The 72089-nt window shown below is 38.5% G+C and overlaps 1 protein-coding gene across 3 annotated transcripts; it reads left to right on the top strand.

Moving 5' to 3' along the window:
• Positions 1–33917: 33917 nt before the first annotated feature.
• On the top strand, positions 33918–60556 carry kiz (kizuna centrosomal protein). 3 transcript variants are annotated; one of them, XM_088433293.1, is made up of 15 exons: positions 33919–34093; positions 34347–34412; positions 34747–34909; positions 35632–35694; positions 37268–37871; positions 38000–38189; positions 41875–41994; positions 42607–42771; positions 43410–43554; positions 46873–47029; positions 47435–47497; positions 48717–48818; positions 49595–49667; positions 58560–58606; positions 60242–60556. In XM_088433293.1, the coding sequence occupies exons 1-15, from the start codon at positions 34020–34022 to the stop codon at positions 60340–60342; spliced, it is 2133 nt and encodes a 710-aa protein (XP_088289419.1). In that variant the 5' UTR covers positions 33919–34019; the 3' UTR covers positions 60343–60556. The 3 variants fall into 3 exon arrangements, 2 of the variants coding, with proteins under 2 accessions (XP_088289419.1, XP_088289420.1); XR_015867786.1 differs by lacking the exons at positions 49595–49667; positions 58560–58606; positions 60242–60556 and adding an exon at positions 47570–47684 and having other exon boundaries at positions 33918–34093; XM_088433294.1 differs by lacking the exons at positions 49595–49667; positions 58560–58606; positions 60242–60556 and having other exon boundaries at positions 47570–48736.
• The last annotated feature ends 11533 nt before the right edge of the window (positions 60557–72089 follow it).

Here is a 72089-nt window from a genome sequence, read left to right as displayed (position 1 = left end):
CACTGGATAAAGTATTTTTTCCACTGGATCAATTTAGCAAATGAAATAGCCTATTCATTTACAGCATGGCATTCTGTTGTGGCCATCAACTATCCCTGCACAGTAGTTACACAGTTGTGTGACATTTCTCTTTTGGTGGGAGTGTTATTACAATGCAGTGGATATGATTACAATATTTTTATCACACATACTCAGCTGTCACAAAGGGACAAATTATCTTGTGCACTAGTTCAAAATTGTACATGGAGATTGCCCTTATAGAAGCATAATTACTTGCTTCTCACTTTAGCAAAGTTAAATCAACCTTTGTGTTACTACTCTACTACTATTTCTACTCAGTTGATGTTCTGAATCTGTAAACTTGTAATTACATCAGTCAAGTTAAGAAAATTTGTTACCTTCACTGCAGGCTAGAACATGGTGCACTGTCCAAAGCATGAACATTTTTTACCTTCTCAGACTGGTGCATTTTACCTTCTTAAGTTGGTGTGGAAAATAATTCGTCAAGGGGGACATACCAAACATTTTTTATTCACAATCACTGTTTTGAACAGTTTTTGCCAGCCTCTGATTTCAAAAGTCACACCGGCCATCTGACAGAAACTATAACTACAATATGGCCCTAGATAAAAATGAGTTTGACACCACTGGTCTAGGGTCTCAAAATCAATCAAAGGGGGCCTATCCATCTCAAGTCAAGCATCTTGGCCGAGTTACAACAAGAGGCCGGGTACTGACCACATCCTTTGAAGGCCGCTTTCTTTTTAAAGGACTTCAGCAGTTGAGAACTAACTAACAGACTTCTTACGATCATCAGGATCTGTTATATCTCTTATTTGACCGGAATGAAAACTTTGTATTTTGATTCTCATGTGATGCAGAAAGTGGAACCTCCGAATCCAAATGCCTGTCAAACTAACTTTATCACTGCCAGCTTAGTTAAAATAAATCTTTGACCTCTATAACTGTCAATAGAGCCCAGTAAAAAATGATATTTGTCTACTGTCGTCAATGGTGACTGAATGGGTTAAATGTGCACACTTACAACTCAAGGGTCTAAACAAATATTTTTGGGGAGAAAAAAGATCTGATGGAGACACTAATTAGGTCAATTTGATCTGTAAAAGCTTATGTAAAAAATAGGTTTGTTCAGATGTTAAAACCTAGAAATTTGAGTCAAATTGACCAAAGTACCAGGTCCATTCAATTTTTGACCCAATTTGGTTATTTTTGACCAAGCAGTTTTTACAGTACATGATATAGTTGGGTGCGTTTCTTTGTTTGTAATGTCACCACAGAGAGTTAGCAGTAGCCATGACAAAGAGGAAATGTGTAATCATGACTTAATTTGCTTAATGTGTAATGAGAAATTTAATTCATTATGATGCAAGAAAGTGGCTAAAATCCTTAAGCAATGTAAGTCATTATTGATTATAACCATAAATTACATTTTCTAAGCAAAAGCCACAACATAATTTTATTCTGTAAAATAGTACCTATGTGACATGATTGATTGATTCCAGCTGTCAGGCATCTTCAACATATAAGTTTATGGATGCTCAGAGGTCAGCGGGACTAAATTGATTCAACTTTAATGTCCCACAGTATTTCATCTTTCTAATTATAATATACACAGACTAGAACCCAACAACACTTATCAGTCTGTATGGATGCCAGAGCCATGCAGACCTCCCGTTCCCGTATAAGCAACATGCATTCAAATTAATAAAATTGATTACTCAAGTCCTTGTCCAACATAAGGTGATGTCACTAATGTTGTGGCTGGTGAGGGCACATTTGCCACATCAGGTAGCCTGTGTTGCTGTCAGTGTCAAAAGAGCCTGTCTGTCAGTCTGCCAGGCTATGATTGAGATGTCAAGCTAATCCATGTTTACACTGCCCTGCGTGTGTCAGGCCGAGCCGTTAACCACACAGAATTAGGCCATGTTTGACATCTCCTACAACACACCACTTGAACCCATCATCGGCTTCGAGCTCAAAAAGCAGCCGCTAGCATGGGAAAAAACAGTTGCTTCATTGTCAAGAGCCTACGGAGCCGAAATAACGGAGCTAAAATGATGTGGGAGGTTGTGCATGTGTGTTTGTTTGGGGTTAGAGAGGTGTGCAATGGATTGCTACGGGTAAGTGCTAGTTCTTGAATATGTACTCTGCCTCTGTCTCTGTTACTGCTCTCTCTTGTCCGTCCCCCTTCCCTCCCCATTTCCTCTATCTTCCTCTGCTTCCCTTTTTCGTACTTACTTGGAGGAGCTGCCAGTGTTTGCTTCTCCTTATCCGGGATTTTAATCCGCCACAGGTGAAAGATTCTACTAAATAGGTCCTGACAAAAAAATAAAAAAAAGTGGAGAAAGGCAGAGCGAGAACCATTAGAGCACAGTTTATCAATAGCTCAATCTGTTATCACTCCTGTCCCTCAGTCCCTCCCGCCAGCCACTAGCTCCTTCTCTTGTCAGAGACCTACTGGTTATAGGGCACACGCACATTTAGTATTTGTACACACACATCCATACATTTGCCCAGGGTACCAGGCCAAATGCACATAGAAGACCAGTAATAACTGGGATTAGATAAATCCAATCAATTTACTCTTAAATTATAAATGCAGATACTATACTGTACTACTCAGATGACTCCAGACAATAAATTAGTTCTTCTTCTAACTTTCTATATAACATTAAGTACTCCTATACAAAAATGTGATATCAAATTATATTGGTAATTATCCAGATCATTTGAGTCAGGAGGAGGGTTACCTGGAAACATGCTGGATAGGTGCCCTGGAGGACCAGAGTTGGTGACCAGTGATCGAGTGCTTGTACTGTGTATTTTAAAAGTGCTCATCTATTTTATTTTTCAAAAGCCTTCTTTTCCTGATAAAAATGTGCTCTCAATTAACATCATGCATCCAAGCATAAATGTAATGAAGTGTTAATCTAAGAAGTCATTGCTCTTGTGAAAATATGCCTGCACGGATTTGCTTTGCCGCTGGGAGTGAAATGAGGACTAAGGGCGGGGAGTATGAGTTTACCAAAAGGATCAGCTAAATTAGATCCTGTCTGTATTAAGACATCTACTGAAGTGTGCATTCTGAATATGCTGTGTATCTGTGGACCCCTGTTCTCAGCGAGACTGCAGTCCAAGCTAAAATGGAGCTCAGAATTGAAGAGGGAGAATAAGCGGTTTCCTAGAGTTCCTTCTAGTGCAGAACAAACCAGTGAAAATGGGATTGTCTTCGACTTTCGTGCTACATTATGCAGCCCTTGATCAACAGCCCAATGATCATTTTAATATGACTAAAGTCCCACTTAATGTATTTGCGTGCAATTGAACTATCCATTTTGAACTTAGTTAGGGTATTAATACATCACTTAGGCTAAATAAAATAACCAATGTGTAGGATATGACTCGGTTTTTGGCACCCTTCCAATATTAAGTATGAAGTGTAGTGTTATGCAGACACGCGGTAAGGCATAGCACCCTATGTAAATTTATGAGTTCAACAGAATGACATTCTTTTTATTACAATAACCCACCGACATGAAAAATCATGCAAACACACCTTCTGACTTGACGTTTGAAGCAGAGCCTTAAGGTTTTGTCTTTAGCCATCCAATCCCACGTACTTCTATTGTTTTTATGTGTTTTGGCGAAAGAATTGTCTTAAATTGACTGCTAATAAATGAATTCAGAACTCAAGCGATTAATGACTTTTGGTAATTGAGTACCGAAGCAATCAATTTCATTATAAATAAAGTAATAATATAAGTAAATATGTGCTGAAGTAATTATTTTAGGTAGTTAATTACTGTAGGTGTTAAACTGTTAAAGTTATTAATTACTTTAGAACTGAATTATTTAAAGTGATCAATTGCCTTAGTACTAACGTACTTGAAGTAATTGATTAATTTTGCACTGACTTCCCTAGAGTAATTGATTACTTTGATACTTGACCAAAAATTACTAAAATACTACAGTACATGAAATAAATCACTACAGTAATTAATGACATTAGTACCTGATTACCTAAAGTAATTGATTGGTTTAGTTTAGATGAATCAGTTTAAGATACATACCTTCAAAAACATAAAAGCTTTCAATTTAAAGAGAAAACACACAGAAATTGACACATGTTTATGAACAGGTAGATACTCTGGATCATTTCATTCCCCAAAGAAAATGTGTGCTTTATTTGAATTTGTGATTTCCTAATGGTCTCATTTTTGTTCATTGAGAAGGTATTGAGCTGCGCAAAGCCGACATGAAAAGTGCCCAATACAGAGTGAGATTTCTACCATGCCGTCCATGTTCTGTCATTTGGACATAATGGCTGTGTCCACCGGCACCATGTTTACATAGCAGAGGGCTCCCAGCACCCAGACTGTGACAAATCATAAAAGCTCGGCCTCTGTAGCCAGGCAGCATTTCATTAAACTTTAACTTCCCTTATCGGCTCCAACAGAGGACAGAATAATAAAGGCTGACAGGTATCTAAAGATGTATGTTTGGACTGGCAGACAGGAACAGCATGAGAGCAACAACCAGCTTTGTCACCAAAGAAGGGACATATGTTGTAGGCTATAAAGACTGAGGACAGATGTTGATGTTTTTACTGAAGCTGGTAGTTGTTGTCGAATGTTTTTTGCACATATGTCCACCATAAATAGTTGTCTTTCACAAATAATGCTTCTTGCTGAACAATCAAAGATTGATTAAATGATGGGTAAGGCCAAGCAAAATGTATAGTACTATATGTAAAAACTTAAAAAGGTAACAATTTTCTAAAAATGTCAGTTCCTACCCAATTACTTCCAACTCAAACCAGGGTTGAGCTATAGAAAATGGATGGATGGAAATAAATGTTAACTTTATTTCATTAGGACTTACGAAAGCTCTTTTTGCCAAAGACAAGGAAATTGTATCAGTGACAAGAATCAGTGAAATCAGATAATACACAATCGAGTCACGATGAGCCAGTAAGAGAAGAACTGAAAACAATGCTCGAAAAGAAGAACAAAACAGACATGTTGAAACCAAACATACACTCAAAGTAAAAAGTGGGTTTTTCTACCAAAATAGACTGTTATATTAATGGTTGCGCTATGAAGAAGATGGGCTAACGTAGGCCGAATTGAAACCATTTGCAGGCAAGAATTGGCCGTATGTTTGACGCCCCTGATCCAGAGGCTATATCTGTCAACTAGCACAAGAAACTATCAAAATTATCATCGACGCAGAGCGAAGAGACCATAAAGCAACATTAGAATTCATGCTGATGAAACTCACTGCAAATTCCCCCAACAGCTCTTACAGCAAATTAATATGGTTAGCTTGACACAAGGAATAACGCTAGCTAACTTAGCATGAACTTAAGATACACAGTATGTTGCCTAGCTATCTAGGGGATCATTTACTTTTCTCATTCCTTGCTGCTTTATCCCTGCTGCGGTGAATAACTTTCTAATATCCATCTCAGAGTTACACTAAGTAATTTCAAAATAACATTTTTAACACATTATTGTAGGCTAAACTTACCAATTTCTTGCAGTGGCTCCCATCACCTGCCACTTCCTCGAGCAATCACTACTGTAGTATGTGCCCTAGTGAAATGTGCTCGTCAAGTAATTGACGAAACAAATGGCATTGGGACAATTTTGTCTTGAAGTTACTCCGGAAAAATGGTTGTGACAACGACCTAGTTATAGTAAATGGACTTTCACTTATATAGCGCTTTTCTACCTTAGGTACTCAAAGCACTTTACACAAAACATTTACCTACTGATGATGCAGCATCAGAAGCAACTGGGGGTTCAGTGTCTTGCTGAAGGTCATTTGGACATGGTCTTGATGGTCGGGGGATCAAACCCACGGCCTTTTGGCTGGGAAACGATGACTACCATCGAGCCATTATTATTTTTTGAACATTCTTCTGTCACTGATTCTTAAACATTGTTTCCAGGAATCTGCTGATACTGCCTGGAATCCATGCGAGCTACAACTTTAACAAGATTACCAGTACATGCACTTACCACACCGCCCCACAGCATGATGGAACCACCACCAAATTTTACTGTGGGTAGTAAGTGTTTGTCTTGGGATGCTGTGTTCTTGGTCATGCTTGTTATGTCTAAATAACTCATTCCAAAATGATCTACTCAAAAATTAATTATTATCTCATACGGCATCGCCTTGTTTAAAGTGCCCTGAATAGTTAAACGATGCACAGTGACACCATCTGCAGCAAGATCATGTTCTAGGTCTTTGGTGCTGGTCTGTGGGTTGAGTTTGACTCTTCTTACCATTCTTCGCCTCTGCTTATCTGAGATTTGTCTTGGCCTGCCTCCCCGGGCCTAAACTAGAATTGTGCCTGTGGTCTTCCATTTCCACATAATGTTCCTCACAGTGGAAATTGACAGCTGAAATCTCTAAGATAGCTTTTTGTATCCTTCCCATTAACCATAGGCCTCTAACTCCAGTCCTCGAGGGCCACAAACTTGCATATTGTCAATGCTGGTCTCTTAAAAACACCTCATTAATTTGATTAGGATAATTTTAAAGCTCTTGCAGAGCTTGCTGACGAGCTACTCTTTCGAATCAGGTGTGTTTGTGACAAAAGCATGAAGGATTGCGACCCTTGAGGAATGGAGCCTGAGACCTATGCCTGAAACCATAATTTTTGTTTTCAGGTCATATGACAGTTGTTTTGAAGCTCCTATGTTGCTACTCATCAAAGATGTGAAGAGAAGAACAACTTGCAACTGGCCAACTTAAATACTCTTTGTCATGATGGCTTCCCCTGTGTATGTAGGTCAAGGGTCAATAAAATGGAAATTCAATTAAATTTAGTGTTCCAATAACTAGTGCAATGTGGCTTGGTGGAGCAGTGGTTAGCACATCCGCTTTACAGTTAAGTGACCAGAATTTGAATCCAGCTGGCTCCAGCCTCCTTGTGTGGAATTTGTGTGTTCTTGCAGATCACGCCCGGGTTCTCTCCGGACATTCTGGCTTCCTCCCATGTGAGTAAAACCTGCATGTCAGGTGAATTGGAGAGACTAAATTTTCCTTCGTGATTGGGTGTGTGAATGGTTGTTCGTCTCTGTGTGCCCTGCATTTGGCTGGCAACCAGCTAAAGGTGTTCCCGCTTGCTGCCGAACGCGGTTCATAAATATATATATATATATATATATATATATATATATATATATATATATATATATATATATATATACAGTCGAACCTCTATATAGTGAACCTCTACAAAGTGAATCTCTCTTCATAGTGAACGAATCTTTACGGTCCCTTGCAAAACAGCTATATTTGTATGTAAAACCTCCTCATAGTGAAACTCCACATAGTGAATAATCTCTTCATAGTGATGCTATTAGTCAGTCCCTTGACAGCATCTACCTCTATATTGTGAATATCTGAACTTATCGAAAATTGTGAAGTTGTAAAATTGGGCGCACTGTCGGGATTTCCTCCCTGCCTAGCCGCTCTCGCGCGCCGCGACTTTCTCTTGCATTTTCACTTCGTCCGCCGTCCACTGCGCATGCGTTTCTCCGCTGGTCATCCCTCCGAAAATTCTAAGATGTCGGAATCTGCCGTGAAAAGAATGGATGCTAGATCTATAAGTCGGAAGCGAAAGCCTTTGTCGTTGGAGGAGAAGTGCGACATAATTCGGAAGTGTGCGAGTGGAGTGAAGCAGAATGCCATTGCAAAGGAGTACGATGCTTCGCCTGCTGCGATATGTGGCATTCTGAAGAAGAGAGAAGAGATAATGCGACTTGTGGAATAATAATAAAGATATTTGTTCAATGTAAAATGTTTTTACATTAGTTTTACCGCATTAGATTTTAGTGTTTAAACAACTTAAGTTGTTTAATGTACATTTATTTACATATTTATTTTTAAAAAAACGTATATAAAATTATTTACATATTTATTAAAAAATTATTCACATATTTCATCAATGAATTCTGAACATTTTAGGAAAACCTCTATAAAGTGAATCTCTCTTCATAGTGAACTTCTCTCCTCGGACCCTTGAAGTTCACTATGTAGAGGTTCGACTGTATATATATATATATATATATATATATATATATATATATATATATATTCATATTCCGGTATATAAAAATTCTTGCGATTATCAAGTGCTCAAAAGCACTCTGAATTGTTGTGGAAAATGCTGAAAATAGATTGAAGGGGACATATTTTAAAGAATTTGCTTTGAACTGTAGTGAATGAGCTAAAAAAAAAAAAAAAAACCTTAAAATGGCTCAGCCTTGGTTGGGTTCACGAGCCATTTTCCCCCTACCCCCACACCGAGGCTTTTCTAAAATCCACTCTACACAAAAAGAACCCTCATAAAAGAAAATTGGATCTCAGGCATAAGTTGGATAGGGTTTATATCCATAGGGACAATGCGGCAAGGCCAACAATAAATCATGTTAAGATCGAGCAAGAAACACAGTTGATTGATTCCATAGAACCTTGCTCATCAAGGCCACCAGGTTTGAAACAAGGATATTTGGAATGTGACGAAGAAAGAGGCATTTACGGCAACAAAAAGCTGCTGAAGCGGCCTTTGTAAGTATCTGAAAGGCCCTATCTCCAGCTTGCCAGGCTCTCCCGTCGAGCAGACGAAAGACTGCCGTGTAAATAAAAGCCGAGGGTGAGCTCACAACTTTGCCTGTGTGAATAAAAATGGCCACAATAACAGTGCAGATAAAATAAACAAATAGTTAATTTCTTTGCAACTCTCAGTGGGTGCCTCAGCTTTGTTCAGCGCAGAATGTCAATTTCTTCTTCACCTTAACTTGAAGCACTAAAAATGCATTATTAGTGTTAATGTTAATTTTGCTAAACTAATATCACCACGGTCTGTCAAGAAGGAGGTAAGCAAGCTGTACACACATTTAAGAATGTTTTATTTTTCCACCCACACTGTAAAATGCCGGCTGTCCAGGACGTGATCAGTGCGTTTCGTCACTCATATTCAGCTACACACATGCGATAAGGTTATATGGCCTTCCCCGCGGATAGTGAGGGTCGTTGTGGAGGGTATTAACCAGCCTGAAAGCGGACCAGGCGGCTCAGATAGCCTCCTCCTGCAGGCGAGTCAGTCTGGAGTGCTGCTGCCGCCTCTCCCCCCCAGCACCCATGTCCTGCTGGAGTGAGCCCCTTCACCAAAGCTTTGTCGGAGAAGAGAGTAGCCGAAAGGGCCCTCTGACACACTGGACAAGACCCTTCAATATACAAGCGCCACCTCCGCAGCCTAGAAAAACCAACCTTGACTGCACATACACATGCATTCCGCATCCACTCATGTCTGACACCGCATGAGTGCCAATGATGCTTTATCTACTGCTTATTGTGCGATTGTAGAGTTTGTACAGAGTGCTAAGCTCAAACACAAACACTGCGAGTTGCAGCAATGAGCTGCATGCCACCTGCCCCCTTCACGCCCCTTTATCAGGCTTTCACTTTCTATTTCTAAGTAAAGCTCTGCTTTCACTGAGGAAGAGAGGACAAAAAAGAAGCAAAACAGAGTATACCACATGTGGAAATTTTCACTAGTTCTTTATCTGCAATGTTTTTCATTGTGCCGCCGGAATGCGAAATGGAGATGTAATCAGTAACAAACAGCCATGAGGCTGGCTGCATACGGACGGGTGCTCTGTTGTAAAATGGCAAATTTTTTAACCTTTGTCCACCCCATGTCTTTCTATTTTCTAATTTAAAATAAAAGATTTGGCCTTGACAGCTGAGTCTCTGTCTGCATCATTTCTCCAAATACAGAAAAAATGATGCTGAAGTCAATACAAGTACAACTTTGTGTTTGATATCTTATTGTAAATAATAAACCACCAAACTTTTCCAGAATCTACAGATAACTTAACCCATGCAGAACAAAGCCCAGTATGACACAGTATCTCAACCAACTCAGACAGAAAAAAGAAAAGCAAGGCCATATTTACAGTGCGTGTGTGCATGTGTAAGTGAGTGTGAGGCAAGATAAAGAGGAATGTAGTATAATGTATGGTGTGTATGGTTTATATCCTTGTAACCGTAGACTCAAATGAGTTGGTGACACGTGTGAAATTGGCCCCAGCCTTCCCGTAATAATGGACAGGGACACGGCAAGCGCGAGCCGATCCATACTCTCCAGTCACCTGCTTGGCTTGAAGAATCCTAAGATATTGACCTTCAAACTCAACCCGCATTCCCAGTTGATGAAAAGCGATAACCACTCTAATCTGCCCATCGCTTTCACACTGTCGTTTATTGACTGACAGACTTATTTTTACTCTGGCTGCATGCTGTCACCACATGCCTGTGTGATCCATAAACCTAATAGATGTTTATTTGAAAGGTCCTAATGTGGAAATTGCCGCTAAAGACAAGCAAATCAATTTGCAAACGAAAGCATAATTGGATATTGCAAGACACTTATTATTAAATGTGAAATGTCTGTCAGGGATTCGGCGCCATTTCTTCATCTTTACAATGTTTCCTTGTGTGACATGTTATCTTGCTCTGTTTCCCTCTGTCACTTTGACAGAATACTGCCATTGAAAAAGGGCTTTAAATCAGTGGATCGCTGTTTATGTCTATTATACATTAACGTACATTAGAAGCGAATACAACATAGGTTTTAGACTCCTCCCATTGTCGGTCTCCATTTTCACACGACACTGGTAGGCTGGTTGTTACAAGCACTTGACAATAAGTAGGGGAGTAGGAGGGAGTGCTTACTGTGAGCCTCTGCAAAAGGACAGTGGTGCCTACATGTGGTATGTGTCACAAACATGCAGTTATGTTATTCATGTCGACACACATACATGAACAATTCTCAAAAAATAAACAGTCACATGTAAAAACCTCCGCCCCAGTGTTTTTTCATTATTTTTTTTTAATCTTCACATGTACTATATAAGATCCACCACAGCTCAGAAATACCCATTTATTTAAATTCCGTACGAACACCACCTCCGGAAAGCCAGGCAAAAGCAGCGGACATGGAGTGTGGGTGGGGGACAGCAAATTTATTTGAGTGACATTGTCTAAATTGAGGTTTGACACTCTTCACCACTATAACCTTTATGCAAATGTAAAAACATCTATATGTGATGGACAGAATTCAATTAACTGAGATGACAGAAAATAATCTACTGAACTGAATACATCATGCAGTTGAAAGGTAACATAATCATCCCTGTAGGAAAGGGTTGGGGGCGGTGGCGAGTGAAAGCAAGAGAAGGAGAGAGAGACAGAGAGAGAAAGCTGGAAACAGAAGAGAAAAGGGGGGACAGAAGGAGGGCACTGAGGAGTTGGAAGATAGAGCCCATTTCTCAGACGTCTTATCGAATGGCACAAGCTCTATTTCTCCAAAGCGGCGCCTTCAGTCCACTAAACTCTTGATCTTAAATGAGAGATCCTGAAAGACTGTTGCTAAGCAATTAAGGGGGCTTATTGAGCAGCTGATTCCCACCGCTCAGTGTCCGTCATTACAATTTTTCTCCACCTCATCGACTCTCATACTGATGAGCAGCAGTCAGTACCTAATGACCATGCACAAGAAAATTGGCTCATACGGCAAGCCGCCAAATTTTAACAGCAGACTTATTTTACCTTAAAACTCATTCACCGACGCTGACAGGTGATATATGTGTGTGTGTGTGTATATATATATATATATATATATATATATATATATATATATAGATAGAGAGAGAGAGAGAGAGAGAGAGAGAGAGAGAGAGAAATACCAGTTAACTGGGAGATGAATGAAATTTGGAAATGCAAACATTTCAACTACCTCAATTAATTGCATCACAATTTCCAAATAGTATAAACAGATTTTTTTTTTTTTTTTTTTATGGAGCAGTAAACTCACACACTATTGCAAAAATCTGTAGACCAACAGCAATGAACAGAATGCTAGGATAAGCGGCTATAGATAATGAATGAATGGATGGTGTTATTCATTACAATTATGGGGAAAAAATGTGTGTGTATATGAATATATATGCCATGCATGAGGAGGAAAATGTGCAGCCTTGAGAAGGCTAGCCAGCTTCAAAATAAGCCATGCAATATTAACAAATGTTTATACACGAATGCCTTTGTATGCTTGTATTAAGTTGTTCAAGGAAGCATGGCGTAACAGCAGCTGACTTGGTTCTTTCTCTTGGTTCTTTCTATTGCACTAACTGTTGCTCTCGGAGTCGAGAGCCGTGAGAGAAACAATTGAACACAACATTGAAATCATATTCAATCGCCAATACAGGGTGCAAAATAAAAGAAAAAAATATGCTGATCTTTTATTGTACAATGCCTGTTGCCAGTGTTTAGCGCAGTCTCTAGCAGAAATTAGCAACTAGCTAACAGGGCTCAAGAGCTCCATATCAACTGACAAGAACTGTACAAATACAATCCAAAGTTGCTATTCCTGCTGAGCACTTTTGAACATACCAGACTGACTTGAAATTCTATTCTGCTGTTCTGTAGTCACTTTGCCACATTGACAAAGATTTATTTTCGAGAGTTGTCTAAAATCTCACAGTTAAAACTTAAGAAAAAAAAAAGGTGCATCAGAAATAGTGCCTTGATAATGCTCGCTTGGGATTAAAACAATGGTAAAGAGTCTTTCACAGTATTGGCACTGTATACACACACACACACACACATACATATATATATATATATATACATATATATATATATATATATATATATATATATATATATATATATATATATATATATATATATATATATATATATGTGTGTGTGTATGTTTGTTTAATTATTAATACATATTTATAAACACATGTACATGTAAACAAATTGCTATCTATCTATAAATATATGAATGTTTGTGTATGCACAGTATATGTGTATTTATAGCTATAAATATTTATACATTATACTGTATATGTTGCATAACTTCCCAAACATTTTGCTACTTTTACTATTATTTTTTTTCAAAAGATTTTCACCAGTAAAATATTGGACTTAACAAAAAATCATTAAACAGGAAATATATTTATATTTTAAGACTATGTAATAACTTTCCTTAAACGTGGAATAATGTCTTCTCTTGCTAAATACAACTGTTGAACAAATTGATAAAAATTCGCTTTACAAGCATCTTTCTCTTGTTCGACTCCAAAAAAAATATTCTAAAAATATGTCACTTAGTACATGTTTAGCTTTGGTTCCAGGCACCACATTCTGGCAGTGTTGATTTGTGATCTCCCAGGAGCCATGGAGGTAATTTGACCAAGGTATTTTGGTATGAGACAATACAAGTAAGGACATATAACTAATATGATAATTTGATTTGCATTGTATGTCAATTTTTACACCAGTGACTCCTGTGAGTGCCTGTTAGTGAGCATAGGTAATATCCAGTAGGCACAGGAAATAAATGCAACTGCTGTAACTGAGGTAACTTTTTTCACACTCAAAGGAGTTTAAGGGTGTTATAGACTGAGAGAGAGAGAGAAAGAGAGAGAGAGAGAGAGAGAGAGAGAGAGAGAAATGTTTTGGCACAGTCATGTTTTAAAGGTGGGCATTGTCTATTAATTTCTTATTTTGATACACTGATTACAATTTGAATCTTTCGGCAGCTGGGAAATTAAAGTTGAGAATTTAAGGAGGTTGGGGTTTTTTTTGTTTGTTTTTAATCCCAAAATGGACCTCTCTGTAGAAAAATCCTATTTTCCTCAATAACTCCATCTTAATCTCTGTGACATATACCTGTTCTTATGAAAATGTGTGTGTGTGTATTTATATATATATATATATATATATATATATATATATATATATATATATATATATATATATATATATATATATATATATATATATATATATATACCTTATTATATACACACATATAATGTACATTATTGTTTCTGATTAATCATCATTTCAGCTATTCATCTATTTTCTTGACTGTTTATTTTCACTATCGCAGCAGGTGCGCTGAAGCCCTCCACAGCAAGAATCGGTCAAGATGAAAGGTTGGGGTATACTGTTCACTAACCAATCATAGGCATTTTAAACACTAAGATCATCAAATGTAAAATTATAGAAATTGCGATTCACAATCTTGTATCAAAAAATATTGCATGAGAGCTACTGGCAATGAGGCACAGAAAAGTGAGCCAAAGCAGCAGCAGGCAGCCTTACAAAAGACGCCAGGGGTTTTAGAGAGTGAATGGCCAGATGGGGGCAACCTTAACCAAGTTATGACATCTTGCCACAGTCATATTGACTTTGGAGAGAATCAAAAGAATTGGTGCTGCTTCTAGTTGTATTAATTTGAAAACAAACCATGAAAATCCTTCTGAACAGATTGGCATGTTTTGTAATTTACACGTATTCTTAATTCAACTGATAGATAGATAGATAGATAGATAGATACTTTATTCATCCCCGTAGGGAAATTCACATTTCCAGCAGTATCCTCAAGTCGAGATATAAAATATGAGAGATAAAATACACAAGATACACATAAGTCCAGTACAGAAGTATACTTAAGGTGCTTGTTAACAGTGTAAACAGAATAGTGTGAATCGTTGGAGTCTAGTGCAAGTATAATTAAGGTGCTTGTATAAAGTGAATAGTGCAGTGCAGAGTATGAGGTTTTGAGTTTAATGTGAGCTTTTACTGCCCCGGGTGGAGTTGAAGAGCCTCATGGCATGGGGGAGGAATGATCTCCTCAGCCTGTCCGTGGAGCAGGACAGTGACAGCAATCTGTCACTGAAGCAGCTCCTCTGTCTGTGGATGATGCTGTGTAGTGGATGTGTTGGATTGTCCATGATTGATAGCAGCTTGTTTAGCGCTCGTCGCTCAGCCACAGTTGTCAGACTGTCCAGCTCTGTGCCCACAACCGAGCCCGCCTTCCTCACCAGTTTATCCAGACGCGAGGCGTCCTTCTTCTTGGTGCTGCCTCCCCAGCACACTACTGCATAGAGGAGGGCGCTCGCCACAACAGTCTGGTAGAACATCTGCAGGAGCTTTTTGCAGATGTTGAAGGACGCCAGCCTTCTGAGGAAGTACAGTCGGCTCTGTCCTTTCCTGCACAGAGCTTCTGTGTTGGTAGTCCAATCCAGTTTATTGTCCAGCTGCACACCCAGGTATTTGTAGGTCTGGACAAACTCTACACATTCTCCTTTGATGGTTACTGGTTCCGGATGGGGTTTAGGCCTCCTGAAGTCCACCACCATCTCCCTGGTCTTGGTGGTGTTCAGGTGCAGATGGTTAGCGTCGCTCCATGAGACAAAGTCCTGGATCAGTTTCCTGTACTCCCCCTCCTGCCCACTCCTGATACATCCCACGATAGCAGTGTCGTCTGCAAACTTCTGCACGTGGCAGGACTCAGAGTTGTACTGGAAGTCTGACGTATACAGGGTGAACAGGACAGGAGACAGCACGGTCCCCTGTGGCGCTCCTGTGCTGCTGACAACAGTGTCGGACGTACAGCCCCCCAGTCTCACGTACTGGGGTCTGCCTGTCAGGTAGTCCGTAATCCATGCCACAAGGTGTGAGCCTACTCCCATCTCTGTCAGTTTACCACTGAGCAGCAGAGGCTGTATGGTGTTGAAGGCGCTGGAGAAGTCCAAAAAAGTAATCCTCACTGCACCACTGCCACTGTCCAGGTGAGAGAGGGATCGGTGTAGCATATAGATTATAGCGTCCTCCACTCCTACCTTCTCCTGGTAGGTATATTAAAACATGTACTTTTTTCATAAGTAAATGTACATGTTCTAATCGAGGCTTTTTGGGCATCTGCTCATGTGACTGGTATTCATCTTATTCTTGACACTAGATGTCACTGCACTGCAACTGAACTAGAAGACAACTTGACAAAAAGTTGAAAAAAACTCAACGTAAATGGAAATGCTTCTAAAAAAAACAATTATCTGGCAATGTACAAAAAATATGTTGCAGTGTGACTCACACTGTAAATATTAAATCCATCGTTTTTGTCTTCATCTATGACACATGAAGGGGGCTTGGAATTCTCTTTGTCAATCAAATCAGAGCTAAACGGCATAAGACTGCTCATTTAATCCAATTAATGTGCCTAAAACACTGCACTACTAATGGATGGTTAAGTGACTCCTCACTAGATCTCTTACAAATAATATAAGTTCCATTAGCCCGAAAAATAGCTGCAGCATTACCAATTAAATAGAGCCTTCATGAAAACCCACTGCAAGCAATTTAATGCGTGGCTACTCTGGAAGCTTGTGTGAGGTTACTAGTACTTTTAGCAGCGAGACCCTCTGCATAGATTCATAATCAAAATATTTAAATGAAGTAGATTTGCTCTGTACTAATTCTCTGATTCACTAAGGGCCTCAGTTTTTCAAACACTGGACAGTAATCATCAGTCTTAAAAATTGCATAATCAGTGATTACGATTTGCTAAAATTACCATATTTTCCGCACTATAAAGCGCACCAGATTATGAGGCGCACCTTCAATTAATGACATATTTTAAAACTTTTTCCTTACATAAGGCGAACAGGATTATAAGGCGCACCCTCAATAAATGACATATTTTAAAACGTTTTCAATCACAATATAGTAATACTCAAATTAAGAACAATAATAACTCAATAATTCTAAACTCTCAATAGCATAATAACTCAATGTCAATATGACCAACCTTGTTCAATTGTAAACATACAAAAGAAACATGATCCATATATAAGGTGCTCCTGATTATAAGGCGCACCATCAGCTTTTTAAAAAAATTAAGGCTTTTAAGTGCGCCTAAAAGCAGTCGAACAATGTTGGTCACATAGACATTGAGTTATTATGCTATTGAAAGTTTAGAGTTATTATTTGAGTTATTATTGTTATTACTTTGAGTATTACTATGTTGTGATTGAAATAGTTTGAAAATATGTCATTAATTGAGGGTGCGCCTTATAATCTGGTGCGCCTTATAAATGGAAAAAGTTTGAAAATATGCCATTAATTGAGGGTGCGCCTTATAATCTGGTGCGCCTTATAGTGCGGAAAATACGGTAAATCGTCTTCCTACTTCTCTCTTTAACATCACTAGTAATCTTGGGACCCATGGCTAACCCTTTCAAAATTGAATTAAGCAGTAAAATGCACCATAAATCGATTTTGTAACCAATCGCGATAGAACAAAGCTTTACCGTTCCGCCATTTTGAAACAAGTGAGGCCAACCAATAGCTGACCAGCATCTTCGTGAGGAGACGCCGACAAACAGCAGACCAGCATTTTAGTGACGTGTTGCATGCATGCATTGACGGCAACAGAAAATAAGTGCAGTTACCTAAAAATGCCTGCAGATGGAGACAAAACAACACAAAAACAGCCAAGCCTCTAGGGTCATGCCAGGTGTTTTTGTCGCAAAACCGGGAAAATACCATAAAGAGTGGACAAAAAAACTCAGTATTCCACATCACAACATGAAAAGCCAGGGACGCTGTAACACGGGGGTCCACTGTGTGCGTGTGTGTTTGATAGTTTATTTTAGTGAACTTAATAACATATTCTCTATAATTCATGTATGAATATATAAATAAAATCACACATACTGTGTACTATATATAAAATTTACACATCACAAATTTACCCCAAATTGTATACATTCTCTTATTAAATTGTATTTTTTTAACAATATATTGTTTTAAAATAGATGAATTGTTTTTTTGAGCACAGCCATTGATTCATATCTATTCAATTCTATTTGATTGTTGTTCTATAAATTGACACCTCAAACAGATACACACATTTGCTTGCTGGTGGCTAGCAACCCCCCCCCCCAAAAAAAAACAAACAAACAAACAAACAGATAAGCTGCACTGGACTATAAGCCGCAGGTCTCAAAACATGGGGAAAAATCGCGGCTTTCAGTCTGAAAAATACGGTGTGTGTGTGTGTGTGTGTGTGTGTGTGTGTGTGTATATATATATATATATATATATATATATATATATATATATATATATATATATATATATATATGTATATATATATATGTATATATATATATATATATATGTATATGTATATATGTATATATATATATATATATATATATATATATATATATATATGTATATGTATATATATATATATATATATATATATATATATATATATATATGTATATGTATATATATATATATATATATATATATATATATATATATATATATATATATATATATATATATATATACACACACACACACACACACACACACACACAGCTAACTTACTTGTAGAGTGCACACCAATGAAAAAAATGAAGCCTACTGACAACCAAGTCCTGTAACAATAAACAATACCTACAACAGCCTTAAAGTTTTGTAAGTGCCAGAATCCCTTGAAGTGAGTTTGGACTTAGCAGTCGAAATGTTATTTTTGGTCATTTTAAACCCATTTTTGCCAATCAGATGTTCTAAAATGGGTCTCATTTGACGGCTCGAAAGGTATATATTAGGAATCAGGTGAGAAACTCAATGCCATTTCATTCTGGTGCTTATGGGAGGCTGCTAAAAATACCAGAATCATCCGAAGTAAATGTGGACTTAGCAGTCAAAATGCCACTTTCGGTCATTTCAAACTGAATGTATGCTAATCAGATTTTTTAGGGGGTGAGAAAAGCAGAGGCTTTTGTCATGCAAGCATGTGGGAAACATTTTGGGAGCAAATCTTGGTAGCCCCCACGCGAAGCCGACTTAAGCGAAATGACGTCATTTGACATTTGTCAACTTCAATTTTTTCACAATATTGGCTGGGCACTTAGCTTCGGTACGTTCAAAAACGTTGGGGAACACATGTTGAATGCTCAGTCACAGCAATGAAGCATCTTAAAACCGATCTGTCATCTTAAAATGACCGGGCAGATGCATTGTTCACTGTTAAGACTTGCTGATGGACCTTAAGCGCACATCTAAATTGCTCAACAGAAATACTGAAGCCTTCTTGGGGAAACAGAGGACAGATTTTATGTTCAAATAATGAGGAAAAATTCACATTGGTGAGGGCAAACATTTTGTTTGTATCTTATTAAGTCTATGTATTTTTATTTCACTCATATTTAATATCACATATCACATGTAGTGATGAGTTTCAATTGCTGATGCGGGTTTATTGATGTTTAAATGCTCCAGAAAAACAACGGCCAGTTTCACACGGACGGCGACTGATATATATACAGTATATATAGATATATATACAGTATATATATATATATATATATATATATATATATATATATATATATATATATATATATATATATATATATATATATATATATGCTGAAAGCACATCCTACACTATGACCCCCCCAAAAAAAAAAAAAAAAACATAGGGCATACAGGGCAGCACTCTATAACATAATGAGTACTAGCATGTTTTCCACAGTAACAAGTTGTTGGACAAACAAACAAATTTTGGCCATATTGTCATACATTGACATCCTTACAAAGAAAGTACAACTTACAGGAGTCGTGGGCCAGATTTCACAGAGACAAAACAATGTGTGCATCACCGATTGACTGCCCTCAAAACCACACCATCATTCTCACTACAAAATGTAATATCAATATACTGGCGGTCTCAAAAAACAAAGGTCAAGCCAAACAAAGCACAAATGAATGAACTGTTGAACTAAATCAGTTCCAAAACATTATTTAGGGTGCGGCCCACGCGGCCTGGTACCAGTTCATCCAGGGACCGTACCAGGGCCGCAGACTGGTGGTAGGGACCACTGGTCTAAACTTTAATGGTCATGTTGTTCTTTTAGAAATACAGGCATAAGGGTCAACTGTGCTCTTTGGGTAGTAGCTATCGCACCTCCTGTGGAAAAGACGCCATCTGGCAACTGATGTCACATTAAACTCTCAGTGAAAGGGATGCAAACTTACGTTTCATCCTTTTTCTATACAACATGTCCTTCTTTGCGTCACGGGTGAGATGAAGCCTATCCCAGCTGACTTTGGGAAGGAGGTGGTGGTACACCCAGCTGATCAGCAAAGGTGTGTAATTGATACATTTGGACAATTTTGAAGCCATGAATGTTTTTGAAATGTGGGTGGAAGCAGGAATACCCATGCAAATACAGAGAACATGAGACCCCAAATAAGTAGGTGAGGGGCAAGATTAACTCAAAGCTCTTAATTGGCAGGCAGATATGCTAACGACTAAACGCTTACCTTGCGTACAAAAATCTCTGTCATTTCTCTTCTGCAGTCTACCTTACATAAAGTGGCAAAAGATAGGCCTCCCTCAAAGGCCCCAATTGCAGTACAGATATTGTTCTGGCCTCCTTAGGTATAATGAGGGAGGTACAGATTGGCCGCTGAGAGGGGGAATGGCAGTACTCCAACAATAACTCCCTCCTTATCATGGGAAAGGCATTCTTGAATCACTCCTATCTCGCTGGCAGATTTGGGGAAATGTAAACACACACAAGTCACCTGTTCTCTTTTATTGTTCCAACTCCTGCAAGGTCACCTGAGTATATACAATTGACTAGACCAAAAAACAAATTCATTTTATGACAAAATTGTTAATTTACTGTCAGTGAATTTTTTAATTTGCAAGGCAATAGAAAACTCGGCTGCTGAAAAATGTCATGATAGGAAATATGACCATTTTCCTGAGCCAATTGTCTCTCTCAAGTCAATATGAAAATTAACCATGCAAATTGAGGCTGTTGAATCGGAAAACGCAAGCCTCAAGCTTCCTGGCACAAAGTCATTGAATATCTTCCATGCTTTTTGAATGTAACAGTTTGATAGTGATAATTTTTCAAACAAAAGTATTCACTTTGAATATAGAACAGGAAACATACCGGTAGCTTGATTGAAAGAACACTAATAAAGCGAAAGCTCATTGGGGGTTCAAATATATAGACATTTTTAACATCACATTACTTTTATCCCAGAGGCCTTTGGCCAGTCACATACGCATTAGGAGATCACACAGCAGCAGTTAGGCAGACCTCTGCACTACTAGCTGTTGTCAGGTGACTCTCTTTTCAGTATGAGCAGCGACAGATCCCAGCAGGGAGTGTGACTGATTGCTAACCGCACACACAACAATGGTGCCTGTGAACCCACTGCTTTACGGCTGCCCAAGCTTTGATGCAACATCTAATTGGCCAAGATGAACTGTTGCTGAGGCAGCTTGGAACTCGGCACCACTGTACTGCAGTCCACATAGGCAAAGTATGCATTTAATTAGGTCCCCTCTGCCTATTGTCAGTGTAGGTGTGTGCACATTTGCAGAGCATCAGCATGTTTATCTAATTTAAAATGGAACTTTATTATATTTATGTTTATTATATTTGCAAGTATGAAGTTGACCATGTTATGTAACAGTACCAAATGGCGACAGCGATCAAACTACTTCAACTTTACTGCTAATCAGGCATTATTGGGTTGATTGTCAACATAAGATGGAGAGACATTGAAATGTGTTTTATCTTGATACTGCAGCTGAAGGTATCCATGTCTTGCTTGAACATTGACAACGGTCACGGTTGAGTGGAAGAAGGCCTGAAGGGTGCCGCAGCGGTTTGTTTTCACAGGCTCTTCACTTCTCAGCATTTGGTGATAGGTCTGGAGCCTGCTGTCACCATGGAGGAGCTGCACGTGAGGGCTGCCTTGTTTAACTTTCTGTCAGTGGTGGGAAAAAAATAAAACAGCAGAGCCTCATAATGGGCCTGCAAACAAGACTCACAAGGGAGAGAATCATTTTCCTCAACGCTAAATACAGTACAATGAGGATGGCATTGTGTAGTCTTTATTGTGGAATCCCTGAGAATTAACATTTATTCAACACACATCTAAGAATTGATTTATTTCAGATTTTGATAACATATTCATGGAAAATAGTATCGTTTAGAATATTGTTTTTACTGTCGAACTCATCAACTCATCCACCGTTATTATAAAGATAACAACTACAAGACATCAAAACAGTCGTGACCATGACAAAGACTGATGTGGCGCAATGTGTCTAAAATATTTTTAACATACTGTAATTAAAATGGATCAAAAACACAGTGAGATGTACAGTAAGTTGAGTAAATTGGAGTTGATTGAGTAAATTGAGTTATTGTATTTAATGTGAGTGATTTGTCTTCAGCGCTGCCAACATAAAGATATAATTGTTACATTGAATGACTTTTCAAACCAGATAGAATACTAATTTAAAATTAATATGGGGAGATTTTTAATGTGACTGATCATACTGTTTCACCACTTATTGTTTCAACATGTACTACCTGAATACACCATATACCAGGCCAACCACTTTCTAAAAAGACATTAAGTTCATTTAGCACAATTAAATCATGTTGGTCTTGCTTATTAATTAATTTCTCAATTGCTGGCATGGTCCCTGGCCCACCCCCATGCCTTATAATATTCCTCCTAGAATAATATTCCACCCAACCTTTCCATTAAGATTACAGTTCATATCTGGGGAATGTTGCTACCTATGTGTGTGTGTGGTTTTTTTTAATAAATTACCTGAATGGGAAACTTGATTTAAGATTTGTGTGTCAATTAATTTTGTAATTTGCAATTTGGTGTGGACTGGTAGTAACCATGAAAGTTTTCTCATGGATATTACAGTATATCAAAAGTGCATTTACCCTAAGGAAGAAAATACATTTTGATGACATTTTAATGATTCAACAGTTTTGATTTTGTTTCCAAGTAACACATCATTATTGCAGGACTTGCAAGCCTCTCCAAATATGCTGCTTGCCTTAATGCGCAGAGAGACTGTATTTGCAATGAAACACGTGATCAACTTTTCCTCTTCAAGTTTTAGTTTTCAGCGCTCATATTTGATTTACATTTCATGACAAATAAACGAGCATGAAAGTGAAAATGTGTCTGTCCCAGACTGTTTGGTCATATACTGTGTAAGATATGTCATCATGAATAGTAAATGTCACGAGTGACGACATTGAAGAGGGATCATAACATTACATTATTATTGCGGTGTTTATTTTATTACTAAAAACATTATTACAGTTCATGATTACTCAAAGACATTTCAAAACACGTCTACCTTTTTTTGTAACTTTTAATCTTTCGGTCGGTGGGAAGGAACAGCATTGTGACAATTTGCTTGAATGCATTCAAATGAAAGCCAATGTGTGGTTGACATGGTCTGCCTGCCACGAGGTTTGGGACAGCATGTTTGTACATAATGCATTGTACAGTTGTTTTGGCATGGTGTTGGTACCGGTGTTTGTCCTTCTGGTTTCTGTTCAATGTCATGCTAAAGTGTCTCATTACTGGTGTTTTCAACTTACATTGATCACTTTGTCAATTTATAAAACTCGTTTGTAAAATGACTTTTGAGACGATGGACACCGAGTCATTTGGTGGAAACTTCAAAGGGACGTGCTAGCTAGCCAGTCGGATCAAAAAGTACATTGCAACTCAATATGTCGACTAAATTATTTTTTTCATATACTTCAATTACAATTTGAAGTTGAATTTGAATTTGCTGTTTTGAAATGAAAGTCAAGACCTTAAGAAGGCTGCTTTTGTATAAATCCAAAAATGGGCATTTCAGAGGAAAATTCATGTTTGCTAATAATTCAAATTTAATTTCCCTGCAGAGCATCTACCAATTCAGAGTCAACGGGAAAGCTGCCTCCATCACCCAGGACCCCACCCTTCCCCAACACAAACAGTTCACTCTCCTTCTATCAGGCCAGAGGTATAGGAGCGTAAAAATGCAGAACTAGGAGAGTCAGAAACTCTTTCATCCCCTCTGCTCAACAATCATAAGTAATAGAATACAACTTAAGAATATTACTCTCATATATTTCATACAGCTGTGACAATGCCAAGACCACCTTATTTCTGTTGTTTGCACTATTTATGCTTGTCCTTCTTTTGCAAAACTTTTACAAATAGCTTGACCTAACCCACCATGTGCACATGAACATCATCTCTTGCAGTGTCATGGACGAGAATTCTCATATTTTAAAAGGACTTGGTAAATGGACTTTCACTTATATAGCAATTTTCTACCTTGGGAAGTCAAAGCGCTTTAAGCTAACTAGTCATTTACCTACTGATGATGCAGCATCAGGAGCAATTGGGGGTTCAGTGTCTTGCTCAAGGACACTTCCACATGGTCTTGATGGTCGGTGATCAAACCCACAGCCTCTCAGCTGGGAGACTTGCGGATAGATGCACACCCTTAGTAGTTATACATATTTTCTTTTAAGTTGATTCTCTGAAGCAACCTTGTGGCGGTCAGCTTGAACTTTACAGATGTTGGTCTCACTGCAGTCAAATTGATTGAGCCACTACGTAATACGCTTAGTAGCTTATCGAGAGTTGACATATTTTCTTAGGTTTGCTTGCTTGGGTGCGCTCCTGTATAGAAATCCTCAAAAGCAAAAAATAAAAAAAAAAAGAAAAAACAAATGTGAATCCTTTGATTGCTCGCTGAACAGCGTTCTTCAGTGAGGATTCAAACTGGAGTTCTGAGGTTTGATTTTTAAAAAAAAAAAGCGTTTGTTTCTGAATGATTTCAGGTTTATTCAACGTCAGATTTCAACATTATTATATAATTCACTTATAATAGCGCCATTAAAAAAAAAAAAAAAAACACAGCTCATCTGACAGACCTGAATATTTTCATCTTATAAAAAAATGGTGGTCCATCCACATACTAATAGATATAGCTTGTCAGAAATGATGGGCAATTTTGAAAGATGTTCTACTTTGTTTATTTGCATAAAATTGAGAAAACACTGCAGCGTATCATACGTATGTCTCAGCTTGTGTTGAACTCACTAGTGCATACTGACTTATTATAGCAAATTACTATCTGTATGAGTTGCAGAGAATCCACTCTCCATGCAATATGCAGCCCTGAGGCAAGGGAAGAGAAATTGTTGCGCCAAGTACCATAAAAACAGATTGTGAATTAGCTGCACGGGACGCCCCCTAAACCCCTTGTTTTATTCATGAGCATGAAGGCTATCAGAGCCAAAGAAACCCCTGTGGTCTTGCCCGCTACATTGCATCAAGGTTGCAAACAGCATCATTGGAAGGTTGCAGCTTTTTTTTTTTTGCACATGCCAGATTAACTGCTGCTGTCATTTGCTGACAGTATACCAACATTATGACAGGTCAGCCCAGCAGCCATTTTGCAAACTTTTAATAGCATGTTTTTATGGAATCCTTTTCTAAAATTTTTGCTCCTTTTTAGAGGGGTTCGGGGTAGTTTAGCGATTAGGAAAATGTTTTCGGATAGAGAGGGGTTAAGTGCACATTAATTTATGAAATGCATTATTGTTGATAATACACTGTGAATTGACATTATGCTCTTTAATGAGAGTTGTATTACGATACATGCTGCAGTACAATGAGGCAAAGGAAAGCCTAGTGAAATTGTGGGAGCCACAAAGAATGCAACGGGTTACAGCCAGGAGGTGAAGAGGCCCTATTTCCTCTACTTGCAAAGGAGTATGACAGATGCAAAGGATGCACTTTCAAGTCATATGCCGTATCTTTGACTACACATGTATAATTTTACAACTGTTTGAATTTAGAAAAGGTAACAAGGATATTATTGCTGTATTTATTTTAGTATTCGCAAAGAAAGCATATGGAAAGCTAAACACAATATGCATTACTTAACTATCACAGCACCAACACAACAAGTTGGATCAACAAACATATTTTGGAATGAAAATTCATCCATCCCTTCATCCATCCATTTTCTAGAGCCGCTTATCCTCCAAGGGTCGCGGACTTGCTAGTGCCTATCCCAATTGGCTTCAGGCAGTATGGAGGGAACACCCTGAACTGATTTCCAGCCAATTGCACGGCACAACCATTCACGCACCCATTCACACTTAAGGACTATTTAGTTTGTCCAATATACCTACTATGCATGTTTTTGGCGTGTGGGAGAAAGCCGGAGTGCCCGGAGAGAACCCATGCAGGGTCGGGGAGAACATGCAAACACCACACAGGAAGGCCGGAGCAAGATGTATTTGAACTCGGGTTCCCTTAACTGTGAGGCGGACGTGCTATTCACTGCGCCAATGAAAATTCAATACTCTTTTACAAGGAATTTGCATGTTGTATTGGATAAAAATCTTTGGTCAAAGAATATGTAAAAAGAAAAAGAATTCACACAAATTGTAAGGGAGGCTGCATGACAAGCATCTTTGGCAGAGGGAACTGTATTGTTTGTCCTTTTTTCAGATAAAAGCTAATCTGTGTTTGTAAAACCAAAGCCACAAGTCTATTTACTTGGTTTGTGTGGTTGCCAGCATATTCTAATTGCCTCCTGTGATTTTAGCAACTTAGTATCTTGTCTTTATTACGGCGCAAGAGTTCTAATGAGTGGAATTGTTATCTGATAGATACCACTTTTTTTCCATCACTGCGAAAGCACATTAGGTCCAGACAGCTCATTTCCATTCCCCCTGTCATCTCTCTAGAAATGACGTGCAGTGCTTGAAACTGTTTATTTCCAAATTCAGACCTCCTCCGCGGCAGCCATCGGCTTCAATTACCAGTTTTTTTTTTCTTTTTTCCTGAGCGAAGCCATCAGGCAGCCTGACACTGAGGTCCAACCTAATTCCCACCTTCTCCAAAGTCAAGAGCATAATGTGCAGATAAAAAAGGTGGAAAATAGCTTGCCGCTCATTAGCATGCAGTGCCTGCCTGTTCATTTGCTTGCCGCGAATGAAAGTTCTGACACTCAGCGCCTTGTGCAATGCGAGAACAGTCCTCTTCAGACTGCCTCGTGTCCTTACTGCTGCAGAAAGGTCATTGGCAGAGGTGTGCGCTCACCAACCTGGCTCGCTGCTCTTCTCTGTCCCACCAGGGAGAAGGGTTAGTTGAGGGTATTGATTCAGGGAGAACCTCATTACCTGCTGAATCAACATATTATTGCCATGTTTCACCCAGCCGAATTGTTTACAAGTGTCTTTAGAGCGGGCAAAAGCCTGCCCTCGTGGACCATGACTGCATTCATTAGAGCCTGACCCGGGTGATTATGTGTTATCCGATATGCTGCTTGCTGGCTTGGCCCAATGAGCAAGGCCAGTGGCCTGCATTGGCCCAGACCCATTACAAGCTCTCTCTTTCCTCTCTCCTCTCGATCACGTCGTCTCTCTGCCCGTGCTCCCTATGAATGTCTCCATTAGCCTACCGATGTGTAAATTGTTTTCACCTGCACTGCAGGCAGATGGGGAGCAGTGTCTCTGCCATGATTTGCTATGCATGAGCTGTCTAATCAGTCCAAGGGTAACATGATTCCCTTGCTCCTTGCTGGAAAAAAAGGTGAGCTTGTGCGAGCATGCACACATACATAACCTCATCACTCACATTCTGCAATCAATATGCACGATGCGCTGTGGGGATATTGGTACGGCTGTGGTGGCGACAGGGTTCATTATATGAGTTCGCCTTCCAATGTTGAGACGGCTTAATACAGAGAGAGCCTGGGCCTGAGCTGATCCTTGCCTCTACTGTTTCCACTTTCGTTTCAAATTGAAGGATAATTTGACCTGGAAGACTAAACCCACATAAAGCGCAATGACATCCAGCAGCAGTGTCAACCGAGTATGACCCTTGGAAGAGATGGGGGAGGATGCCCCTCGCGCAAACAAACAAAGCATCCCCTGATACCTTAATGTGAATGTGATGTGCTCTATGGGCCTTTTCTCCAGGATGGGGTCAAATGGGCCATCCAGGCCCGTGGGTTGCACGGAAAGGTGCTCATATAATGAGGTGTTTATCTTTGGCAACATGTACTTGACTGAAAAATCAGAGCTTGGTTGGACTATTTTTTCCCCTTTTAAGAAGTGCTGTCTCTGTCTTTTTATTTTTTTCCCCTTAAACATGCACACCAAAATTAAATCCCAAATCCAATTGCACTAATTCATTTTCAACAGTATATTGTACTCATTTCATGGGCATTCTTTTCATCACTTGCCACCATTGAAACACTGTGTATGTCAACAAAAAATGTCCATGTAGGAAGTAGGCTCAAACCTTGTATTGGCGGAGCTTCGAGGCAGATAATTGTAGTCGACCAATTTTAAAGTCGACTAAATACGACTTGGCCAATTTTTTTCCTACCAGCCCTACTTGGCAGTCTGTCTGTTATTTGATCCAAAAAAATGCCCACCTCTGCAATTACCATCGGCCATTCGGCCACCAGGTGGTGCACCAAAAGGAGAAATCTAGCCAAGGCAGACTTTGCGTCAAAGAACTACTGCACATCTCTAGTGAATCCTCTAGACCTTTGTCCGCGTGGCAGGCAGATCTCGTGTTCAGCCCCTGGCTAGTCAGAAATATATGTGCAGTTAATTTTTATGCTTTTAATTTGTAAAAGTTATCGTTAAGCGAATACTTCCTTTTATATTTTCTCTAAAATGTATAATTGAAATTGGAAATCAATTGATAAATTGCTTACAATATATGCCTGTAATTGAAGAAATAACATCTATTGTTGATGAATATATGACTATATGAACTATTCAAATCACACTGGATAACGTCAGGATCAGAAGGTGTCCATGTGGTAGCAAGTCCTGAATGCCGCTAGATGAAAGTCTTTGTTAGACATTAGACCAGCCATTCCATTGCAGTCAAGTGCAGCGTCCCTATGCCTTTATACAGTACACTGTATATCTGTTTTTTTCCTAGCTGACAACCCGAAAAAGAACTAGGCAACATGTGGGCTTTGTTTTCCATGAAAGTATTAAGGGAATTTGATGCAGCTTTTCATCTACTCGATAGCACTAAACTGATTGCTTTCCTCTCATTGCCCAAAATGTCATTAAACATAGACACATGAATAAACTACAGTATCTGGACTATGGACAATCAGTCACAAAAATAAAACTTTACAGCACAACTACGAGTGCCTACTTTGACATAATTACGTGGTTAAACCTATTTTGCTAGAACTACAAACAATAACCTCAAATTAATACACCAACTTTGAATGCATTCATGTTTTGTAGAAGGCATACTGTATACACATATGATATTCATTTTTATTCATTTTTTTGAAAGCTGTCCCAGAAACCCTTTGCTCTTGTTACATATAACAGATAACATTACAGCATTTTAAATAACCCTAAAGAATGTCTCAAAGCAGACATGCCGGTGAAGTCAACACAATGAAAATGAGCATGAAAGAACAGTCATGCTGAAACCACAGAAAGGTGAACAGACTATTTTTAGACAAGGGGACCAAAAAAAGGGAGGGTTTGAAAATGATAATTTAGCATTTGTGTAAGCTGTTTATCAAATTATTAGCTGCACAGATGTTTCTAACTAGCTAGGGGCTGAACACCAGATCTGCCAGCCACGCGAACAAAGGTCTGGAGGATTCACTAGAGATGTGCACTGAATATCAATTTCATTTAGTAGCTGTTTATTCTTATTCAAATTGTGACCTTTGTTAGGGCATATTGATGTCCATACACTTGCAATCTCCGTTCTATGAGAAGTAAACTGAGAAAATGTGTGTCCAAAACTACAAATACATCGTATAAAGTTGTTATAGATCATCATTTTAAAAGTAAACTTGATATATGATGAGAAAGCATTTGTTTAAAAATACAAATTGAAAAAAATACTACCTTAATATGTAATTTAAACTAAAATTGTTTTCACAAAATGGTTTATTTGTATTCTTGATGAAGAAATTAGTTTGTTGCTTAATTTTGTTTTATACTCCTGTGTTAGGTGTTGATTTTTTTTTCTTTTTTCTGGGTCATACAATATGTTGATTTTTGTCACACACACACACACACACACACACACACACACACACACACACGCAAAACATTTGGCACATCTTTGAAATACTGCGTGTTACTGTAAATTAAATAATTAAAAGCTAATTCAATATTATTTTCAATGATAAAATGGTTACTCCTGACCTGGGATGTTTTTTAGAGCATTTTATTAAGAAAGTTTAATGGAGTCATCAATTGTGAAATCTTTTTTGGCACATTTTTTGATGTTAAGGGATTTGTACCGAACATCAAACAAAACCATGAACAAAGAAAAGACCGATGAAGAGTTTGATGCTTATCACTGCATCTTGAAGGGTTTTTTCGCCAGAAAGGGGATATTATATATTACATCTTTGTCTGTTAACTATAGCAAAGGAAAATATTGATATGCAATTTCAAGGAACCATATTTTCAGTTTCAGAATAAAATAATTTATTCATGAACATACCTGTACACTCTCTTCATCCTCGGGGACGATGAATGGATGAATGGATATTTTTTGGCCACTTCTAAATAAAAGTACATAAAAAATATAATTAGCTGATATTTTTGCAGACAACAAGCGACTGAAAAGTGTATAAAGCCTCCACAGTATAAAAACACTTTACCACAGCAAAAGTGGGAAGCATAACACATTTTTCATTAACGTCATCAACAATAACAGTTTATAGGAACAATACAAAATATAAGAGTGTAAAAAAATATTTTAAAGATGAACATTGGACATACGTAAATGACAGACAGGAGTTAACAAGAAAAGCTCTGTTTGGTCAATTTTTGTTTTTATTCCTTTGTACCTTCCATGTAGTTGTAATTTACTACTACTTGTTACTACTACTCCCAAAGAGGTGTGTATCTGTGACGTTTGCGGTTGGACTTCGTTTCAAGATCATGGAGTTTAGAGGAGACATGTGAATTCCATAGAGCTTTTGCAAACTGAGTCAGATTGCGAAAATTAATTTATATCATGGATGTGGAAGTTCCCACCAGTGATGCGTTTGTGGTTTATCTACTGGTTACTTTAAAGGAGTGTGTGTTTAAATTCTTTAATAAAACAAGCAATATTGTGCTCATTACCGAATGCTTGGAAAATGGTGCAAACTGAGAGTTGACCAGGTTGCCGAGCTACAGTATGCACTGTGCATGTGGCACATCATAAAATAAAAATAAATAAATAACTAACTTCAACTAATGGCCCATTATTAGGATGACTGCAGTGCTCGTGAGCGATCGGCACTTCAACTCAAGTCTGATCAGCATGTGGAAATGTTTTTCAAAGGTGAAGAAAAAATGTCCGCTAGTGCTGCCATCATCCATCACCATGTAGTAGGGACCCATGCAGCCATTGAGCAGTCGGTGTGTCAAAATGACACAGGAGCGACCACAATAGCAACCCAATTAACAAGCGGCTAAATCTCAGCTTGGCTAAAATGGGGCTACATGGCGATTCTGATACGAGTATTATTTTGTCAGCTGTGGCAAATGATAGATGACAGATGACGATGGCCCTAAACATTTTTTTTCTACATTTTGTAATTAAATATGCTCGTATGATATTAATGAAATATATACCTAAACATTGTATCTGATATGTTTAGTCTTAAATGGTGTTTTTAGTCTTGCAATAGTTTTGAACATCCAGGTAAGGTACACCAATGAGCTCAGCTGGAACAGCAATGGAGCATGTCTAATTTTCTTCATCGGACTCCAAAATGCTGCCTTACAACTCTTAACAGCACAAACAAAAGGCCCTGCAACAATATCAATTATACATGCATGAGACAAAAATGGGGTTTAATTTCACAACAAATAGCCCCTGAAAGGGACATTGAATCTAGCAGATTAGCATTAGAAAAGGACAGCAAAACGTACCAATTCAACTGCTTAAGAACAATTTCAATGAAGCAAAATTGGTGAATTTGCTTGATTAGGGTTTGCACTTGGAGAAGTTGTCAGATTCTGAATCCCAGGAAAGGATGAGAAAATAACGCGCAGTTGCATTTAAAATGTATTGGGACGTCTGTCAATGGTGAACTTTGATAATGTATAATGAGATGACGTGCAGATTCTGCAATAATGCAAGCTAGAAAAACATCTTTATCTGATAGGAAGCTTATCAAATAGAAAATAAATCTGTTTTGAAGGTTGGTATTTAGACCAGTCAGTATGCTGAATGAAGATGATGTAATGTGGCACTTAACAAAAATCATAACTACCTTGCTTGATATCACATTAACATCCAGTAATTACGATAAGGGGAAGAAAACTTTTTTTTTTTTTTTTTTTTTTTTTTTTACACACAGTACACGTATTCCATTGCATATTGAAAACCATTATCTACATAAAATTTTTGGAGACATTGCAGAAAACTGTTTTTTTTAATCCATTTTTGTGGCAAAACACTGTCTGCAGTAAATCTGGCCAAGTTATGAACTGCAGACCACATTCCCTATAATAGTCCATATTTTATTAGGGAAATCTCCAATTGCTCCATAAGTTATCACCCCCACAATGCTGATAGCGCCAAATATTTTCAAAAAACATATAATGCATCAACTTGCTCAAACCGGTTAAAAACAAGCAAAACTTTGTTGATTTGTGATTGCAATACTGTCTGTGCTTGACAATATGTCAAATGAAGATGCAATGTTGCTGCGCACAGCCTTCTTTCACATCCTTTTGATTCTTAGAGTTGTCCCACTATTGAGGGGCTAGTTCCTTTGCTTCACAAAAATGTTTCAATTCAGCACCAAGTGGGGACTTGGGAGGGGGGCTCTCCAAGCTGTGTGGCCTGGAGAAACCAAGCCAAGGTTTCTCTCATCTGTCAAGGAAGATGAGCTCCGTAGCTGGGAGAGTCCCACTTGGCAAGGATTCAAAGCATGTTTTACAAGGCATATTAATAAAATGTCAATGGTCGTTGTGTCAAGCAATTCACATAGGTTTTTGCCGCTAAGAGCTGCCATCTTCATCAATATAGAAACTGCTCATCAGCCTTTTTTGTTTGTTTGTTTATAGCCACCAGAGACAACTATTCACTTCCTGAACAATTTATCTGAATTGTCTTTTTTTCAGGAACATTTAAAGCAGGTGTGTGTGTGTTATGTAAATAAACTTGTGATGGGTATTCACAAAAAAAGGCTGATGTTCCCAAGATTAGTTTTGAGTTATTGATGAAAATACAAACAGAGTTCCACTTTGCGATTTTTACTAAAGTAACCTTAAGGTCTCGGCAGCCTGATTTTGTGAAAACGCATCAAATTTATGTATTTCTGGTGTTGCTGGTGTCACTAGAAACACCAAATTGTTACTCCCAGAACAATTTATCAAAATTTTAATTTAAAAAAAAAAAAGGGTCAAGTATTCATCTGAGCCAAAGATGGGAGCAAGGTGGGAACATGCTCGGATTCAGCCAGTTGGGTGATGCAGAGGATGATTGGTTTGGTTAAGCCCAACCAACAATAAGCAGTATTGTCATGCACACTGTGCAAATTCATATTTGAATTTAATATTTATATCTGGGTGGATTTAGGAATTAGAGGTTCCCACCTGACACGAGCGATAGCCAGCGTATATAAATCGCTGAATTGCATAAAAATTTCGTGTGATGGATGGATGGATGGATGGATGGATGGATGGATGGATGGATGGATGGATGGATGGATGGATGGATGGATGGTTAAATAAGAGATTACATTGTTTCATTTGGAAGAGTTGAGAAAACACTGAATCCCGTTTATTTAAAAAAAAAAGGCAAAATACTCGAAATTCAGAGACACGCAGCGATGAATTCAAATGGTTGTTCGTGAATTGGTTAACAGATTCGACCCTTGAGATTCATTAAAGGAATAAGTATAACGTTTGTTTCCAAATGCCAAAAAACACATTATAGTATGTTCAACATTCAAGTTCTTAAAATATGTTAATGTGCTTATGGACAGAGTACACCGAAAAGAACAGAACAGTATTTTTCACCTACCTATAAATCTGAGTACGTAGTTGTCACAGCCATTATTATTCAATCTCTTGCCGCCAGCTCGCCTCACGTGATCTGTATGTTTACGGCGAAGGGCTTCTGGGAAGTGGTGCTCATGGTAACCATTGTAAATATTCACGTCTCTCTTTGGTAGTTGCGGCTCTGCCTCTGTGGCAAAGTAGGTGAAAATGGCCGCGGTGGCTCGAGCGGAGGACAAATATTTAGAGAGGATAACGTCCATTCAACAGAGCATCCATCAGCGGTAAGGAGGCTTTCGCTTTTTTCGCCTGGTTTCCTCTCACGAACTAGCTAGCTAGCTAGCTGCTAAGATTGTAGCGCTGGGCATAAACATTCGAGCATTTACAAGATTGTTATCTCGCGAAAAATTCAACATAGCAATTGTTGATAGACGACTCTTTGCCGTTTTATGTATGTATATTTTGCTAAGTCTTCTGCTTGCTCAGATGGTAGCAGTCCCAACTTTGACGCGCATGTGTGTGTACGTGTGCTTGCAGAGAGAAGCAGAGGCTGCAGTTAGAAAAGGAGCTGTTTGTTAACGCCAGACCTCACAAGCGTGCAATGTAAGATAAATATGTATTTTGGAATATTTTGCCAATATATAATATTGTTTTCATCGATGTTCATCATTACTGGCATCCCTTTTTGCAAATAGTGTATGTGTAAAATGTCAAATATCCATCCGTGTATTCTAAGAGTAAACTGTTATCATAGTAAAGTGATTCCTCATGAATAATAAGACGCTAGGTCACAACTATAACGCTTGGTTGAAAATAACATTTGAATTTAGAACATCTTGCGCTTAACCTTTTTTTCCCCCATTAAGCCTTGCTCTTATTTTTGACAAGTATCCTTGATAATAATTTCTTTGGAATAATAGCTCTCCCTTGCCTTCAGCTCTCAGATAAAAGGTTCCAAACTGCACGGTTATCTCAAGCAAATCTGTGTCAGGGAGACACACGCGAAAATGAGAAACCTTGAGCTTTTGAGAGATGTGGAGTGCCTTCAAATTAGCATGCAACAATACTGTCCTGACCTTTTCTCTTTGCAACAACAAAAGGTAATCACACACTTACACACAACACAGTTATTTTGTTTTTGTAAATAAGGACTAACAAAGTTGATCGAGTTTTTGATTGGATTGTCAAATTTTATGTTGCTCAACCTTTGCTGTTTTAAAGTTTTAGCTGAAGTAATGTGTTCTTTCAAAAAATGATAATTATCAACATGCAAAACTCCAAAAGAGAATTTGTATTTCAAAATATTTTTAAAGATTCCATTTTATTCTCGTATCATATTATCAGCATAAAAGCAATTTCACACACAATAGCCTTCATGTCATTTTACCAGGGAGTTGTAATATTTGCAATATTCTTTGCAAAACCAATGTGGTAGTAAACACTCAAAATGTGCAATTTATCACAACAACCAAATGAACGAGCGGGGGAAACAATGAACCAGTCTGATTATCGCTTAAAACTCAACAACAGTGCTTGACAATTTAATATCAAATTAACAAAATTGGCTAATTATGACTCAGAGAGTTAATTGGCCAATATAGAGACTGTGAAGTGCTCCAGAGGTTTAGTCCTTCTCTCCCCCCAGCAGTTCGTTTATTTCCTCTTCATGTTTTATAAGTACCGCATTTGTTATTCAGTCTGCACTTTGTTTTGTTTTAACAGATTCTTTCCTCAAATACTGCTTGTATTGTTTTGACTGTAAGTCGGTGTTAAATATGACAGTAGAGGTGGTATTTTGAAAGTGGTCCTATATGTCTTACAGGCTGAATTTTCAAAAAACATTTACAGAGTTTTGGAAGAAATGAAGACAACAGGAAGCTCAAAGGTATTATTCATTTTGGAGAATATTTTTCTCACTAAACTTGTGATCAGTAGAATATCAGGGTAAAGAAAGATAATGGCATCATGATCTTTATGCACAAATATTATTTAATAATATTTCCAAGGTCCTCTAAATCTCCCTTCCAAGAAGCTGATTTGTCTGTGTGTGTGTGTGTGTGTGTGTGTGTGTGTGTCTGTGTGAATGTGTGTGTGTGTATGTGTGTGCCCTTGGTTTTTCCTATATGGTGAGGACCCAATTCCGGGTTTTACTGCCTTTTTGGGGACCCTTTTCGTGCACCCCACAAGTTCAGACTTCTTTTTGAGGGTCAAGACTTGCTTTTAGAGTACAGTATAGATTTAAATTGGATTTAGGTTCAAGTTAAAGTAAGGGTTATGTTCAGGCAATCTGTTATGATGGTTAGAGTGAGGGTCCCCACTATGATTGAAAAAAACCCTAATTGAGCGTTTGTGTGTGTGTGCGTGCATGTATGTGGGTGATGTGTGTGTGCGCGCGCACTCTTGCATGTAGGTGTGTGTTTGTGTGTTTTAGGTTCATAACATACCATTTAAGGCAGGATAAATCTGACACATTTAAACTGTGTGTCTGTAGTATCACAGGTGTCTAATCCTAGCCAGTGCATCTGCACAAGCAGTGTAGTTCAAGCCCATAGCTGCTTTCTACTTTCACTTAAAGCAGTTAAAGCTCTTTTAGATGAAATGTCTAAGACATCCCATAATAACTTGGAGCATGCTGTCTAGAGCAGTCACTTGTAACAGTGTACACCCCCCCCTCCCCCTTCAGTCTGTCGATATTGTAATGAGCAAAATTGTACCGTTCCTCCATTATGCATACAAGCCATTGGCTGGCAGTGTGCATGTCCCTCAGGCTGCAGCATTCATTAAGGGAAGCTTACCGGGCTGAAAGCTGGAGACAGATGATAACGGGATATGATTTTCATATTTAATACTTTCCTTGGAAGAGCACACGCGTGCTGCAGATTGATAGAAGAATCAATTGCTACTTTAGTGAGTCACTTTCTACTTTGCCCTGCAGCTACCGATGGAATCACTCAGCCAAGAAATTAACTTTTCCTCTTTTTTATACTTACTTTGTGGATCTGCTGGGTGGGCTGCATGGTTTACAGTGAATGTTATTAAGCAGCTAACTGTTTGGTATTTAAGACGCTTATCAGAAAAGAAACAGAAGCTATATTTTTTTTGTTATTGTGTTTACGAGGTAGGGTTTTTGCCGCCTTCACTCCCCCCTTGGTGACAGTGACATAAATCAAAACTTGTGTAAAGGGTTTCTTATATGATTAAAAGTTAAAACAGTGATTGTGAGACACTCTTTTGAGAGATGTAGTAGAGAGAATTCTGACCTTGGCCCAAACACTCTGCTCTCATTCAAATCATAGAGTGGATATTTAGCGTACTTGAGATGAAAAACTCTCAAAATAGGCTTCATTAACTTGAGTTAAGATTGAAGCATGCCAGCAAGTCTTCTGTGTTTTATTTTGAAAAATATACATTTAATACAACAGTGTAAGTTAATACAATTTATATGTTTGAACTTGCAGCTGAAATCTGTACAAGGCGAATGCAAGGACAGCTCCCTTTGTGACATAGCAGAGAATTTTACAAATGCAGCTGCGGCGATATCAATTGGCCGCCAAGCCTCTGGAGGGGCCTGCCATGCAACTGGGAGCACAAGTGTACTCTCACACCACACATTGGACTGTTCGCCCAATCGTAGCATGTATTCCTGTAAACGACAACCAAGTGGCCCTTTGAAGGACTTCACAGTTGTCAGAGAGGACGCCGCCGCCGACCAAGCACATTTATCAGATGATATTTCAGCTCCAGACAGTCATTCCGACAGCCATGATTTGACTGACAAATACGGGAAAGGGGTGGCGGCTCTCCAGTTTGCTGAAACTGCACCCGTGCTGTTTGCAAATGATGATGAACAAGAACCTGAACCTCAGGTGACCTTGAAGAGTCCTAAGAAGAATCCATCCCTAGGCAGCAGCAATAACCCAATAGGACTCCAGAATCCTCCTGCTGAACACGTTAACACCACAGAGATTGCTCCTCAGACACTCTTAATGGGAAATTTAGGGGGAGGATTTAGCCATTTGATGCCTGAAACATCCTCTGCAAGAAAAACTGAAGATATCCCAGGTTTGAAAATTTGCTTTTCTGATATCACATATAGTTTAGGGTGCTTCCTGCTGTTGATTGTGTTTATTTTTACATTGTAAAGATGTGAAAAAGGACTCGTCATAACCTTCCTCTTTGCTTCCATTCAGGCAGATCTGAAAATTTCAACTCAAACTCTGAAGAGCAGTTGTCGGAGAGCAGTGTAAGTGACCTGAGTATTTCTCTGTCACAATCTGAGTCAGAGGATGATGAGCTCGAGGATGAAGCAACTGCAAGGAATACAGGATCTGATGGAAGTTGGCACAATCCTGTCTCAACCGTCAAGGACACACCTCACTTGTATGTAGCATTTGGTCTTGTGGCCTTTTACAGAATTTCAAGAAATATTGTGTTTGTATTATTCTGGCAAAATTCAGAACAGTTTTATTTACAATTTACCAACTAAAAAACAAGCAGATGAGTTCTCAACGCTTATTAAAGTGGTATGTTGATGATAGGAGCACACTATTTCACCTTTCGAGGCTGTCAAAGGCGAATGTGGAAGACATGGTAGATAGGCAGCCATGCATAGTGTAGCTCAGCAACAGTGGTGACAGTGACGCATCTTACAGAGAGAGCTCAGGACCTGCCGCCAACCATATTGGTGTAATCCATGATAATGCCCGAACAGAGCAATTTTCTGCTTGAGAGACCTCGGGAACTCCCCAGTGGAGGAGGAAATTTGTGGCACCACAGAGTGTTCTGGAGGGTTGGTATGTGGCCAGCACTTATAGCCACAAACTCTTAGTGTGATGATGGCCTCTAGTTGAAGGATCATTTTGGATTGGTTTAAAACCGCAGTCTCATGTGAATAAAGCCATGTTTCCACTGACAGGTACAGTTCATTTCAACTCACCATTGTACGGTTTGAAAGAATAAATTCTCTTATTTGCACTCGGCCAGATAGCAAAATCATTTACTTAAAGGGACAGTTTGTAAGATTTAGACTGTTTTTCATTAAAAGGGAAAAAAATTAAATGATTGTAAACTTAAAAAAACTTTAAAATGAATGTGTTCTTAATGACCAACAGTATGTTTTAAATATAATCATGATCTAGTGATAATTCAATTATATTACATGGGGGGTGGCACATCTAGGGAAGCGGCCATGCTTGTTATAGCTACGAACAATGGTAAATGCAGCACCTGCAGCAGCTCCTGCTTTCCGTAGTGAAAAACGGTCTAACCCTTACACACTGTTCCTTTAAACAGTGTGACAATATATGGTGCAAACGTGTATAACCCCAAAAGTTAATTCAAAATTTTAAAAAGTGGTTGTTTTTTAGCGACTGACCAATGCAGATTTTGAGACAGATGCTGATTTTTGCCAGAAAAAAATACTGATTACCGATTTATCAGCGAATTAATCAAAAACTATATACTCACAATGCAATTCAGTCAGCATCATTTAGATGCGGTGTTTCACTAATTGTAGGTCGGCCTTGTATCAATTCTCCATAAATAGCAGGAGTCCATTTTTAATAGACAATAAAAATATGTATATAATATACAGTATAGATAAAATTAAGCATTTTGGCCATGTTTTAACTCTCTCTGCCATGTCCAAAATTTACAAAGTTGCACAGGTAAAACATCTATGACTGCTAGAATGTATTTAAGAATAGACCTCCTGCATAAATCTTATGGTAGATATTTAAGGATATAAGGTTATGGTATAGATTATGTGTAATAAATAATGGCATCAGGGTGACTTGAGGCAGCGCCAAGAAAAAAATAAGATCAAGCCAAACAAAGCACAAATGGATGACATGTTAAACTAAATCAGTCCCAAAACATTATTCAGTCCGGGACTAGTTGATCTACAGACCGGTACCGGCCCGCGGACCGGTGGTTGGGGACCACTGGGTTAGAATACATAAAGGTAAAAAGTTAAAACTGTAGGCAAATATTGGCCGTCTGACCAAATTTATTTTTTTGAGTAAAGGGCCATAATCATCCACTTTGTCAATCAGGTCCTAGTTTTTACAAGACATACTACCAGTAAATCTTAAAATATTGTTTTACATTTTTTCAATTATTGTACAGTCCTTGGAATAGCTGTTCTTTGTTGCACAATCAACATTCTTCAATTGCCCCCCCCCCCCCCCCCCCCCCTCCCCCGCCACCCACCCCCAGGGTTTCTCCAGTTGATAAGATACTGTACCAAACGAAACAATTCATAATCATCACTCCTTCAGTCATTTACTTCATCACTTCCGGAACATGATTTTTTTTTTTTAACATACAATATAGAAAATGTAATTATGCATTGCATGCAATTGGCGGCATTCCTAAAGTAGGATGTTTCATGCTGTTTTTATTTGTTTCTCCCCCATAATTGTGCATCTTTACCACTGCAGCATTTTAAACAAAAATGCAGTAGTTTCCCTTTTGGAAAGAATATTATTTCTGCATGGTGGTTTCTGTGTGGTCTGCTGTACTGTTTATAGCGCAACCTCAATGGGTGCCACAGTTCGCTTGTGCAGGGGTGACAGCGGTGGGGGCCACTGCTTTCATTGTTAACACTGAGGGCTTGTGTGTATGAGGAGAAAACCAGAGGCTTTGATGTAAAGCTCCGCGAGCATCCAGTTTCCATCCTCTCCCTCTTTTCTTTCTTGTTCTGTGAGGTTAGAGTTTATATCGCTCCCTCCATTCAACCGGCAGTCAGGGAAAAACAAGCCAGGGCAATTCATTAGATTATCCCATTATATTTTTCTCCTGCATGTCCAGGGTGAGTGAGGGCGTATGCCTGAAATATCCTCCAGGTTTCTTCAAGAAACAATGGTCTATTTACTTTCTGGCCCTGAACTGTACGATGATTTTGCTCCTTTGCTGACATCATTTGAAATAATATATCTCAGGTGCTGCATTTTGTTTTTCTCCCTGAAGATGGGGAATCCACTTTTTAGTTTTACTAATTTTTTACACATTCTAGAAACTATTCTGACATTCTGGTGCAACTGCTACATGTGGTATGTTTTTATTTGCTGCAAGACTCCTCCCTGACACCAATTGCTCTCATGGTTAGGCCTATTTCACTTTAAAATCTGCTCTGTTCACTTTCGAGCAATGTTGTAGCACAGAACCTGACCTCTTTCTCCAAGCTAACAATATGCTGCTGATAATGTCACGACAGTAGTAAACAGCTGTATGAAGGCAAGGTAGAAGACCTTGACATTAAAGATGTTGAGAATACAATGAGAGATTTGCAAGGGGGAAAAACTCATTTGCTTTATAACTCTCTAAAGGACTACTCATTCTGAAGAACACAAATTGGAGTAGAAAAATATGACAAAAGACTGACGCTGATAAGAAGCTAAATGGGAGAAGACAGTATATAATTGACGACGCCAGATTAATCAGAATGTTGCTGCGCAGCAACTTGCAAATAGTATGGCACAATTGTTAACTGACCCCTAACCCAGAATCTATTACAGATTGTCATAAATTCTTTTAGGCCCATTTTATGCCGGGGGCCTGAGAATCTCTCGGTTTGGGGTTGCTGAGAGAATTCAAAGAGTGCCACCCAGAGCTCAATTCTTTAAAAAAAAAAAAAAAAAAGACATGGATTGCCAATATCCACATGCGTTTGGCATGCATCTTGCAATATGCAGCTTCACACAGAACCAGATTATTTGTAAAATCTCGAGCACACAACGCCCCCACTCCCACTCAAAAAAACACGCACCCAGCCCTTCCAAACCAAACTTATACTTTTCATAGTCTTATTTTATTCCACATAAAGTAGAATAAAATACATCGTGACGACCATCTTAAAATAAACAGGGCACCTTATGTTGCAACACTATTTGAAGAATTATCTTGCGTGATATATACCGTAGTTTACAAATAAATGGCTAAACGATTCCAGAAAACAACCATTAAATTAATGTCATTTGAGGAAAAATACAAAAATAATTTTTTAAGAATTTGCACCTTATCAACATTGTTTTTTTGTTTGTTTTTTGTGGGGGTGGGGGCTCAGGCTGTCAATTGAAGGACTCTTTAAACTTCTCGACTTCATTGAGGGCCGACTCCATGGTGAACAGACAAGAGTGTATGGGAATTTTTCAGTTGATGAAAGACAACTCATACGAATTATAAGGTAAATGTCTTTTATTTATCTAATGTTACATTTACAGTATTTGCAACTATCAACAATAAATATATTTTTCTGGCCAAGATTTATCATCATGTGTCATCGCCATCATCCTTGCGTTTTTATCTGTGAGGTAAATAGCAGTCTTACCGCTTTTTCACACTGCACTTAGGGGGGTTTAATGAATTAAAATTATACAATGACGATGTTTGCCCATTATTATTATATAATAGGGACACATATACAGCCGCTAGGCAGTTGGTGTGAGACCAGTCATATCACATTCATCTACTGCATAGTGTACGTGTGTGTGTGTGTGTGTGTGTGCTCGCGCACGCGCAACCACACACACACACGCACATGTGTGTGTTTGTGTTAATACCAGTATAAGAAATTACTTCACCCCCTTTGTGATTTCTAATCATCAAGTGGTCATCTTGTGTCACAGCTTTTGAGTTTTGGCTCACAATAATATGTGTGAAAACCTGCAAGGATGTTGACGGTGCATAGCATGCGTGTGTGTGTGCGTGCGTGTATGAGGTGTTAAAAGCTGTCGGATTTACTCTGTACGCCTGACCCATGGTCCCTGGCAATGCGTGTCTGTTCTTTATTGGACAGCCTTTGTGACAGTGAAGCAGACCTGAATGAGGAGGACCTTGAAGCATGCGGCGCAGTGGTGCTTCACGAGCTCCAGAGGTTGTCAATGAGTACAGAGAAGGGCTGCCTGCTACCACAGAAGCTAGTGAGTGCACACCAGTCCAGCACTGAGCATATAGCAGTCAGGTAAGGGTTGTATGTCTAATTTTGAGCATTGTGTTTCTAAAATAAAACGTTTAAGAACCTTTAAATGCTAGGAAGAAATATGTATTGATTGATCGAGATTTCACATTGTATTAAAGACTAAACTTTTAAACTATATTGAAGGAGAGACACATACTGTATTCAGCAGACCCAGCCTTTCAAAACAGTCTACCTCCATAAACCTAAAGGTCATTTTTGGTGGCATTTCCTGCTTTAACATAGCACGCTAAATGCCATGAGTAAATTAAAAAGCCTAGCTATGTTTTGCAGTCCTTTTGGAGAATAGGGAGTTATGTTCTGCGCCAAATTCATGATATCCTTCTTTCTCCTATTGATTTTCCTTGATATTGCTGCTTCATTTCCCATCAAAAGAAAGCCATCTATGGTTATCCTCCTTTACAGTGAATATTGTGTTTTAACCTTTTTATTTGCTATAACACTAATATAATTCCTTATTTAATCACAGATGTTCTTGTCATTTTGTAGTGGTTCATAATTTAATGGAAATTGTTACTAATACAATGAGAATGAACCTGATATCACTTGTTTGTATCTGTCAAATGCCTGACCAACCCCCACCCCCCACCCCCCACCCCCACCCACCCACACACTCACCACAGACTCCCTCCTGATGCCGCTCGGCTGTGGGATCGCTGGTTCAAGCACGCCCTTCTGCTCAAGGAGAGCCGCGTCCTTAGCACTGAGCGCTTGGTCGAGCTGTTTGAGCCATTGCTGGTAGAGCGCCATGCAACATACCACCACCAGGTAGCGTTAGAGTCACACACATTAGTGGTGCAGACAAGTAGGATGTGACACTTTTCATTGTTTGAGTGTGTTTTTGTCAACTTGTATGAATGTGTGTGCTTTGCTCGTGTGGACCAACTCCTGACAAGCATCCTTTACGATTAAGGATTTTTTTTTTCACTAGTCGAAAAGGTTTTGACAATACTGGCTTCAGCCTTCCTGTATGGAGTTTACATGTTCTCCCTGTGCCTGAAACATACATGGTAGTCATAACAGCCACTTCAAACTGCCCATAGATGTGCGTCTATGTGTGCACTGTGATTGCCTGGCAACCAGTTCAGGATGTCCCCTGCCTACTGGCTCTTTCAAAATGCCCCCAACAATTCAAAGATTTAGACACACCAGCCTTCCGCTTCTCATAACTCATTGGAAAGAACTAGACAAAATGTATCCATTCCAAATTATTTAACATATATTGTTAATAATCTCCAAAACGAATCAGGAATCAATCAGTAACCGAGGGAGCAGCGACAGTGCACGGGCAGTGTTGTCACTGGTTAGCTGGGCTAGCTGAATAGCTGCAGGAGATAGCATACAGGCCTGAATGCATGAAGTATAAAAAACTCAGTATGGCTAAACTATGAGCAATTACCCCCAAAATTCCCATTCCTACTCCTGTCCAATTCTATCCACAGAAATGTAAATAGGATCATCACAATATATTTAATTTTGTCACTTGCTATTGTTTTTTTCCTCATCAAAGCTTACATTTAATGTCAATAAAATAAAAAATATTGTGCTCATCGTGTTTATATTTCCACAGGTTAAATGGAAATGAGGAGAAATGCACATATGAATTTTGGTGGGGATTTCTCACTGTTTTAGATGACAACTGAATGTGACAAACCAAGCCAGGAAACAATATTACTGTGCTTGCCTCCTTCGCTAACATTGTGCATCAATCAATTAGGCTCCTCCCTGTCTGCTGTTGACTGCTAAAATCAAACAAATTAGTGTGGGTTAGCAAATCTACCCAAGAACAGAGGCAGGTCCTCACAACTTCAGAATTAAAATATTTTTTTTTTTCACATTGAGTTTCCTACAATCTGACACGCAATCTCCCTCTCCAAACCCCTCTACTATCGCCTTATGGTTTGAATCATTCCATCCACAGTACAGTAGAATTGGTGACCCACACAAAGAATGTATTCCACTCAATGTAGAAAATATATGTGTGTGTGTGTTTGTCAGTGCTCTTTATTTGTGTGTTTAGTGCTTGTTGTTGGGGAGCCCTCTTTGTGTCTGGTGTTTGATGCCAAAGCCTGGCTGCCTCTTCATCAGATTGCTCCACACATTGACCCAGACAAAAAGGAAACCCTGACCCATGTGCTAATGGCAAATTACACCCTCTGCTTGTCTTCTTTCATCTCATGCGGCATATTCATCCAACAAGTCCTGGTTTATTTATTTATTTGTTCATTCATTCGTTTAGTCAGTCAGTCAGTCTTAATTTGGTATCCTGCCCAAAAGTGATGTAGTTTGCTGGTCCAGTTTGGTGGAAGGACTATTTTTTTCCACATTAACGTCATTGACTGATCTCATCATGCATCCTCAATTCACACTGTATTGGGCATATTTTTATATTTCACTTTTTTAAATTTAATGTAACAAGCCCTCGTTCATTCATTTATTGATTTATTCATTCTTAATTTGGTATCTTTCCCAAAAGTGATGTAGTTAACTGGTCCAGATTGGTCGAAGGACTACTTTTTCCCACATTAATATCACTTTCTGATCTCATCATCCATACTCAATTCACACTATATCGGGCATTCAAGTATATTATTTCAGATTTTATAATGTAATGCAACTGGCCTTGATTTTAGTCTCAGGTATGTTTTAATTTAAACCTATCCCACTTTTATAATTCACTGTATTACAATTAATGATACATTGTTATAGCATACGTGGTAAAGGCTAAAATGTTTTTACAATACACAAATGTTCTTTTTCTCTGAAAGATAAACAGTATAGATATCAGCGAATCGGTTTGATAGAATTCCAATCCTAGATTTTCCGCTAAATGTACCTTTTTTTGGTCCTGTTGAAGTGCTTTATGTATTGTATACATGTCTGCCTATTGTTATTGAGTTGGGTACACTATATTACTGTGGTCCTTCTGGCATGAAGATGTCACTTCAATGTCGTGGCCACAATGAGAAGAGGCAAAGAAAGAAACTGTAGAGCCACTTGAAAATATGAGCCAACAAACGTAAGAAAGACACCGCCATCTTCATTGTATCCCAGTGCATCAGTGAAAGGCTGAGTGAAAATGTTCCTCTTGCTTTATCTCTCACTTGATGCACTCTCTCCATCTTTATTCCTTCTTTTCTCTTCTTTGCACACAGCACAGTCACTCTGGAAAATGGGAGCCTGCAGCTTGCATGCACACACTCAAAAGAAGCTCTTTGAATATTCAAGTGCTAACCGTTGAAATCATTGATGTTTCAAATGCTGTGGATCGCAACAACCCTCAGTGCACAGTACATTTAACAATATCTGAGTAAAACAGGAACAAAGTGTGATATCTGGGACACGGATCAACCTTTATTGTGCAATACCAAGTGAAAAACCCGGGTGTGTATTTTGTCCCCTATCCTCTCAGAAAATGAAAAAAACATTTTGTTAATCTCCCCGCTGATAAAAAAAAAAAAAAATGACAGTGTACTTTTGGGTTGTCACGGTTTGAATCATCTTGATCATTGTCCTTATCCGTTCTACACATTCGTGCTCATTAAAAAGTAGCAAATGGTGATGTCTTTGATAACAAAAGAGAGACAGTGGTGATGGCTGGATTTGGGCTGAAGGAGAGAAAGGAAATCAATGTGTGGCATCTCCTGAAACAGCTCCTCTTAATTGTATTCGGTCATTTCCCCAGAGATTATAAAAATCTGATCTTGAGAGGGAGGAAGAGAGCAGTTTGTCTCAACGCTCTCAGCCAAGAGGGGAGGTATACAGAACATGTTGCACATTAAGACAAGGATGATTGCATTCTTATTCCATTTTACTTATCTCATGGTTGAGAAGAGAGGGTGAGAAGGAAAAAATTGTGATGGAGAAGGACAGTGAAAACAAAAGTGTACAAAATAATCTTTCAGTTAACAAGTGAGAGATTTTGGTGTTATTTTCTCATGGTGTTAATTATATTGCAGCCGAACCTCTGTACAAGCAGCTATGGCCTAAGTAAATGAAATGCCTAATCGGTCTGAGTTTAATTTAACACTTCCTTCACTGAATGGGAACAATTAATGGTTTGGTTTTAATTTGTGCTGCTCGCAGGCCAAAGTGCTGCTGAGGACACAGCTTTCCCGGTCCAGTGAGGAGTGGCCCTCAGCAGATGAGGAGAGTGACTCTACTTGTTCTTGTGGCCCTCCTTTCCCAGCTCGTGATGGGGATGTGAAGCCTGCCAGTGCGATCCAAAAGCAACAGATCCAAGGTCAGGACAAGTTATTCAAGTTTAACGTGCCTGTATTTGACTGGAAATTACACAAAAAGTTATTTATTTTCCACCTCAAGTAAACTGATCGAGGTTTTTTACAATGAAGTATTCACCCATTTACTCTTCAACAAACCTGTCATTTTACGGCAATTTTGACGATTGGGAGGGACAAATTTTACTGCTTTTATAAATTGCAAATTACCTCTGCAGAGCATTAAAAGTTTCTTCTTTTTTTTTTGTGAAAGAAATCAATTTCAATTTTATGAATCCCTCGCTGCCCTCGTTTTCATACAGCTCTTTATTCTATTCAGAGCTAAATAAAGACCCTACATTCCCATTTCCATCCCCACTCTCCTTTTCCCCCTGCCAATGCATCTCTCTATGCACTTCTATTCCTTCCAGAACTACAAAGTGCTGAAGAGGAGAGCCACGACGAAAGCCCTGTGGAAAGTGTTCCTATTAGAGGTAAAAAGGCATCGCCTGTGTCCCAGCATTCACACTTCCCTTATGTGGTGGTTTGTTTGCTTCCTCCTGCAGTGAATAATAGGCCCTTTTACACAGTGGCGGTGGCAGCATGATCAAGGTGAAACCAGGGTCAAAGTCCCACCTGAAGAGTGGTGCTAGTTCTCTCTAATTAGCTCATGGAAAATAGGTACAAGCCGTGTTTTCGCCCCAGCCTCAGGCATGCTGGAAATTTTTTTATTATTTATTTTTCTGGAATAATGTCCTATGCTTTAATTTTCCTGCAGCCAGAGTAGTTAGTGCAAGAGATCTGTCATAGCCTCTCATTATCTACCTAACAATGCTGGGGTAAGGTAGTTGGACTTGAAGAATTCAAGCTGTGAAGGCATCCAGGAGCAGTTGGTTTGCCCATTCCTCTGCTGCTCTGAAATGTAAAGTGAGCTTATGCTACCCTTGGTCACCAGACCCCCGCTGAGTTTTTTCATGTTAGCATCCCTAACGGTGCATAGCCAGTAAAATACCTCTGTAAATATATGATAATAATAATAATAATATACAAATGTATAAATGGATGTTTGCACTTGTGCTAACACATTATATCAATCAAAGTCCTCTGTCAAAAATCTATATTATTTTCCATTTGAATTTTACAGCTTATAGGTAAAATTAGAATTCATATGCGAAAATGTTTTATAGCCCGATGAAACCAGGGTACGGTTGAACTTTTTACAGGTTACATCCCCAAATTATAAAAGGATGTGTGAACCATATAAGCTCAGTGCATTGCTCTCACAAAAAGATATATTACTTTCATTTTGGTTTCTACAGATTATGAGCAGAATTAATCATGGAGAATATTATAAATTGATTGTGGTCATGGTGTGTGAAATTTGTAAAGTCACTCTTATTTTGTTGGCCAAATATTTAGGGATGACTTTTTCAAAATGGGAAATTAATAATCACCTTGCTGGCGGGGGTTACTGAAAACGCTTGACTATTGGAGTACAATTTTTTTGGAGGCACTGAGATTGCTACTTCTTCCTTGAATCAACAGTTAAGCTGGTGTATTCACCCATGCTTTTAAGTAGATTCTAAGACTCGACTGCTGAAGCATATTGGCTCATCAAACACAGAAACCTCTGAAAGTAGGAAACCTGGCTTTTAAGCAAATATTTGACTGGCTTTGTGTGTGCATTTGTGTGTTATGTGTGTGTCTGGGCAGAGACAAAAGCATATCAGTTACTTAAGCGATCAGTCATGCAGGAAGACCTGCCGAGCACTGAAGAGACGGAGGAAGAAAAGGAAGAGGAGAATGATGCCGCAGGTAAGAAGTGTGATACACATTCGTAAAGAACCTGGACAGCCTTTGATTTTGGGTTTTAAATAAATGAAATGCCATAGTTGATTAAATGGCTATTCGATGTATTTTTTTGAATTTTTTGAAAATTCTTGTCATTAATTTTTTTTAAATCCCTGAGTAACCTCCAACTCCTTGTAACTGAAATCCCTCAAATAGGCAAATAATTGCAAATTAATGTTATGTAACTGGATTTTGTACTTTTTGGATTTCATTCCCGCTAAGTGATGTGTTAAAAGTACACTGAACTACTTTTGTCATTGTCAACAATGAAAAGTTAACGTTTTGTCTAAATTTAATTTGATTGCCAAATTATTTTTCATCTACATTAATACACATGAAATCAAATGTTTGTAGTTGCTGTCTACTGAAAATGACGTGTTCAGGGTTCAGGTAATGAACGACCAATCACGTCTCACCTGTTTTCTGGATTTGGTTATGTGACTTTCACAAGCTAAGCCGTGATTGATTCGTACCTTAGCCCTTAGTACATGGAATGTCGTGTTAAATGTCCGGTTCGAAAGGAATATAGCATGGTGTTTTTGTACCCTTTGCTTTAAAAGTTATGTGAAAAAACTAGAACCTGAGCATCGGTGTGCTATACAATTCTCACTTTAACAAACCCCCGCATGTTTCAGTCCGGTTTTGATTTTGGTCAAATTATTTAAGTTTCTTCAGGAATATTCTTAGTCAGGGATATAGCCAAATGACATTTTTCATCTGGTCTTATTTGCTCTTTTGAGGAAAAATTCACGGCCCTGAAGTGGACCTTGGGAGCAGGGCCAAAAGCTCGACACCTCAAGAACCTTACTCTCGGTAAGAACATTGTTTTTATTCAACAGACCACTGAAAATGGGCCACCAGGCACCGAAGTGGTTGATGTACATTTGCATGGCCACTCAAATAATTCCCTGTGCATTTCCATAAGATCAAGGGGCACCACCCATTAACTTGCTCACAAAGACAAAGGTCTCTTGAAGCCCCTCACACTCTGTTGACACGGTCCAAAGCCTATTTCAGAAATAAATATCAAAACAGCAACCCCAAAGCCAATTTGATCTGACAAAATCACTGCCTTCTGACTTGTTGCAAGAATGCAAACGCATCATGTCAAAAAGAAGGATGAAGGGCATTTACTTTCTAAGATGTGTTGACAAAGAGAAGCGTCTTTTCATTTTTCACCATCAAATGCATTGAAGCTGCTCAAATCAGAGCTCTGAGTGGACTGGTTCAAGAACATTTAATGATAAACAGCCGCACAGAAGATAACGGCATTGCGCTTACATTTGAATATCAACACAACTTCATCAAATCTGCAATTGACTACCAGGTCCTCAGAGCACCTCTTCGCCACAAAACCCATTTGGGCTGCTGTAATGGCTGCATAAACGTTATGAGGAATAATCTTCTCTGATTTCATGTGATTACTGGGCAGCACGTTGATCTGAGGGCTGAAGGCTGTATGTCCCCGGCCTGGCAAGCAGGCGCTGCAGTCTGCCTATTAGCCCAGGGAAGGGCTAATGGGCTGACTCTATTGTGGTCCTCATAGCTGCTGATGCCTGCCTCTGCCAGCCACAGTGCATGGACCACCCTCTTTAATAAACATGAGCCAATTTCAGACACAGACCCTCTCAGATGTTGCTTGTCTCCGTGTTATTAATTTGCATCGGAAGCCCAAAATATATGTGATTAGACTAAACTCACAGAACAAAAAAAAATTATACAAAACTGTACTGATGCTGATTGTATATACGAGTTGAACAAATGGTAATACATGTATGCTTCTATGTTTGACCCATGTTTCTGTCATTACAGTATACTGTTAACAGTTCCAATAAGTGCTAAAGTCACCAAAAATTCCCCTTCTGGTCACAACCTTTCGGTACTCATCTTCTCTTGGATCTTAGATTTACTACAGTCACTTCTTGCACTTAAATGCACTCACAAGTGGTCCACAAGCCTGGCGTTCAAGCAGAAGCATAACACGCCAGGATGCCCTGCCCTGCTTCCCTCTGTTTCACTTTGTCACACGTTGTCCTTTTCCATCTCTTTGCCCCTTGTCCTCCTTCCTTGAGGATTTTGTTCTCTCCGCTTTGCCAACTCCCTCACTAGTTTTCATTATTTGCTCTATTTTTCGTCAACGAGCTGATGAGTGACATCAAAAGGAGGATGAAGGCGGACTCCAAATACAAAAATGTCCTCCCCTGTGTTGTCTTAGACAATAATTACGATTTCTCTGTTAAGCTCAGACTACAGCAGAGGGGATTGTAGTTTAAAGCAGAGGCTTTGGCGCAAAAAAATGCATTTATAACTCTTTGTGAGGCTCCTCATTATGTATGGGCCTGATTCATTAAGTAATTGGTTTGCAGTTGTTTACATGAGTATTAAGGCCTTCTATTCAGGGTCTTTGAGAGATACATTGTGCAAATGTTGCATGTTATGAATGCAGAATGAGAGGCAGGGGGCCAGTCCTATTGGCCAAACACTGCACTTGGATGAAAAGCGAGAGAAAAGCATTGGGTACTGCTTTGCATAGCAATGACTGAAGCCTTAATAAGCTTTACAGATTAAATACATGCAGTCTATACAAGATGCAAAGAGATACTCTTAACACATTTATGTGTGCTCATTTCACTATTATGGGGTTTGAGAGAATAGTCTTTTTTATATAAAATGTGCATATTGTGTTATAACTGCTAGGGGAGCAACTGATCTGCAACATTTATTAAGGATTTGTCCATTACAAATCTTCTGCTGTTTTTTTGAATGCTGAAGTAAAATCACTTTGTGGTTGAGTGGGGATGAAAGGAATAATGCACGAAGGAGTGAGTCTTAATAAGCAGCTGCACTCCATGTAAAGACCACTTGTTCCCCTTTGTATGCAAGTGCATGCCACTGCTTCCTCTAGTGCAAAGAAACATTGTGCCCCTTTCTCCCATGGACATTTCAGAGACCATGTCTTCCTTATTTTTATTTTTGCTATTTCAAATACCTATTTAATTAAAAAAAAAAAAATCCTCCCTATTTTTAGTCATTAGCACATGACCACACACTCGTACGTAAGAAAAAGATCCTCTCACCATCAGCCGGTGTTATTGTTGTGCCTAGTGCCTGCTTGACATAAACCTTGACACAACAATTAGTGGTTTACAGCTTTGCCATGGACAACAGGATGTGCTCAAGTATTCGACCTTAAATCACTCAGTGTCAAAATCAGAAGCGCTCTTTTTCTCTTCTGGATAGGCGATGTGTGTGGATCTCTGATGGCTGGCTGGGAGGAGGGAAGGAAGGGAGATTTAGGAGAAAGAACCTCAAGAAAGGGGAGGTCCGCAGAGAGAGAGAGAGAGAGAGAGAGAGACAGGAAAAACAGAATTTGGTCACAGATAACAAAAACAACATTGTTACCATGTATACCTGTTTTTTTGTTTTTTTATTTGTCTGCGCTAAATAAAAAAGTACTACTTGACGCTATTCGATACTTGTTTTTACCAATTTAGTTCAATGTAAAAAAACAAAAACATTATAAAACATGACAAAGAGTAATAGATAATGGAAGTTTTTCAATTTTAAATTCACTACATTTCTTTATACTATTAGTACTCAAAGGGGTGATATGAAGACCCTCACAATATAATCATCAGTCACATATTTAGATAAACTTGCACAATATGAAGACATCAAATGTGGATGGGGTGGTGGAAAAAACACCTTTTAAAAAGATGCATTATTATTATTGTACAGTAATAAATCATTGCCAGTATCATAAAAATAGCATTAAAAAAATCCTCTTAAGCATAAAATGAATAAAAGGTGATGGAACACAGTGGTAAACGCCCCATCCCAGCTTTTGAGGGAAATGTTGCCGTTTGCAGCATTAAATTCAAAGTTAATTAGTATTTTCAACAACAACAAAAAATAGTTTGTCAGTTCGAACATTCAAATAACATTAAGGTCTATATGTAGTGTATATAAACAAATATGGGGCAAAAGGGCATTTTTTAATTATATTATAATTTGATTATTTGTTTGTTTATTTATTTTGGTTTGTAATAGTTTAATCTTTTTTTTTAATCCCATTGGACACTGCTGTTGCTATATAAGGTTGTGATTTGTGAGTATAGCTTTTTTGTGCAATCTTCCTTTTATTACCAATTATATTTTTCCATCTGTCCCACTATCAGTCAAGCAGCGGTACAGGGTGTCCACAACTATACTGCCACTATGCAAGAGACTTGTAGTGATCATGGCTGCTTCCACCCAGTTGCAGTACAAACGCGTTGCCAGCAGAGAGCACTCACATGTTAGAGTGTACCCACTCATGGTGCACTCACATTTGCCTCTTGTTGTTTGCCCCCACTAAGGGTGACATCCTGCTGCCATTTAGGCCTGTTTGAGTGCATCCAAGCTTAGCCTAAACATTGTTTGTGTGGGGGTCATAGCTGGAATGGGAGTAGGAGTTGATGGGAATGATGAGGTGATGGGTCTACCTTTACCTTTAGACAAGCTCCGCTGTGCAAAAGTGCTGTTGAGCTATTAACATTTGTGTGTGGGTGGCAAGAGCTCAAAAAAAAAAAAAAAAAAAAAGAAATAGGGTAAACAAAAGCGTTTTTCTGCCAGTCAGTCTGTATTTGCAAGCCTTTGGTAAAATGCTAATAAAGCATTATTTCTCTTAAACCTTTTGCTTTCTTTTGCATTATAGTTTCATCAAGAGATCCTAGCCCAGTGCTTACTCTAGATTTTATTCATGCTAAGTAATAGTTACATGTGGTTAAAATTGTTGTTTTCTCTGTATTTTAAAAAAAACTACTTTCGTCACAGAATTAACTTTTCATTTTGACTAATGTAATAATAAATGTAAATGTAATGAAATTACACAGTGAAAATCAATCATTGCATTCTAATTGCGGTACAAAGGATCCAGACCTGGACAAAAATAATTGTTCCCCTGGAAATGATCATTTGAGCATTGGGACATGTTCACCCAAGTTGCATCCTCTAATTTGTATCACAGGTGTGTAATCAGCCATTCGGCCTATTAAAAAGGGCAATGGGTAATCACGGGTCTACTTGGTGACATGTGTCTTGTTCAGACTGCCAGCCAGAATCCTATTTTTAACCTTTCAAAACAGGATGCCTCGGATCAGATTTGACTGTCCGATGATGTGACTGCACCGCGCAACGCACATGCATTGACTTAAACTGTGGAAGCCATGTGCCTGCCAGTAATAGATTTTCAGGGCAGGGAATTCTATTTTTTACAAGGGTAACTGCATGAGCAAAGCATTGCTCCAATTGGAGAAACGGTGCGCTAGTGCGCCAAGTAGTACAAATGGAAGCAGGTTAAACACACGTACCTGATTGAAAGATAATAAAATTATTGCGAGCTGAGAACACTCTGTCTCACCGAACACACCCACTCTCAGAATAGTGCATAGGCGCCAAAAAAAAAAAAAATTCTAACATACCTGAGTTCGTTTATATGGCGTCAAACACTACATGTCCTGGACGACAATCCGTCTGATGGTCAGAAATGTGGCTCACTCTGAACAGGGCCAGATCAGATTTAGACACTTGGTTAAAAAAGTGTGGACTGTATGTTATATGATGCTTTTTCACTTAACCACGCTAAAATGAAAGTTAACATATTGGAATACTCTAATAGTTCTCAGAATTTCCTTTTAGAATGATGTACAATGCATGGTGGTAGCTCCAAAATTGATGGTTACAGCACTTTGAATGTAGCAAAAAGGCATTTATCCAACAACTTGATAGGAAATGTTACTTTCATTGTAACAAATGAACATTGTTGTGACAAAACTTGCCTTTGAATCGATTAAATTAAGTGGATTCATTGACTTACCTTCAAGGGACACAAATTCAATTCCAGCTGGCTCCGGCCTTCCTGTTTGGAGTTTGCATGTTCTCCCCGAGCCAGTGTGTGTTCTCTCTGGGTACTCCAGCTTCCTCTCACACTCCAAAAACATGCGTGGCAGGTGTATTGGACATACTAAATTGTCTTTAGGTGGGGTCGGGTGCGTGAATGGTTGTTTGTCTCTGTGTGTCCTACAATTGGCTGGCAACCGGTTCAGGGTGTCTACTGCCCATAGTCAACTGGGATAGGCACCAGCAGGCTCTCGACCTTAGTGAGAATAAGTGGCTATAAAAAATGGATGGCTGGATAGACTCATTAAAGAAAGAGACGCTGGATCTGACGATGAATTACATTTGGTGTTCAGATGACGTGGTGATCTGCTTCAATGTAAGGAAGTACATGTATAGTTATGTCGCATATTGTATCTCAGGTATTGTATTGTACACTGTACTTCAAAAGATAGGAACTGAAATGCAGCCAATGTAATTTGCTATTAATTCTAATATACAGCCAACTGTGTCAAGATGAACTTCTGCACAGATGAATAAGAGGAGTGCAATGACAAATAAAGAGGTCACTGGGTAGAATTGACACATGTAACAAAATAACCTTTAATAATCACAATTAAGAAATTTGCAATTTGGAATGAAAGAACACATGACAGGTTGAAAACCATCTTCCTCCCCCTTTTTCTCCTTTACCTGGAAAAAGGAAAAGCAACTGCAAAGAACAAGCACACAAATCTGCCTATATGCTTACCTGGCAGATGATGAGAGTATATTGAGGATATGAATGGATTCTGTGATGATGTGAATTTAAAGAGGAGGCCTTTTAAAGTGGAACCGGGGGCCTTTTTGCATATGCATTGAGTTAGATCAAAGCCTTTTTGGAGGTCACACATTTACATAGCGATATCAGCAAAGCTATGGGAACCTGACAATCCTGAATTTTTCAATGTAGGACCTTGCCAATGTCATTAGGTTCAATTAGAACAAGCATCAGATAGTGGTGCGCAAAAATATTGATTCACATAAAAATCATCACTCTCATTAACTGTGATTTAAATTGATTTAAAATGTCCCCAAATCGATATTAAACATCAGGATATCGATCCACTTAATGTCAGCTCACGTAATATGTCGTAGGCGCGCTATGCTGTGTCACTGCCATGCAGTCTGTTCTCGAAAGTCAAGCCTGTGCTGTGTCACCGCCATGCAGTCTGTTCTAGAAAGTCAAGCCTGTGCAGCAGGAAAAAAAACAAGTCTGTGCAGCAGTACAGCAGGCACAAAAACAAATAAAAATCTGCAAGTACTCATTGAAAGCAGTCTTGTTGCGTTTTGCAAACTCATGCGGCACACGAAAGCCACACAGCTCCGAATGAGAGTGCGACGTTTCACTCTGCTGCTTACGAATGAAGTTCGACCATCACGGATCTGTGATTTTGTAACCATTCAAAGAGGCCTTTCCCGTTCGCGGGTCCCCATCACGTTGAACCCGTGATTAAGATTTCCTTCCTACTAAATAGATCAACAATGACAAGAATAGCATTGAGTCATGTCTTTTTATGGGAAGCATATTCCCTCATCACACCCGACTATCTTAATGCAATTTTCTCTCACATGCGCACGTAAATGAAATGCACTACCCAGGAACAAATACTCAGACAGAGCAAGAGTAAATGGTATGTAATCAAACAATGCAAAACTTCAGCATGTCCACAAAATCTAAATAAATGTAATTGTGTTCATGTAAATGAATGAAAATACTGTCTATAAATAATAATAATAATCAATAATATGTTACAAATGTGACGATGCTCCAGATATGCTCGGATATGAACAAACCGTCACGGTTCAAGCTTTGCCCATACTCTCAATTTAGCTGCCACTTGACGTGCCGACACGCGTTTTGCAGTACTTTATATCCGGAGTGGCTTTCCCCCGCAGTCAGACGATATTCTCCCATACTATAGGTGGAAGCAAATGGACTCTACGGCATACAAACAACACTAATCTTTAACAGAGTCCTCATCTCCCCCTAACATGGTGCTCACCAGGAGTTGTTTACAGTATTCCTTTTCGGACGACTCATAAAGGTGTTTCCATAAGCAATCGTTCGTCCACCATGTTCTCCGTTCATTAAAGAAATTCCGGAAGATATGCGTTACAGAAAATCTGGTCGGCGTGGACTCGATGAGAAGGGGATTGATTGCCGAAAAAATGTAATTTGAGTGAATTTGTGGAAGTGTCAAGCTTAAACCAAGCTTAACACTTGAAGACAAGATAAAAGTAATAACGTCGCTCACGTGCAAAGAAGCAAACCTGTTCACCAGGCTAACATTCTACATACAAAGAACCGCCAACAAAATATACTGTATGTGGATAGCAGAGTTCGAGGCTGATTGGCATTCACATACCTCAGGTACTGCAGTCCTTGGGCAGTGTTTGTGCCCTGGATGGGGGGACCTTATTGACTCAAAACCAACTTTACTTGGGACCATGAATGGTACGCTTGGTGGACGAAAACTTGAATGAATGGTTGTCCACTGTGAGGGCCGCATTGCAATGGACCTATTTGAAATCTCAGCATTTTCAAGCACCTGATCTAAAAAAATAGCCGGTGTTTTGACCAGTTTTTTTGCAGAAGCAGTGTTGCTCGTAGCACATATTGAAGCCATGTATCATCGGGTCAGGGGTGCCTCATATTTAGATATGTGTACTGTCCTACCTTGACTATAGCTTGGTGGCATATTTGTTGGATTGGATTGGATCACTTGGATTCCCAGTGATCATACAATTAAATCCAGAAATATTGGGATAGTGACAGGTTTTAGGATTTTCCATCTACCAATTACCTCGATGGGTTTAGAATAAAACAAGACGTAATTCAAGTGTGAATTTTCAATTTCAATTTATGAGGTTCACAAAAATGACAAATTTACAATTCAGGAATTATGACTGTACTTTGTTCTCAATGATTATGAATGCATGATGATGAATTATGGATTTCTGTAGTCATCTTGAAGGAGTTTTCTTTGAAACGTGGAATGAGCTCTTCAAAAGCCTCTAAAATCCCTTGTGACAAATACATTCGCAACAACAATTGATAGCTCACATACATGACTTACTGCCCTCATTTCTTTTCTCACCAAAACATTTCCATCTGCACAAGCCAACTCAAGTTTTTAAGGCAAGTGTCATAGTTTAAAACTGAATTTTTGTCCGCCCAAAAAAATCAGTAGCTATTTTTAACTGAAACTTGCTCACCAACCGAATAAGGGGGTTCCCAGTGCAGAAAGACGAAATTAAGACATCACAAACATTGTTAAAAGCTGATATCACAAATTCAAAGAGACAGGGGGGCCCCCAACACACACACATACACACAAAAAGCTCAATTTCTCCAATTAGCATTGTCTCATTTTCAAACTTCTAGGTGCTTTGTACTCAAGTTGAAGTCACCTTTTCAGCCGGACTTTGCATTTTGACAGATTTTCAGTTTTGGAAATATTTTAATGTTGCTAAATAATTTCAAAATAAAATGATTAGAGGTGGTTTGCATGTTCTTTCTCATGTTGAAATCCCTCTTATCAATCTCAAACAAATTTGATGGGTGGTATACTTGGCTCTGAGCACTCCAATCGTTTCGTATAAATGTTGTGAGAGTCATATTTGTAAAACCTCAGTGTATTTTAAAGTTAAGGTTGCATAGGGTAATGTTTAGAAATAAATTGAAAGCAATTGTGGATCACAATTCCCTGTACAGTATTTGAATCTCTAAAGCAACTTGCTTCAACTATAACAATAAAAAATGATAATTGTGTTTATTGTTTATAGGAAAGACAAGGTGAACCCAAAGATTTATTCTGCTCTGCAGTCAAAAGGTAAGTAGCATATACAAAACCACATAGTAGGTGGAAGTACAACTACCATTACTGCGGTTTTAGCTCACTTGAAAACTTTTTTGTAGAATGCATAATGCATGTAAAAAGGATCACACTTGCTTAAGTGCTTTTGTTGAGAGCCTCAACTCAGAGGTCGAAACATTTTTTTTTTTTTTAACAAAGCACAAACTTTTTTATATTCATTTACAAAATATCAACTAGAATGGATTTAATTCTCGATTGGGAATGTGACCACAAACTGTGACAGCTTTAAGCACTGCTGACAATTTATTTTAATAAATTTGACTTATTATGATCAAGGCAGCCATTAACACCTTCTCCTTGCCACAAAAATATTTTTTTTTCTAAAATTTGAATCATTTTCATTATTATGTTGGAATATCATAATATTACCTTTTACTGAAAGTTTTCATTATTTTTTTTCTATGCATTTTCTCTATTTTCCTTGGAGATTAATAAGAACAAAGGTCGATTTCATTTGTTTTTGCAGTATAAAGGAAGGACCCAAATATGGTTTTGTGTGCATGCGTTTGTTCCACTTGACCAGTGCCCACACATGAGTGTGACACATCCGTCAGAGACATTTGAACTGTTTTGTAAAAAAAAAAAAATAATAATAAAAAGGTTAATTGTGTATGAAGGCCTATAAAGACAAAGAGGTTCAATATGGCTGTTAATTTTAAGCTTTATGTGAACACCTGTAAAATTTTTCTCAGCACAACTGTATGCTTTTTGAGGACTTGTAATCCAAAAATCGACCTTGAAGCTAAATCCTTTTTAGAGAATTTGTAAGCCAGAATTAGACTTTGATTGTACATCCTTTTTACTGAAAAGTAACATGTACATAATGTGCTTTTCCGCAATCACTAACCATTATAAGCCTGATTTCAGGTAATCTCTTACATTTCTGATTAAATGAAAGCATCTTCAAATAATTATTCCTGCTTCTGGAGTGTTGCTGATTTTTGAATGGTGCAAAATTGCCATCATTAGGATAGGATAGTTGTTTTGTGCACTTCTTACTGATAACTGTAGATACACCCGCTCAATTTTATGGGATCTACAGTAGTTCAAGAAGTACAACAGCCTGCGTTTATACCGGGCTCATTTCTACCTTCAAGGTCAGAGGCGTTTGGTTCCATTCTCTACATTGCTTAGCCTAAGGAAGTACACATGAACAAGATTGTTGTTTTGTTCCTGTTTTTACTCAGATTTTTTTTTATTGAATTGTTAAGGTAAACATCCTGTTGTGGCTTGTGAGTGTCACAATTCATCTCAATTTCTTCTTGAGTAGCAACTCATTCACTGTCTGACCTTCAACATTAACAGGACTTCAAGCGCTTTCTAATGCTGCTCCAGTGTAACATATTTATTCATAACAGTGCTAATCAAGATAAATTGTATTGCAATAAATATACAAGACTGTATGAAAGGGAACGCAATAAGACTTTCATTGTGGTATTTCAAGGTTCATTTTAGCTTCAACGCATTCAAATTGCGGAATGGTTTATGAAGTGTCGATTTAGCAGCTTAACAAATGCAAGCAGATGATCTTAAGCACCATACAGTTGTAAACATTCGGCTGTAGTGTATTTTTTCCTCTGTCTGCTGTAGAGCTCTGGGGTGATTCAGATGACAGCAACTCAGAGATCGAAGCAGCTCTGCGTCCACAACCTTTTAACGCTGATGACACGGATGATGACTTCTATGACTGATGCTTCCCTGGTGATGTGTTAATAAAGTTCTACGTTTTTATACAATGGCCTGTTCACACTGCTTGATTAATACATTATTTTACTCTCCGACTACTAATTTAGTGTTTTGCATTGTAAACTTTGCACAGTTGTTAAAAAAAAAAACATCTAATAAAGTTGGCAAATCCAGTGCTGGGTAAAGTATGTGAAGAGTTGCCCAACACTCTGCTGTTAACCCTGCTTCATTCTCTTTATGTGAACAACTCTCCCAGCTCATAATAGCAGCTCGAAATAGATTAAACTGATCTTTTAAAGCGATTTGTTTGCACTGGGCTGAAAATCATGCATTTTGAATGCCGCAAGCATCTCCGAGTGCTCTGCCTCCGGCATGCTTGAGTGTAGTGATGTGAGTCACCTGTTAAATGACAATGCACAGTGGCCTCTCGGCACGCTGCCACGCGACCCGTGAACCATCTGAAGAGCAGCATCCCTCCACCCCATACCCCCCATGGTACAAAGTGTTAGTATGGTCCAAATGTTCCCTTACAGGTTCACAGCTGCCTTTAATTGTGCAAATTCTTTACTTTGAGCATATATAGACATGTTTATTCTGTGTTCATGTCTCAAGTCAGGCATTTTGAATACACAATTAATTACTCGAAATAGTTGTGTGTTATTATTTTTTTTGGTTCAGTTTTTCTCCTGAATCAGAGCATTGATCGGTGTTTCCACTACATTCACTTGACAGTGGGAACCACCGCTCCTAAATTATCATTTTTTTGGGGACCAAAACTACAACATCGAACAACATGATTTTGAGTCCGTCAAAGCTGTATTTACTTTTAAAGGGACCCTATCATGAAAAGATAAAATTTTGGAGCTTTTAATTTTAAATTGTTCATTTCTCACCCTAAACAGTCCCAAAGTGATATTTTCTTCCATTGATCTATTTTGAGCAGGTTAATATGACTTGAAGAACTCTTATGACCACATAAGAATTTTGTACCTCCCTACACCATTCCCAAACCACCAGTGCAAAGTAAGTGCATGCTGAATTTTACCACGTCTATTAGTATAATTTTGGTTAAAGAGGCGAGCTTTTACAGCTAAGTCAGCTAAGTAAACAGCGACGTTGCATTTATCAGTTGCTACATTTTACTGTAGAAAATGCCGAAGGCAAAACTGTAGAAATGATTCACCCATGGGCAGAACTATTGTTAAGAATACTGGTTTCACTCAGGGGCGAATTATATATGAGGAACAGCTGTTAGAGAGAGCAGCTAGAGCATCGACGTTATTTTGCATTTCAATGTCAGTAAAAGCCTGTATTTTTATTTTTTTTTCTTCACGCTGTTGGAATAATCTCCATCAGCCGCGAGCCTCGTGAGGATGAGCATTCAAGATGATGGATGTATGGATGTTTTGTGGCCGGCCAGCATTGAACAGCGACATTAAGGGGGTGAGGCAGCCGCACAGTAAAAAGTACTTTCTGGTTAAAAATATCGGTACCATGAAACTCATTTGTTAAGAACTTAAATTGCCAATGTGCCAAATGTAATTTATATGCATATATTTAACTGGAAAGTGGGAAAATACCATGAGTCGGACGAGGGGTCCGTAACCACCAGCTTGCGGTCCATTACCAGTTGATCCACAGATGGGCCGTATCCAAAATGCATCATTTCCATTTTATGTGTTATTCGAGCCTGAAAGATTTTTTTTAAACGTTTTATCTTGAAAACCCCGAATTCTCTTAGAGTCTTCTTGAGCGCCAAAATTTCACCCACAAAGAAGTAAAATGATTAATAAACAGGTGTGTTTAAGAAAGGGAAAAGGCCCAGTGAAGCGACAGATGAGGCTACAACTTTGAAAAAATAAAAACCTTTAACAGACATACCAGGAGTCTTACATGAAATAATGATTTCTCGCCGCAAGGACTTCCAGCACTACTTCCCAGCCAAAAAGGACCCACAAACTGACAAGTAAAGGATCTTCAACGTATTTACCAACCAAGGTGAATCTCGCATGGCTGTGCAAGAAGATGAGCTCACAAATGTTTGAGACTCCCAACATCCCATCTGTGTGGAGAGAAACAAACTCAAGGCTCCCATTACTCTGGTGAGGTCATACTCTATTTGGACTTATAAACAGAAAAAAAAAATAGTATATATATATATATATATATATATATATATATATATATATATATATATATATATATATATATATATATATATATATATATAATTAGTGAAAAATATTGCTTCATGGTCCCTGGGATTAACCAGCAAAGACAAAACATTTCTCCAAAAATTGAGTCAATAATTCAAAATAATACTGCTCAGCAACATTTACTTCACAAAGAGAAATGTCAACACAACAACAAAAAAACTTCTAGTGGAGAACAGAATTATAAACAATTTGTAATATTTTACCTTGGAAGTCTTTCCTATATGCTTTGAGGAAAGCTATCATGCAGTTTTAACTTTTGTGCGATTAATTTTTTGGTAGCGACTCAGATGAAAGCAAATAATATAACCAAACACATCGTTAAACAATGGCATGGTTTTGCGCTCATCTAAGATGTTTGCGTTAGCTAGACAAACTGAGGTTCTGAAATGTGTGCGCTTTCCATTTTACCTGTACCTTTCTTTTATTTTCTCTCACTAAGTAATCATTTAAAGCAAGGTCATTTGTCTCTCGTGCCTCAATTAAAAATGCATTCATTCTGATGTGTCCTCTTCAGCAGCTTCTTTGGTATGTACGCTTATGAGACAAAAAGGCTGTACTTTTAATTATACAAGCGTGTTTTTTTTTTTCCCCCCACAGAAAGGTCATTATTATATATTGAAGTTTTACTTAGACTTAAACAATCTTTTCTGCTAATGAGCACCGTTGTTCTGCGTTATTCTCCTGCAATGATGATTGATTTTATCCTTCATTCTTTTCCATTGATAAGCACAGTTGTTGGTCAAAAAATAGTCTGCAGCAGAGATTAGTAATTTCATCCTTGAGAGTGGAACAACAACTAATTATTCAGTGCATCTTAACTCAATGTTTTCAGCTGTCCTATTGAAATCTAGGCTTTCATTTAAAGCAATTGGAAAACTCCTCTTTGGTTAACTCCTTTTATTTTAGCATGTAACATTTTCCAGTATTTCAAAAATGACTGTGTTGATGAAAAATATTTTTTCAGTAATACTCTATTTGCCCTCTGTCTGTAAATGAAATAGCCTAAACAATAAAAATGCCCCTTTTTTTGATGATAAGCAGAACGACACAAGTGCAACATTGAAATCATAAAAAAAATAATACACGGTCCAATGGTCCAATTAGTGCAGCCAATTGGGTCAAGAGGTTTTTAAAAATTACTACTTGGTTAATTAATTGGCTATTAATTATTAGTCCCAAGTACTAGCTGCAACTTTTAGTTTTGATCATCATGAGGAACGTTGTTGTTTTCTTGTGTTAATAACCAAATAATAGGAAAATATGAACCAACATAAAAATAAACCATTGTGTCCATCGCAGACTCTCAAATGCAGGGTACTCTTGAGTTTAGTCACTCTTGAGTTTAGTCACTACATGAACGTCTTTGTTGCTATTGTTAGCTGTGGCTAACTGGACGCTTTGCATTTATTTAGTAGGCTAAACTTGAGCTGCTTCTGTAGTAAGCAAGCTCCTTCTAACAAAAAATGTATATCACTAACTTTATCAAAAGTGCCGTCAGGACATTTTTTAAACTTAATTTAACCATTCATCAGACCCTCAACTCTCACATGCTCTTACATTTTCACGTCTTCCTTCTGCTTCTGAATTTGTTCTCCCAACAACAACAGGAGCCTATCAGGTTATGCCAAACACAATGACAGCCAATCAGCTATATCAGCCACTTGTGTCTTGACCAGGTGTTTCTCGTCTCAGCAGTGGGCGTTTCCTTGTTTCTCTCTGGCTTTGCAGCATCTTTGACACTGTTAAGTCTCTTTTGGCATCTGTTTTGTTTCTTATTGATTTATTGTTACTTTTTATAGAAGTCTTTACAGAACTTCAGTGTAAAAACAGATTACCATATTTTCTGTAACATAATGCACAAATAAAAGCCTTTGATTTTCTTGAAAATTGACAGACGCCCCACAATCAGGTGCGCCTTGTATGGGCACTGAGTTCCAAAATCTGTAAAAATGTTTTTGTGTGAATTTAAATCGCTGTCTCTTTGACTGACAATTGGACCATTTACCATTTACATACAGTTTGTATGCCGGTAGTGATTAACCAATCAGAAAACATAACCAATTAAAGCAGGGATCCTCAACCACCAGTAACAATTATTTCCGTTTTATGTATTCTCTGAGTCTGAATGTGTGGCACAGTGGAAGAGACTTTAGCACATCCGCCTCATAGTTAGGAGTCCGGAGTTATTTTCGTTTGCATGTTCTCTCTGAGCCCTCTCACTCACAGAGTATAGTAAAAAGAGTGAGAACCAGACGTCTTTGGAAAATTTCTTTGGGAAGGGGAAAAGGCCCAGTGAAGAGGCAGGAGAAGAGCCCAAAACGGAGAAGGAAAAGAAAGCTTTAATTGCCAATACCAGGAGTCCTACTTGATACAATGATTTATCGCGAAAAGGAGCTTAAGCGCTACTTTCTAGGCAAACCAGGTAAATCGAGCAAATGCAGGAAGATGATCTGCTGGTGATCATGAATAACCGACATGAACCGACCGATCATGAATTTCCGACACCCTAGCTGTCTGAAGCTTGATTTTCTGTAATGACCGCAACAAAAAATAAATAAAGTTAACTGGATCAAAGCATGGCATTTAGGGGCTCATTGTCTTCCATCACCCTGAAATCATTCCGGTTTGCCGCAGAAAAACAAGCTCAGGTCTCTCATTAAATTGGTGTTAGTAGTGAGTTCAAATTTTATGTGCATCAGATATTCATTTTTTTTATCTCTATTATTTTGAAGGAGATAATATACATATATTACATGGGCCACAAAAAAATTGTTACCCGTTGACCGGACCGCGATGAATAAAAAGTTGAGGACTACTGATTAAAAGAACATTATACATCATGTAGCGTTTGTACAACGAGAGTTAAAAACCTTTCAGAGAGCATTACGTACATTCTCTTTTATTGAAAACCATATGTTTTAGCATCCGTCTTTCAATGCAGTGCACGCTGTGTGGTTAATAAGCATGGAAATAGACCGCATAATTGAGACTGATCCTGATAATTCAGTGTACCATATGGAAAATGCAGTTGTTAAAATATCTACCAGTCTCAATGGTTAAGATGATTTTGGTTACATTTACCAATAGATTAGTCTGTAATTGTCCAATCTATGGAACTAACAAAGTTATTGGTTAGACCTGGGGTGCTCAATGCGTCGACCGGTTGACCAACGAGCTATTGTTGGTCGACCTCATTACATCTCACTCCATAAGGAAAAATCTCAGTCAAAAATAAATGAGGTCAATCTAGATAAAAAGGAAGTCAGTAGAACGTCGTCGTGAGTTGTTGCGTGACTTTCTTTTTAGCGCCCTAAATTAACAATTGCAGGTGATTTCACAACAAAACCTTGTTTTGAACGTGATTCAGAACAACACCATGTTATTTACATCGTAGCTGCTCATGTTCTGTGATCAACAGATTATCAAGTGGTGGACTGTTGATGCAACATCCTTCCCAGAGGAACTTCAAAATAAAAGCGAACTAAGTCTGTTTATGACATACTTTACTTTACTTTTCATGGTACATTTTACAGTAACTGTGCCATTACTAAACAGTGACATCACACTGCAAAATAGGTGCTATTCATTTATTATATTGGTGCCGAGCTATATTGCTCCTACCGTTTGATAGATCGCAGGAGGCTGGCTGCTGGAAAAGTAAATCACGTGGAAAAAAATTCTGGGTATGGCACACTTTACTACCCCATTTGTAAGTGGTTGTAACATTAGCTGAATTATCTAGTCAAATTCATATGGCAAAGTAATCAGGCATGGCCGAGTTTAAACCATGTCCCCCTGTGGGTCCTCTGGCTCCCTCCCACATTCCAACAACAAACATGTAGGGTAGGTAAAGTAATCACTCTAAATTCTCCCAACTAATGGCTGTGCATCTATAGGTGTCTTGTGGTTTTTTTGGATGGGGGTCTAAATATATATCTTGGTCAGTCAGAACGACCACTTCATATCAGTTGGGCCTATCACCGATATAGTGTGTATTGGTTGAAAACACTACCATTCTAGATTCGTTGTTTTCGCCTTTAAATCGGTCAAGCACAACTACCAACTATGAAGTTCCAATTTAACAGGTTTTTGGTCGGGGAAATTTGACGCATTCATGTTTAGAGTATTAGCTTTTTTTTTGTTCTTTATTTTTCTCCATTGCCCTTGCTTGTGATCTTGTTGAATTGTATTCAGTATCCTTTGCAACTTTTCTGCACTCATCTTGCCTCCCTGTTTTTTGTCCATAAGCAGACACTTTGATAACATGATATGTAAACAGAGAAGAATAATGTGCAAAAACGTTAAGAACTCTACTTAATTGACTTCAATATTATTTGCATAATAATTTGGAACATATTGTGTATTATTCATTACATGGAGAACATCTCCTATGGTACCACTGCATTTATCGCTCAATTCAGCAAGTATCTAAAAGTGCAGCCGGTGAACAATAGGTCCACGGGTGATTTCCATATGAATGATGTCCATGAATGAGAGTGGGTTACAGACAACGGCTGCGTCTCCGTAGTCGGGCCGAGAAGGTTGGCTCCCCTCTGCCCCCACTCTTAAAAAACAGGTGAGATTCAGGCATACAAAAGGCCAGGAGAAAATGTGTTCAACATGGAGCCTTATTATGGAAATGCTATAGGAAGGGTCTATGTGGACATATACAAAAGAAATGAGGTTGTCTACAGATGTAAAAGTTCTACCGTAGACAGAATGTTTTGGACTACTAAGGATTATAAGGTGCAGTCACAACCAGCAGGTCTATTTTCTGAAATTTCCATAAATAACATGCACCGGGTTATAGGCACATCACGGCACATTAAGCAAAATAAAGCAGCACAGAAAATGTGTCAAAATTTTACCCATCTTCTTTTTGAAATCTGTAAAAAATACGTACGTGATTATAAATCTTTCCAAAGTACATTCTATGGTATTAAAAATATGGTGGTAGATAATTTACTGGGGCAGCACGGCTCAGTGTTTGAAAGGTTGTCTATAAAACAGACGGGTGGTAAATGCTGTTACAAACAAAAAATGCATATTAAAAAAAAAACAGCAAAAAAATATGCCATCATCAAAAAAGAAATAGAAGATAAACACATGAAAACACAGAAATTAAAGGAGCTGTAAACACAAAACGCAAACTACTAAAAACGAAAGTAACCTTAGTTACCTCAACTCTGAGAAAGTATGATATCATTTTCAGTCGACAGCAAGTGGCAAAATGGCTGCCACTTGAGATGGACATAAATAAATTGATTTTGCCGCGTAATTCGTTGTCCACAAATGATAGTCAGAATGCCATGTGTAGATTGAAGGTGCCCAGAACATACTACTGTGAAGAACATTTGTAGGTTGATTTCCCCTTTATAGGTAAAAGATTTGCTCTGGTCCTAAATGACAAAATATCAATGCGATATTGGCAAATCTGTTTCCATGACCATGCAGGCTGAAGGGTGTGAGGGGAGGACGGCAAGACTAAGACTTAATGAAAGGAGTCAAACTGAAGTTGTGGCCAGAGAGTTCCAAAATGTAGATTGCCAGATTCCTGCTTGAGATACTTCAAATCACATTTTCATTAACCACATTTAGGAGGGAGAGCCAAGAGTCCCTGTTTAGAGCTATTCCCATGACTCTCTCGCACTCTCTTGTACATGTACGTACACACAAATGCACACACACACACACACAAACACACACACTCATCTTTTGATGTCCCAGTTTTCATTTGGGATAATTAATATGAAAAGATGGAAAGACATCGTGTTCTATATATTCCTATGAGACAGGCAGGCAAAAGCTGTTAAAGCCAAGTAGGCAAATTAGTATTCATGCAGGTTTTCCTGTTGCAAGTCATTTTTCCCCACTGGGACAAGGTTGTAGATTAGGTAGACAGGCAAAGGCTCATTCCTGATTAGATGAGCAAAATACCACCACAGCATAGCTTCACAAAATAAAAACCCTTAGCCAAAGTGAATCAATTTCTTTGACCTGTTAAATGCAATAGTCTACGTCATAACTCTTTCACCTTGCCTATGACTGAGAAAGCAGCCTGTAATGGAAGGATCAGTTGCCGCTATACAAACCTATGTTTTGGGGATTTATATATCCAACATTACACATCATTTATACTAGGGATTTCCCAATCACACCTTTTTGCCACTGAGTCTCTGGTTTCAAAGACCTGCTGATACAGAGTTCTGATTTGATACTGTGACAATTTAAAAAAAGTCTCAAATTCTCAAGAATTACATTTTCTGGAAAGTCCACCAGTCCTCACAAAATGCACTGATTATGTAAATAAAATCAATGGCCTTTTTGCTTTTAGACGCATTGGAAAGTGCACGAATGGGTGTCAATTGACATGCTAATATTACAGCAAATACTGAATTGGTTACCACCTATAGACTGGTTCAAAAGCTCAGCCTTTTTGCAAAATCTCATGAAGCTTATAGGCATTCATTTGAGTGAAGAACATGGTTCAATATTTGTTTGAGGATCACTTTGTTTTGCTCTTATGCTATACACGATATTCCAATTTACATTGTGGCAAACATGCCATATTTATCTATCAAATGTAGTTAACCATAATAAAGTTTTCATATTTTTTACTTTATCACTCATCCATACACGTAATAATTTTCATTTACGTGGTTGAAGTACGGATACACCTTAGTCCCTTATTTTCCCCATGAGTGAACTTTAAGTACTTGTATAGCAGTTTGTATTTAATAAATTTAGCAATGTCTGTAGTCATGATTCAGTTAATTCAGTATGCTGTACTTAACTCTGCCCCTCCTCTATATCATGCCTAAATATTTTTTTTGTAATATTTATTTATTATTACTATTCATTGATGAAGTTCCCCATTTGGTCTGTTCTATGTTTTCATCCCACAGACTGTTTTTGTAGGTGTGTGTGTGTGCGTGTTTGTGTTTTGTCACTGGCATCATCGTTTAAAAAAAAAAAAAAAAACAATTGGAAATAAAAGGGCAAACAAAACATAGCAGTGGAGTATTACAAGGGTCTTCTTACTTTAAAATGCTGACAACAATTTTTCTCTGAGACAAGACTGAGGGCAGTAAGGAAACCGCCGCAACCGAATGAGGACAATGACCTATACTATTGCAAAATCCAAAGCACACAGTAAGCTAATATTAGAATGTGTGTGTTTGTGTTTTTTAATCAATTCATAAATACTCAAGAGATACAATGATAATGGCAAGGACAAATTTGCTCAACCAATAGTGGTTTACGTCATTACATGTGCCGATTGTGAGGAGAAATATTGCTACCAGAGTGAAGGCTGTGCCGTGAGGACCGCACAATAGGTTCAACGGCAAATTAAATCCTGGACTTGTCATCTTTCAGCCATGTGAATGGGTGATAGTGTGGAAATTGATCCCTCATTAGCTGCATGAAAGTGTGCTATGAGAACTACTGCACAGCAAAATTATGAAATTTAGAAGGTAATCGTCACTCCAAATATAAGTACATGTGGTCCTTTATCTAATTCCGCCATCTAAATTCAGATTTTGGCCAGTTTAGCACAACCTTTGCTTTAGTTTGATACCATTTTTCGTAGCCATAAGTCAGCAATGATAATTCCAAGTTCCATGCACAGGAGATGCAGCATTGACACCTTATGCATTGTTATTGAATGCGATCTCCTGGGACACCACCACAATTTATTCATGGTACACTCTCCCACAGCCACTAGAGACGTGCCTGTGCTTGTCTGCAACACATCCATATATTTTTTGCTCTGCATCTTTCACCGAGTGCACAAATAATGCTAAATGATATGTAAGAGTGGTTGCGGTATCGGTGTAGAGATGTGGTGATCATCTGCTCTATGTACGTGACAAAACCAGTTTTATTGCTTTAGACGTTTTTCCTTCTTGCTTTTTCCTCTCAGGAGAGAACACATGCATGCTTTGTGCAGCTGAGTCACAGAAAGCGGCATTAATGTAATGCACTGTTGATGGATGCAATTTGTTGATGATAGAGATGTTAACAAAAGGTGATCAAAGCATATTAGCCCAAGACACAGCTGAGGGAATGGTTGGACCCCCTGTCATTAACACCGCCTGTTATCAGGGATGTAGCAGGCTCACTAGCCCTCATGTGGGAATACAGGGTCAGCCATTAGCATTGATTCAAGGGATCAACGTGAGTCTACTGACTGCCTACTACAATTTGTTTATTGCTGGGGTGCGTCTTTGGAAGATAATAACATGAGCTGTGACTATGCTAATCTTTGTCTCTTTTGCTTCAAACTAAATGAATTTGAAGCCTGCCCTCTGAAGTTTGCGAGTTCACTTTGTACATCCTCGTATGAAGGGTGGGGGTGTCGGCCTTATTTCAGAATTTCCTCTCAAAATGAGGCCTGGCTTCAATCACACCTATTAGACATTTGAAGTTGTCATTATGCGATCCACCTACTCACTGACATTTCATCTTGTAGTTATTTACCATCCCCCTGCTTCTTAATCAGGGTTTTTAAACGAATTCCCTGAGCTTTTCAATGCTTTGATAACTAACGTGGATGATATTTTTATTATGGTTGACTTTCTACATGAACTCCCCGTCGGAACCACTTACTGCAGTGTTTCGATAATTGATACATTTGGTTTAGATAAAAGATGCAGCAACGCATAAGAATGGTAATATTTTATATTCGCAAATAGCCAGGGGCTCAACAACATCTGATATTGCAAAATTACTGTACATTATTTCGTCAAATATTGCTGCTCTCTCTGAACTACTGCCTCTGGCAACAGCTTCTTTTCCATCATATATTGACTCAATTGAAAAGCTTACAAATGATGATAACACAGTTTTACGGAGCGCCTTCGACTCTGTAGCACCATTTCGGCTTCAAACTCATCCAGAGAGGCATAATTCGTGGTTTACAGAGGAAACTCGACACTTAAACAATCATATAGGAAAGTTGAGCGAGAATGGGGATTGACCAAACTTGAGGTCTTTCGTCAGGCTTGCTGCGTTAGCTTTCCAAAATACAAAGAGGCTCTCATTTTAGCTCAAATGAATTATTTCAGGAGATTAATTGGTCTCGATAAAAACAAGCCAAAATGACGAAATTAAGGACCCCTTGCCCAAAACCCACTCGAATACTCCAGTTGCTGGAATGAGTAGGGACAGTCAGGCAAATACACGTGTGATAACCCTCTCCCATTTTCATGTGTTATCTCTGGAAAGCCTTACACAACTCGTTAGTGCATCAAAACAGACAACTTGCGTGCTCGACCCACTTCCTTGCAAACTGGTTAAAGAATTGTATTCTAGCACCTCATCAATATTATTATGTACTCAACCTCAGTGCTGGTTTTGACATCATCGATAATCACTTACCGGTAGAATGCCTTGAAACATGAGTTTTTAGAAATAACAAATCTGCATAGTTACTATAACCTGGAGGCCCCCCCTACCCAGGTTAAACAATGGATGTCTTCCAATTTTTTGCTTCCCAACCTCAGTAAAACAGAGATATTGATTATTGGTCCCAC

Source organism: Hippichthys cyanospilos, chromosome 14, assembly GCF_059441005.1.
Source record: "Hippichthys cyanospilos isolate Australia breed blue-spotted pipefish chromosome 14, RoL_Hcya_1.0, whole genome shotgun sequence".
In the NCBI taxonomy this organism is placed as follows: Eukaryota; Metazoa; Chordata; class Actinopteri; order Syngnathiformes; family Syngnathidae; genus Hippichthys; species Hippichthys cyanospilos.
The sequence above is the reverse complement of the archived record's forward strand: the minus strand, read 5'-3'. Positions and strand labels throughout refer to the sequence as shown.

Bases quoted from the DNA above. Each gene is read 5' to 3' on its own strand.
- kiz (XM_088433293.1), top strand. From the start codon at position 34,020: ATGGCCGCGGTGGCTCGAGCGGAGGACAAATATTTAGAGAGGATAACG. The intron at 37,872-37,999 runs GTTTGAAAATTT...GCTTCCATTCAG, and splicing joins AAAAACTGAAGATATCCCAG to GCAGATCTGAAAATTTCAAC. The intron at 47,498-48,716 runs GTAAAAAGGCAT...GTGTCTGGGCAG, and splicing joins GGAAAGTGTTCCTATTAGAG to AGACAAAAGCATATCAGTTA.